We start from the raw sequence: 68,418 nt of genomic DNA on the forward strand, positions 1-68,418 counted from the left end.
TGACCCTCCAGCATGACAATGCCACCAGCCATACTACTCGTTCTGTGTGTGATCTCCTGCAAGACAGGAATGTCAGTGTTCTACCATGGCCAGCGAAGAGCCTGGATCTTTATCCCATTGAGCACGTCTGGGACCTGTTGGATCAGAGGTTGAGGGCTAGGGCCATTCCCCCCAGAAATGTCCGGGAACTTGCAGGTGCCTTGGTGGAAGAGTGGGGTAACATCTCACAGCAAGAACTGGCAAATCTTTTTTTTATTTTTTTTTATTTCACCTTTATTTAACCAGGTAGGCTAGTTGAGAACAAGTTCTCATTTGCAACTGCGACCTGGCCAAGATAAAGCATAGCAGTGTGAGCATACAACAAAGAGTTACACATGGAGTAAACAATTAACAAGTCAATAACACAGTAGAAAACGAAGGGGGGGTCTATATACAATGTGTGCAAAAGGCATGAGGAGGTAGGCAAATAATTACAATTTTGCAGATTAACACTGGAGTGATAAAAGATCAGATGGTCATGTACAGGTAGAGATATTGGTGTGCAGAAGAGCAGAAAAGTAAATAAATAGAAACAGTACGGGGATGAGGTAGGTGAAAAGGGTGGGCTATTTACCAATAGACTATGTACAGCTGCAGCGATCGGTTAGCTGCTCAGATAGCTGATGTTTGAAGTTGGTGAGGGAGATAAAAGTCTCCAACTTCAGCGATTTTTGCAATTCGTTCCAGTCACAGGCAGCAGAGTACTGGAACGAAAGGCGGCCAAATGAGGTGTTGGCTTTAGGGATGATCAGTGAGATACACCTGCTGGAGCGCGTGCTACGGATGGGTGTTGCCATCGTGACCAGTGAGCTGAGATAAGGCGGAGCTTTACCTAGCATAGACTTGTAGATGACCTGGAGCCAGTGGGTCTGGCGGCGAATATGTAGCGAGGGCCAGCCGACTAGAGCATACAAGTCGCAGTGGTGGGTAGTATAAGGTGCTTTAGTGACAAAACGGATGGCACTGTGATAGACTGCATCCAGTTTGCTGAGTAGAGTGTTGGAAGCCATTTTGTAGATGACATCGCCGAAGTCGAGGATCGGTAGGATAGTCAGTTTTACTAGGGTAAGCTTGGCGGCTTGAGTGAAGGAGGCTTTGTTGCGGAATAGAAAGCCGACTCTTGATTTGATTTTCGATTGGAGATGTTTGATATGAGTCTGGAAGGAGAGTTTGCAGTCTAGCCAGACACCTAGGTACTGGTGCAGTCCATGAGGAGGAGATGCACTGCAGTACTTAATGCAGCTGGTGGCCACACCAGATACTGACTGTTACTTTTGCCCCTCCCTTTGTTCAGGGACACATTATAAAATTTCTGTTAGTCACAAGTCTGTGGAATTTGTTCAGTTTAACACAGTGCCCTTCTTTGGACACTGTGTTAACTAACCTCCAAATGAGTTTCAATGCCATACAACACTCCGTCCGTGGCCTCCGACTGCTCTTAAACGCTAGTAAAACCAAATGCATGCTTTTCAACCGTTCGCTGCCTGCACCCGCCCGCCCGACTAGCATCACTACTTTGGACGGTTCTGACTTAGAATATGTGGACAACTACAAATACCTAGGTGTCTGGCTAGACTGTAAACTCTCCTTCCAGACTCATATTAAACATCTCCAATCCAAAATTAAATCTAGAATGAGCTTCCTATTTCGCAACAAAGCCATCTTCACTCCTTCAAAGTCGCCAAACATACCCTCGTTAAACTGACTATCCTACCAATCTTTGACTTTGGCGATGTCATTTACAAAATAGCTTCCAATACTCTACTCAGCAAACTGGATGCAGTCTATCACAGTGCCATCCGTTTTGTTTCCAAAGCCCCTTACACCACCCACCACTGCGACCTGTACGCTCTAGTTGGCTGGCCCTCGCTACATATTCGTCGCCGGACCCACTGGATCCAGGTCATCTATAAGTCTATGCTAGGTAAAGCTCCGCCTTATCTCAACTCACTGGTCACAATAACAACACCCACTCGTAGCACGCGCTCCAGCAGGTATATCTCACTGGTCATCCTAGGATTTCTAAGCAAACAGCTGGAGGCAGGGCTTTCTACTATAGAGCTCCATTTTTATGGAATGGTCTGTCTACCCATGTGAGAGACGCAGACTCGGTCTCAACCTTTAAGTCTTTACTGAAGACTCATCTCTTCAGTGGGTCATATGCTTGAGTGTAGTCTGGCCCCGGAGTGTGAAGGTGAACGGAAAGGCTCTGGAGCAATGAACCGCCCTTGCTGTCTCTGCCTGGCCAGTTCCCCTCTCTCAACTGGGATTCTCTGCCTCTAACCCTATTACAGGGGCTGAGTTACTGGCTTACTGGTGCTCTTTCATGCCGTCCCTGGGAGGGGTGCGTCACTTGAGTGGGTTGAGTCACTGACGTGATCTTCCTGTCTTCCTGTCTGGGTTGGTTGTGCCGTGGCGAAGATTTTTGTGGGCTATACTCGGCCTTGTCTCAGGATGGTAAGTTGGTGGTTGAAGATATCCCTCTAGTGGTGTGTGGGCTGTGCTTTGGCAAAGTGGGTGGGGTTATATCCTTCCTGTTTGGCCCTGTCCGGTGGCATGATGACTCCTTGCTGTCCCCAGTCCACCTGGCCGTGCTGCTACTCCAGTTTCAACTGTTCTGCCTGCGGCTATGGAATCCTGACCTGTTCACCGCACATGCTACCTGTCCCAGACCTGCTGTTTTCAACTCTCTAGAGACAGCAGTAGTGGTAGAGATACTCTTAATGATCGGCTATGAAAAGCCAACTGACATTTACTCCTGAGGTGCTGACTTGCTGCACCCTCGACAACTACTGTGATTATTATTATTTGACCATGCTGGTCATTTATGAACATTTGAACATCTTGGCCATGTTCTGTTATAATCTCCACCCGGCACAGCCAGAATAGGACTGGCCACCCCTCATAGCCTGGTTCCTCTCTAGGTTCCTTCCTAGGTTTGGGCCTTTCTAGGGAGTTTTCCTAGCCAACGTGCTTCAACACCTGCATTGCTTGCTGTTTGGGGTTTTAGGTTGGGTTTCTGTACAGCACTTTGAGATATCAGCTGATGTACGAAGGGCTATATAAATACATTTGATTTGATTTGATCCTCAAAGCCAACACCTCCTTTGGCTGCTTTTCCTTCCAGTTCTTTGCTGCCAATGACTGGAACGAATTGCAAAAATCGCTGAAGCTGGAGACTTATATTTCCCCTCACTAACTTTAAATATCAGCTATCTGAGCAGCTTACTGCAGCTGTACATAGCCCATCTGTAAATAGCCCACCCAATCTACCTACCTCATCCCCATATTGTGCTTATTTACTTTTCTTATCTTTTGCACACCAGTATTTCTACTTGCACATCATCATCTGCTCATCAATCACTCCAGTGTTAATCTGCTAAATTGTAATTACTTTGCTACTATGGCTTATTTATTGCCTTACCTCCTCACGCCATTTGCACACACTGTATATAGACTTTCTTTTTTCCTATTGTGTTATTGACTGTACGCTTGTTTATTCCATGTGTAACTCTGTGTTGTTGTTTGTGTCGCACTGCTTTGCTTTATCTTGGCCAGGTCACAGTTGTAAATGAGAACTTGTTCTCAACTAGCCTACCTGGTTAAAAAAGGTGAAATAAAAAATAAATAAAATAAAAGTGTCTCAGTTGTTGAATCTTGTTATGTTCATACAAATATTTACACATGTTAAGTTTGCTGAAAATAAACGCAGTTGAAATTGAGAGGACATTTCTTATTTTGCTGAGTTTATATATCGGAGTATCGTAGGTGATAGCTGTGGTGACGTTTTCAGAGCCCAAGGCTTACGACAAGGGCCAGGATAAAGATGAGTCTGTGACAGTAGGAGTAAAGTTTTTGGAAAAAGTAGACCCTTGCCTTTAGTCTGATCCATTTGTGGTTTCAGGGTAGATGAAAACAGAGTTGGGTGCTGTGGAATCGGTGAGTGTAACCAGAAGTGGTCTTGTGATAATTGTTTGTGTTTCTGCTGGTCAGAGGGAGCAGGCTCTTTGCATTAAGCGAATGGGGGCAAGAGATATGAATTGTGGGGGTAGCGGAAAATGTAAAAGCTGACAAACTGAAGGGGAAGATTCCCAGTGCTTGTGATGCTCATCGTTTGGTGCGAAGCAGACAGGGTGGCGTGAGTGGTAAAACAGAAGAGTCGTTGCCTGTTCTTTTGAGTTTTGATGTGGATTCTTTACCTGAGAAAGTCATGTTGGGATATATAAGTTATCCTGTACGAGCTTTTGTGCAGAATACATTACGTTGTTACAGGTGTCAAGCTTATGGGCATGTGGCAGCAGTGTGTAGGAGGGAGGTTCACAGGTGTGAGAAGTCTGCAGAAGGGCAGGAGAAAAAGCAATGTGTAGCATTGGGGAAAGTAGTGGTATGTGTTAATTGTAGGGGTTCCCATGTGGCTGGGGATCAGAAATGTCCCGTGCGAGAGAGGCAGGTTGAGGTTTCCAAGTTTAGAGTAGTGCAGAAGTTGTCATATGCTGAGGAAGATGGGTTAAGGGGGAGGAGCGGTGAGAGTAGTAGAGATATACCAGTACAGAGGGATAGGCCAAAAAGTGATATAAGTTTCAGTAAGATTGTATTTTTAGCATTTATAGCAATGTTATCAATTGTACTGCAGGGATGGAACGTAAGTCACAGAAAATTGAGGTTGTGGTGGCAGCTGCAAAGAGGTATTTGGTGTGTGAGATTTGACATCAGAAGAGTTACAGGGTGTGTTAAGGGGTAATGTCCCATCCTTTCAGGATGATTGCATGAGGTAGGAATACATACATTTAATTAGTGGAGTAGGGTGGTGTTAATTTGATTTTATATCATTTTGAAATTAGTGAGTGTAGTGTTAGATGGTAGGGTATTTATTTAAATTTTTCAAGCAAAGTATAAGGAAGTTGTACTCCAATCTAGTAGGTGGCGGTAATGCAACAAATTGGATGCCAACCGCTGTTAAACTTCATAGAAGAAGAAGTATTTATTCGCGGTTTATCTTCTGCACTTGAAGTCTTCGACGGCTGTTAGCGTGAGACTCTCTCTGTACATTCTAAGCTATATATCAGTATTCTTATTTTTCGCACTTTCTCTGGAAAGAAAACAACCCTTGTCAACATGCATGTGATAAAGCGAGGTAGGTCATTTCTAGTAGGAATAATAGCAAAAGCTCTAGCTAAGTTTGCAATTTGACTGACTCTTGTCTTTTTTTCTTACAAGCAACCTTTTGAACGTGTATTATTATATCGTTGGCTACTGTACTGTCATTAACCACGTTGAATGACTTTTCCTAATTAGGTAGCTAATGTTATTGAATGCGTTAGCTAGCTAGAGAAAGACCGCTGTCGTGTCGTTTAATAAGAACGATCAAAACAGGTTATTGACAGTCTTGCAGCAATGTTCCTTTTGTCAAACTTGGCGCCAAATTTGTCAACGTTTTGTAGTTTAGCTTGCCAGTTAGGTGCTTCTATCTAGGGCATTTGATTGGAAGTATCCGTGACTATCACATCAATTAATCATATAGCTAGTTAACATTTTCAAGTATTTAAATTATACTTTTCCCCCAAAAACAGCTTTCTGGGTTACACAACAGGACGTTGGCTAGTATCCGTGACTATCCCATCAATTACATAACTAAATTAACTTAGTTTTTAAGCTTTGTGGCAATTACTGACATTAACTTGTAAATTCCTTTTCAATGGCGCGCACATATATTTTATTGTTGATTTTCTGCTTCACACTTCCGTCATTACATCATTTTCAGATGGGCGCGAAGAGCGTGTCATGTTTGACAAGATCACTTCCCGTATTCAGAAGCTGTGCTATGGACTCAACTCTGACTTTGTAGATCCAGTGAGTCGATATTTTATGTTCATTGTATTTCCGTTGTTTGTTAATTCTAGTGTTTCTGTGTGCTGTGTTCCTCTAACGCACCCTTTACCCTGCCTGTTGTCCCACATTTAGACCCAGATCACCATGAAGGTAATCCAGGGTCTGTACAGTGGGGTCACTACAGTGGAGCTGGACACACTGGCTGCAGAGATTGCTGCCACCCTCACAACGAAACATCCCGACTATGCCATCCTGGCTGCCCGCATCGCCGTCTCCAACCTGCACAAGGAGACCAAGAAGGTGTTCAGTGGTAAGTCTCTCTTGCAAGTTATGCATATTTCTCCATTATCAGGCTCACTCAAAGTAGCCAAGATTCAGCCTGTCCACTCATTCAGTGGCACGGATGTTGAATTTGCCAGTGAGCTGACAATCGCACTTCTGGTAACTGAAGAAATTGGTACCTAAAAGTAATTTCTAAACCCTGGGTGTGAAACTAAGGTATCTGGAAATCTCTTAATTTTTTCTGTCAATGCTGTTTTAGATGTGGTGGAGGATCTCTACAACTATGTCAACCCACTAAACAGATGCCACTCTCCCATGGTTGCCAAGGAGACACTTGACATTGTCCTAGAAAACAAGGATCGCCTCAACTCTGCAATCATCTTCGACCGGGACTTCTCCTACAACTTCTTTGGATTCAAGGTCATTTTTACAGTACACGGTTTATAAACCATAATTTAAAAGTAAATTCTGCAATGGTAGGAAAGTAAACACTTTTTTGTGTTTTTCTACATAGACACTTGAGCGGTCGTACCTTCTGAAGATTAATGGGAAAGGTGAGTCGGTTACATAAATTCTGTCCCTGTAAGAATTGACATCTTGTCATGATATGAACTTATGCTGCACTGGATTAGGGCTCCTCACCAGTGGCACCTGGCCAAACAGGCACATTTTCAGAGCATTTTTTTTTTTGTGGTTCAGATGAGCTCCATCCCTCATGCTGACCTGTTCTGTTTCTGTGTAGTTGCTGAGCGACCCCAGCACATGCTCATGAGGGTGGCAGTTGGGATTCATCAGACTGACATTGACGCTGTCATCGAGACTTACAACCTGCTGTCAGAGAAGTGGTTCACCCACGCTTCGCCCACACTCTTCAACGCTGGCACCAACCGCCCACAACTGTCCAGGTAAGCACTTCATATTTTGGATCTACTTTTGCCATTCCTCAGGCTATGATTGCAGAAAATACTGACATCTTTGACAGTTCTAAGTGCAAACCAGAAAAGCGCTTGATCGGTTTTAAATTTGTTGTCCTTGTTGACTTTTCAGCTGTTTCCTGTTGGCCATGAAGGATGACAGCATTGAGGGCATCTACGACACCCTAAAGCAGTGTGCCCTAATCTCTAAATCAGCAGGGGGCATCGGAGTGGCAGTCAGCTGCATCAGAGCCACGGGCAGCTACATTGCTGGGGTGAGGATCACGTTCATAAATAAGACTGCCCGACTAAGTGTCAGGAGGGGTGTAGAGTGATGGAGCTATGTCTACAACGAGGACCCAGAACAGTGGGTACTTGGTGTGATTGATGGCTCTGACAGATTGTGGGGAAAGTTTGTACATGAGAAAAAATGACTCATGTTTCATTGATGCTTGGCGAGTCACTCAGTTACTGAGGCTTCTTTGTTTTTGTTTTTAAGACAAATGGTAATTCCAATGGGCTGGTTCCCATGCTCCGAGTGTACAACAACACGGCACGCTATGTGGACCAGGGAGGCAACAAGGTGAGAATTAAATTAGATTTGAATACGGGTTTTGTTATTGACTCTGGCCACAGGATGACCTCATAGATATGCATTAGCGCTCTGCGCAGAGATGACCCACTATCTATCACCCAAGTCTGATGGCTCTGAGAACATGTATATGGTCTTTCAGACTCTGGCCTGTGTTACCTATACCGTCATCAGGCATTTAACTCCCGCTCATTGCCCTCCTTCTCAGAGACCTGGTGCGTTTGCCATGTACCTGGAGCCGTGGCACTTTGATGTGTTTGACTTCTTGGATCTGAAGAAGAACACGGGGAAGGAAGAGCAGAGGGCCAGAGATCTGTTCTACGGCATGTGGATCCCTGACCTCTTTATGAAGAGAGTGGAGAGCAACCAGGTATGCAGCAACATTTATCAACTGAAGTATTCAAACCAGATAGGAATTTCATGGAATTTGAGCTCTAGTATATTTTGTACATCGCTCTTCAAGGTTGAATTAAAGAAGAGAAAAAGGAGTGGTTCTGTTTAGATGAATATCTTGAAAGATATCAGTACTCAATGGTGTATCATACCCACAGGACTGGTCCCTGATGTGCCCCAGTGACTGCCCTGGACTGGACGAGTGCTGGGGGGAGGAGTTTGAGAAGCTCTATACCATGTAAGACCGGCGCTCCTGACCTGGTATAACTGCTCCATACCAGTCTACTCCCTGTGCAATGTCTCACTGGGCCTGTCTCTGTCTGTCTTCAGGTATGAGCAGGAGGGTCGGGTCAAGCGGGTGGTGAAGGCCCAGCAGGTGTGGCATGCCATTATTGAGTCCCAGACTGAGACGGGCACCCCCTATATGCTTTACAAGGACGCCTGCAACAGGAAGAGCAACCAGCAGAACCTGGGCACCATTAAGTCCAGTAACCTTTGTACCGAAATTGTAGAGTACACCAGCCATGATGAGGTGAGGGCAATCGATTACCTAAACTGTTTGAACTAATGAAGCTGTCTGAAATTGCACCCTATTCCATATTTGGTGCACTACTTTTGACCAAGTCCATAGAGGTTGACCGGTTATGATTTTTCAACGCCGATACCGATTAATCGGCCGTTTTTTTATATATATATATATATATATTTTTTTTTTTTAACATTTTATTTGTGTAATTACAACAATACTGAAGGAACACTTATTTAAACTTAATATAAAACATAAATCAAATCAATTTAGCCTCAAATAATGAAACATGTTCAATTTGGTTTAAATAATGCAAAAACAAAGTGTTGGAGAAGAAAGTAAAATTGCAATATGTGCTATGTAAGAAAGCTAATGTTTCAGTTCCTTGCTCAGAACATGAGAACATATGAAAGTTGGTGGTTCCTTTTAACATGAGTCTTCAATATTCCCAGGTAAGAAGTTTTAGGTTTTAGTTATTATAGGACTATTTCTCTCTATACCATTTGTATCTCATATACCTTTGGATGTTCTTATAGGCACTTTAGTATTGCCAGTGTAACAGTATAGCTTCCGTACCTCTCCTCGCTCCTACCTGGGCTCAAACCAGGAACACAATTATAACAGCCACCCTCGAAGCAGTGTTACCCATGCAGAGCAAGGGGAACAACTAGTCTCAGTGAGTGGCGTTTGAAACGCTATTAGCGCGCACCCCGCTAACTAGCTAGCCATTTCACATCACATCGTTACACCAGCCTAATCTCCTGAGTTGATAGGGTTGAAGCCATAAACAGCAGCGCTGCTGGCAAAACGCACGAAAGTGCTGGTAAAAATCTGTCGTTCTGCCCCTGAACAGGGCAGTAAACTCACTGTTCCTAGGCCGTCATTGAAAATAAGAATGTGTTTAACTGACTTGCCTAGTTAAAGATCAAATAAAGGTGTTAAGAAAAAATCGGCGACCAAAATGACCGATTTCCGATTGTAATGAAAACTTGAAATCGGCCCTAATTATTCGGCCATTCCGATTAATAGGTCGACCTCTAGTCCATACCTGTTCCCTGTATCGGGGCCCTGGTTGAAGGTAGTGGACCATACAGGGATTAGGTTGACATTTTGGATGCAACCGGAGACCAGCCTCAGTTTGTGTTATTGACTCTGGCCACAGGATGACCTCATAGATATGCATTAGCGCTCAACGCAGAGATGACCAACTACAGTATCTATCAACCAAGGATGATGGTTCTGATAACATACATGCATAATCACAACGCTGTTTGAATGGCATCCTTTGATTTGTATATTGTTGAAAATAAATGTTGGATCACATCAAAGAATGTTTAAATGGCCTAAGTGTGATGCTAATCTATCTGGCTCCTATTTCCCAATCTCAGGTGGCAGTGTGTAACCTGGCATCCATCGCCCTCAACATGTATGTCACCCCAGAGAGAACATTTGACTTCAGCAAGCTGGCCTATGTCACCAAGGTCATCGTCAGGAACCTCAACAAGATCATTGAGATCAACTACTACCCTGTGGTCGAGGTAATGTCTAGCGTTCAACTTAGTGATACTAATAATATGGTCAGCAAGACCGCATGATTCTACAGGTTATATCTTCATGTGGACCAGTAACTGATTGCTCCATGCCTCGCCTCCTCTCTGACCAGGCTGAGAACTCCAACAAGCGCCACAGGCCCATTGGTATCGGTGTGCAGGGTCTTGCTGATGCTTTCATCCTGATGCGTTTCCCCTTTGAGAGCGCCGAGGCCCAGAAGCTCAACACTCAGATCTTTGAGACCATCTACTACGCTGCCCTGGAGTCCAGCTGTGAGCTTGCTGCTGAGCTCGGTGCCTACCAGACCTACCCAGGCTCCCCTGTCAGCAAAGGAGTGAGTACCACCACCCTTACACCTAACTGAGATGTTAGATATCCTGTGTAGGGTTTTTGTTTAGGGTAACTAACTTGTCGATAGGTAATTTTGGATTAAGGAGAATGTTCTGGTGTGGGTCTCAGGCTTAAATGGTTATTTTCCCCAGATCCTTCAGTACAACATGTGGGACAAAACCCCAACTGACCTGTGGGACTGGACAGTTCTCAAGGAGAAGATTGCCAAGTAAGTTCTCAACCTTGTCCTCCATTTTCCAACTACAACTAGTCTCAACACATACATGACCAACCAAGTGGATTTAAATGTTGTCGCCTTTTTCATCACCACATCACTCACCCTTCTGCCCCGTCTCTCCAGGCACGGTGTGAGGAACAGTCTGCTGCTGGCCCCCATGCCCACGGCCTCTACAGCCCAGATCCTGGGCAACAATGAGTCTATCGAGCCCTACACCAGCAACATCTACACCCGCAGAGTCCTCTCTGGAGAGTTCCAGGTCAGTACCACTCTCTGTGGGTTCCATAGACAGTCAGACTTCTGCACACACAGCATACTCAAACACTAGAAGGCTCTGAGTTTGGGAGTGTAAAAAGCTAGAGTTGTGTGTATGTGAGGACTAATGTTCTTTGTGCTCCTTGCAGATTGTGAATCCCCATCTGTTGAAGGACCTAACAGAGAGAGGGCTGTGGAATGAGGAGATGAAGAACCAGCTGATTGGTCAGAACGGATCCATCCAGGTGAGAACCCAGACCATCACAATCAATGAAGACCAATCAGAGTGCAATTATGCCCTTTGACTGTATTTTGTGAAGGTCATGTCTAGCTTTTTTTGTTAGATTTTAAAAGTGCTATCCTTTTTTAGTAGTTGTCGTCGTTCTATTGTTACTTGTCTTTAGGGCATTGCTGAGATCCCAGATGACCTGAAGGAGCTGTATAAGACTGTGTGGGAGATCTCCCAGAAGACTATTCTGAAGATGGCTGCTGACCGCGGGGCCTTCATAGACCAGAGCCAGTCCCTCAACATCCACATCGCTGAGCCTAACTACGGCAAGCTCACCAGCATGCACTTCTACGGCTGGAAGCAGGTGAGTCAGCTTGCCTATTGAAGTTTCTATAAGATTGCATTTTCTTAGCCCAGGGCCATCCTTAACTCTGGTGTTAAAATGGCTGGCTGATGCTGCCCCTTGAAGCATTGTAGTCCGACTGAAAGTGTCGAGCGTGTGTCATGAGGGGCGGAGAGTGACAGGTCTATGCCGAGGACCCAGAACAATGGGAACTTGGCGTGATTGGCTAGGGAGGCAACGTATGAGGATCAAAGTAGTGCTAAATATGAAATAAACCACTAACCTCTTTTCCGCTCCTCAGGGTCTGAAGACGGGCATGTACTACCTGAGGACCAAGCCTGCAGCCAACCCCATTCAGTTCACCCTGAACAAGGAGAAGCTGAAGGAGTCTCAGTCGGCTAAGAACTTGGAGGCGATCAAGGAGCTCAACAGAGCCGCTATGGTGTGTTCCCTGGAGAACCGCGATGACTGCCTGATGTGTGGCTCTTAGACGGCACCCCACTCCTCCCCGCTCTTTAGTTAATTAACCATAGCAGTGGACCACTGAAGTCCTCAGGATCTTTGAACCCCACTGTCATTGCCTTTAGGTCAGGTAACATTATACAGTAATCTGCCCTGATGTCAGATCAGACTCTTAATAGAACAGGCTCTTATGTTTGTTGTGGGAATGCTAATGTAGCCTAGCTATAGTGCTGTACAAGGTGTGCACTGTCTGCTAATACCAGATTATTAACTGTAAACTTTTCTATTTATCTTTCACAGTTACACTGTCTGTGTGGATTTGTTTTGTATAGGATTGAGTTTACAAACTTTTTGTCTACTCCATTGTTAATATGTAAATCTAAGGATCTCATAACTTGCTGAATGAACTCAAACAATTTGTGTATATTATAAGTATTTTGTATTTGACCTGTGGGGAAAATAAAATTGCTTTGTATGCTGAACAAAAATATAAACGCAACATGCAACAATTTGAAGTTTACTGAGTTAATGTTCATATAAGGAAATGAGTCAATTGAAATACATTTCTTGGGCCCTAATTTATGGATTTAACACAACTGGGAATATAGATATGCATCTGTTCATATACTGTACCTTCAACAAAAAAAGGTATTGATCAGAAAACCAGTCAGTATCTGGTGTGACCACCATTTGCCTCATGCTGCGTGACATCTTTGTATAGAGTTGATCAGGCTGTTGATTGTGTTCTGTGGAATGTTGTCCCACTCTTCAATGGCTGCATGAAGTTGCTGGATATTGGCGAGAACTGGAACACACTCGTACTTGTTCATTCAGAGCATTCCAAACATGCTCAATGGGTGATCTGTGAGTATGCAGGCCATAGAAGAGCTAGGACATTTTCAGCTTCCAGGATTTTTTTTGTACAGATCCTTGCAATATGGGGGATCAAGGGCATGACGAAGTGCCTCAGGATCTTGTCAACGGTATCGCTGTGCATTCAAATTGCCCAAATTTGTATGTAGCTTATGCCTGCCCATACCATAAACCAACCATGGGACAACGTTAACCTCAGCAAACCGCTCGCCCACACTATGTCATCTGCCCAGTACAGTTAAACTGGGATTCATCCATGGAGAGCACACTTCTCCAATGCTCATCTTGGATGAACTGTAGGTGAGAATTCCACTGAAGTCGGTTCAAGACCCTGGTGAGGATGACGAGCACGCAGATGAGCTTCCATGAGACGGTTTCTGATAGATTAGAATGCTCACTAACAGCAATGTAAACAAAAGTGTAACATTTGAGAGAAGCTTTTTGTGTGTGTTGGTTATATTTTTATTCAGTGTAATAATTTTTTTCCCAATTTTATGATATCCAATTGGTAGTTAGTCTTGTCCCATAACTGCAACTCCCGTAGGGACTCGCTAGAGGTGAAGGTTAATTAAGAGCCATGCGTCCCCCGAAACACAACCCTGCCAAGGTGCACTGCTTCTTCACACACTGCTCGCTTAACCCAGCCGCACCAATGTGTCGGAGGAAACACCTTACAACTAGTGACCGTGTCAGCGTGCATGCGCCCGGCCTGCTACAGCGCAATTGGACAAGGACATCCCAGCCGGCCTAACCCGGACGACGCTGGGCCGAATGTGCGTCACCTCATGGGTCTCCCAGTCGCAGCTGGCTGCAACACAGACCGGGATCGATCCCGGATCTATAGCGATGCTTCAAGCACTGCAGTGCCTTAGACCGCTGCGCCACTCGGGAGGCCCAATGTAATTAAGTTTGTGTTCATGCAATGTCCTGTGGTACTTTTGTCAAGGTGTACAGTAGTTTAGCAATAACAGTACATGGCATAAGGTGATGCTATTTTGTACTTGATGGGAATTGTATCAGGAAGATGGGGCTTCTTTCACTCTTGATATTTTTAAATGGGTGATGTATATCCACAAGTTAATACATACCATTTGAAAAGTAACATATACAAAATGGAGTGTCTTGGATTTACTTATATAATAATACGAAATGCTCTGTCCAGGTTGTTTTGCCTTAAGTAACCATCTTTGTGAATACTTACCAAACGTAACACACCATACTAAACGAAGTACTTCGGATTTACATACAGAATTATACGAAATGCTCTGAGACCAGGTTGACCAACAGAGAAGAGACTGTCAGAGCAGTATAGCCAGTTTTACTCAAATTATTTGCTTTATATAATGAACACACAAGGACATTGTATATATTTTTGCTATTTTAATATTGGTTTGAAAATATGTATTCAAAGTGAAATTGTAATTCTCTATCCTTTCTAATTGTTAGGTTGGAATGTCTATAATGACAATGAATAAGAGTTAGTACCGGTCTCAAACAGGTGGTCCAATGGAGCAGACATCGGTATCACTAGGTGTTCACAGATCATGTTTAATTTGTCTACATCACTTAACAATATTGTATACAGGGTAGTGGAGTATCTGATTACATGTACTCTGATTACAAAAAAACGAATCAGTGTATCAGTAGCAATATTGTAATCAGATTACAGATATTTAAAAAAAAACTAGATTACTAAATTCAAAAAGGATCTTTGTGAATAAATACATTGACACCTTTCTGTTTTCTCAATGACATTCAATTCAGCATTGAAAAAAGGTGCAAGTTTAAGTTTGTTCCACCTCAGTGAGTCTGACCATAAGTCAGAGACCACTATGATGACACACCTGATGCATTTGATGGATACTTTTAGTCTTCTTCTAATGCCTCTTAAGGGGAAAGTAATCATATTCCAAAAATGACATTGCTTAAAAGTTTGGACAGGTAACTAGTAATTGTAACGGATTACATTTAGAAAGTAACCTACCCAACCTTGCGTGTATATACATGCCTTTGAATGATTTGTAGCTCATTTTACAGCAAAATTATTTTATGCTATCTACTGCAAGTGTATATTGCTGCTTTGATGTAAATATCTCATGTAGTCAACCTATTAAGGGACTATGGAGTTGACTGAAACAATGCTAACTGGCTGACACTTCTAATCTGAAGATGATGCACTCAGATGGGCAGTTCTCATTGGTCCTCCGTTGATGGACCCCTCCCCCTCCTGCAAGCCGAAGACAGTGTCCTGTGAGCTGCTGCTGCCATCGGTCGGGAGGGAACCACCTTCTCCACCAGGATCTTCACCCCAGCCCTGGCAGTATTCTCCACCACCACGCTAGCTGTGGCAGCTTTCTTCTTAGTCACATTCTCCAACGCCCTCCCCGGGCCCTTAATCCACCTCTCGGTCATGTTGATTTTCCCCACCACTCTTTTCTCCTTCAGTTCCATCACCTTGACCTTCCTCTTTCAGATCTCCCAGGCCCATGTCTACTTTCCCTTCATTCCCACGTCCTCCCATATCATTCACTTTTTTGTCACCTCCTACAAGTCCTTTCCACCAGATTGTATTATCCACACTGTGATCTACCTTTTTCTCTTTACCTTCTTCCATCCTTACTTCTGCCTCCACTGGATTGTCCTTTCCCTCCACCTTCTCGACCATCTCATTGGTGCTTACCTTTTTATATCCGAATCTCCCCCTTCCCCTCACTGTCTCCTCTCTATGTTCTGCTCTGACTCCTTCACTACCCCCCTCCACCCTTCTCTCTCCCTTCCCTCCATCAACTCTCCCCTCCTCCATCTTCACAACATCCATGTCTCCTACCTGCTTCGTCCCCTCTGCTCCATCTGGCTCCACCTCCTGTTCTGCTCCATCTGGCCCCACCACCTCCTGTTCTGCTCCATCTGGCCCCACCACCTCCTGTTCTGCTCCATCTGGCCCCACCACCTCCTGTTCTGCTCCATCTGGCCCCACCACCTCCTGTTCTGCTCCATCTGGCCCCACCACCTCTTGTTCTGCTCCATCTGGCCCCACCTTAACCTGGGGCCAGATATAAAAAGGTAAGCGCCAACGAGATGGTGGGGAAGAAGGTGGAATAGAAGGTCCTGCTTCCCCTCCAGCCAGACAGGTTCCCACACCAATTAGAGGACAGAAGGTGAAATATGAGATGAAACTGACCTTTGAGATAGAGGTTGTTCTATTGTTGGTAGAGGAAGTTGGCTGTATAACACACATACACACAGTATAACCTACCGTATGAGGTAGAAAAAGGCCTTAGGGGAGGGAATGATGTTGAAGGGGACAGGCATGGTGAGACCTCTGAAGTAACTCAGAGAGCTTAGATCGGGCAAATTTCCACTCAAGGTCAGCGACATCCTGAGAGGGGACAGGTAAGCAGCAGTCAGGGCCCATCCTAGAATCTCTCCTAAACTTTACCTTTGTGTCACAAAGGTCTAGAATTTGAGCTTTGAAACACTTTTATCTGTTACATTGGGAAGCAGATAGGGTGTGCCACAAACCAGAGAGAGAGAAAGAGTGGCCACAATTCACAAACAGGACATATAGAGAGGGATACACTATCTCACTGAACATGTTCATTATACTGTAAATCATTGACAGCAGCACCCCAAATAACACCACTGAGAATCTACTAGCTCTGTAGCTGCTTGTGGCTCTACCCGTTTCTGGTTATAGATGACTGGGCTCTACCCGTTTCTGGTTATAGATGACTGGGCTCTACCTGTTTCTGGTTATAGATGACTGGGCTCTACCCGTTTCTGGTCATAGATGACTGGGCTCTACCCGTTTCTGGTTATAGATGACTGGGCTCTACCCGTTTCTGGTTATAGATGACTGGGCTCTACCCGTTTCTGGTTATAGATGACTGGGCTCTATCCGTTTCTGGTCATAGATGACTGTGGCTCTACCCATTTCTGGTTATAGATGACTGTGGCTCTACCTGTTTCTGATTGTAGTTTACGGCGAGCCTCAGACGGGTCAGGTTTGGGATGCCCTCCTCGAACACTTGCTGGTCAAGGGCGTCCTGGTTTCAGTCTCCACAGCTGTTCAGGATGGTGGTGACCTCACTCTGGTTAAGGACAATCCCCAGCAGCTCCACCGCAAACTCCTGGCACAGCTCCTCCAGACACAGGTACTGAGGCTGTGGAAGAGATAACACAAACAACCACTCAGACAAACAACCTAATAACACTTCACATAACAGCACAGAATAGATCAAATCAAATTATATTGGTCACATGCAGATGTTATTGCGGGTGTAGTAAAATGCTTGTGTTCCTAGCTCCAACAGTAGTATCTAACAATACACAATACACACATATATAAAAGTTAAATTGTCACGGCTGTCGTAAGAACAGGACCAAGGCGCCGCGGATGTTGAGTTCCACATCATTTAATTAAAAGAGAAACTTTAAAAAAATATATTTAACAATAAACGAACAGCTAAACGTGACTACGTGGTGCACATGCACAAACACAAAGCAATATCCCACAAATGCAGGTGGGAAAAAAGCCTACCTAAATATGATCCCCAATTAGAGGCACCGATTACCAACTGCCTCTAATTGGGAACCACACAAACCACCAACCTAGAAATCTATAAACTAGATAACCCCCCCCAGTCACGAGCTGACCTAAACACCATAGAGAACCGAGGGCTCTCTATGGTCAGGGCGTGACAAAAATGGAATTAAGAAACATAAATATTACGACGAGCAATATACATTAGAATAGAATACAGTATATACAGTGCCTTCGGAAAGTATTCAGACCCCTGGACTTTTTCCACATTTTGTTTGGTTACGGCCTTATTCTAAAATTGATTCAATTGTATTTTTTCCTCAATCTACACACCATAACCCATAATGACAAAGCAAAAACAGTTTTTTTTTTAAATGTGCTAAAAAATTAAGCCGAAATTACATCTACATAAGTATTCAGACCCTTTACTCAGTACTTTGTTAAAGCACCTTTGGCAGCGATTACAGTCTTGGGTCTTCTTGGCTATGACGCTACAAGCTTGGCACACCTGTATTTGGGGAATTTCTCCCATTCTTCTCTGCGGATCCTCTCAAGCTCTGTCAGGGTGGATGGGGAGCATTGCTGTGCAGCTATTTTCAGGTCTTTCCAGAGATGTTAGATTGAGTGCAAGTACGGGCTCTGGCTAGACATTCAGAGACTTGTCCCAAAGCCACTCCTGCATTGTCTTGGCTGTGTGCTTAGGGTCGTTGTCCTGTTGGAAGGTGAACCGTCACCCCAGTCTGAGGTCTTGAGCACTCTGGAGCAGGTTTTCATTAAGGATCTCTCTGTACTTTGCTCCATCCATCTTTGCCTCGATCCTGACTAGTCTCCCAGTCCCTGCCACTGAAAAACTTCCCTACAGCATGATGCTGCCACCACCATGCTTCACCTTAGGGATGGTGGTAGGTTTCCAGGCCAAAAAGTTCCATCTTGGTTTCATCAGACAAGAGAATCTTGTTTCTTATGGTCTGAGAGTCTTTAGGTGCCTTTTGGTAAACTCCAAGCGGGCTGTCATGTGCATTTTACTGAGGAGTGGCTTCCGTCTGGCCACTCTACCATAAAGGCCTGATTGGTGGAGTGCTGCAGAGATGGTTGTCCTTCTGGAAGGTTCTCCCATCTCCACAGAGGAACTCTAGAGCTATGTCAGAGTGACCATCGGGTTCTTGGTCACCTCCCTGACAAGGCCCTTCTCCCCCGATTGCTCAGTTTGGCCGGGCGGCCAGCTCTCTTCCATTTAAGTATGAAGGAGGCCACTGTGTTCTTGGGGACGTTGAATGCTGCAGACATTTTTTGGTACCCTTCCCCAGATTTGTGCCTCGACACAATTTTGTCTCAGAGCTCTACAAACAATTTCTTCAACGTCATTGCTTGGTTTTTGCTCTAACATGCACGGTCAACCATGGAACCATATAGACAGGTGTGTCCTTTCCAAATCATGTCCAATCAATTGAATTTACTGCAGGTGGACTTCAATCAAGTTGTAGAAACATCTCAAGGATGATCAATGGAAACAGGATGAACCTGAGCTCAATTTTGAGTCTCATAGTAAAGGGTCTGAATTTTTTTTTAAATACATTTGCAAACATTTCTAAAAACCTGTTTTCACTTTGTCATTATGGGGCATTGTGTGTAGATTGCTGAAGATTAAAAAAAAAAAAACATTTTTTAGAATAAGGCTGTAATGTAACAAAATGTGGAAAAAGTCAAGGGGTCTGAATACTTTCCGAAGGCATATGAGATTAGTAAAGCAGTATGCAAACATTATTAAAGTGGCCAGTGAGTCCATGTCTATGTATATAGGGCAGCAGGGAATAAAATGGTAATAACATGGTAATAGTATGGTAACAAGTTATAGTTACAATTAAAACATTCATTGCCCAGTATGGTTGTATTCCTGTTCCAGGGTAATATCGGTTTACCCAGAATTTAAATCTTGCATACTTTATTTTTACGTAGTCTGTCCAAGAGAGATTAGTTCCAGGGTAATGCACCACATACTTTGTGCATAGTGACTATATGGGCATAAGCACAAACAGGATCTAACCTTGAACTCAGGTTCCTTCTTGGAAGCTTACGGATCTCCCTTCCGAGGCCGAAGGCACTGAGCATGGCATTGTATGAGGTGATTGACAGATAGGCCATACTGTCAATGCCACGGTAGGTGTTGAGACAGGGAGAACTTCAGCAGGTCATACTGCCGCCCATTCCAGCACTCTACAGGCACAGGTGATCTTGTGTGAACGTGGGATGACGTGGCCCTTCTAGGTCAGCATGGTGACAATCTCATACAGGTCCTTCTGACAGGCCAGGGTCAGCGGGATCATGCCGGGGACAAACTGCAAGTCGTCAATGGAGTGGTCGAAGATGGTCAGGGAGAAGGATTGCACGTCCATCTTGTTGCTCTTCTCCTGGTCCTTGCAGTGGAGGAGCCTCTTCACCACACAGGGCTGGTTGGTGTCGACAGCGACCAGTAGAGCCTCATGGATCTGGCAGAAGTCAAACTCGTTGCCCAGGTGGATGGACAGGTTGAGGGCCTCCAGCTGATGGATGATATCGTCGCCAGGCTTCAGCAGGCCACACATCATTATGTTCCAATCCTGGATGGCACTGATCCACGCCTTTTCTTGTTCACCATCTCCTGCTCTAGCTAAAACCACAAGGAGACACAGAGAGTTCATTGCTTTGATATTTCTGAATACAAACCATTAAGTAATACAAAAATGTATAATAAAACTGCAAAACACAAATCACTATTAAATCATTTGTTTGCACTGGGTAGTCTACAGATGAACATTAAGATATTCATGAAGGGAATTTGTGAGTACCATGCAGTATCAAGGTATGACACAGGATAAAATAGCATTATAATCTGAGAAATTAACAGGAATAAACATTATGAAGACATAAGTCGACACAATGTAATGTTACTATGAGGACCACTCCTAGATGAAATTGCAAGATACTATCAAGACCATCAGTATAAACAGGTTTCTATTCTAGTAAATCTGTTCCATTTTTTTCCTTCATTTTATGCATTTTGTTTACGGATTTTTAAATCATTTGTAGTCTCATTGTAAAGCACTTTGAGCTGCAAATAATGTATGAAAGAAGCTTTACAATTGAAGTTTATTATTGTAGTATTAAACTAAATTGACTTACATTCTACTACAAAATTCATACCATACTTCTTTACACATTTTACATCATATTTCAATCTGTTTCACATCTTTTCTTTGCTAAGTTTGTTTCAAATACACTAACCTTGAGGTTCCCCAATGTTTCTTTAGTGAAAGTGAGACAGTAATTGTTGTCCATAGTGTGAAATCCAAGCGCCCTGGTTATTCTTGAGGCTAAGAGGTTGGTAGGAGAGAACGGCAGTGAGGTCCACCGACTGCTGTTTGGGCCTACTGTGGTAATGTGCTCTTGGCTGAATACACAGGTTAGCTTGGTTAGAATGTCTCGCCACAAACCAAGTAACACATCTATACTCTCCTGGGACAGGACTAATTAAAAAGCAACCATTACAGTGTTCCACACATGGCAAGACCCAAACCAGGGAGTGGCCCTTGCCTTCCATACCAAGACTCTATTAACATTATCATTGGAAATTCTCCCCAGTGGAAACGTTGCAGATGAGACGCTGTTAACAGGTAGCAGGAGAAATTAACATTCCCTGTGCAACAAGTTCAATGGTGAAAAAAAACAAGTAACAGCCAACAAGACAATATAAATCACAGTTAATTGAATTGATCATTTCAATTATGTGATAACTTCCGAAAAACGATGAACTGAACAGTCTATGATTGACGCTGTTTATAGTATACAATATATTATAGGTCATCATTAGCACATAGCATGTGTAAACAGTGCAATAACAAACAGCCTTCAATGAGCTCAGGAGCAGAGCGGTGAATAGAGGTAGGCAGAGAGAGATTCATTATTTGTCCAGGTATATATAGCTACAGAACAAGTCAGTAAAATACAAATATACATACAGTATATTAAAAACAAAAGATTGTCCACGTTTGCTGCACTGCCCACTGATTAAAAGCAAAAACGTGTTACTATACAATGCATTCTTTCCTAGTCCACCCAGATAACATGGGGGTCCACGGAGTCTCCACAGGTGCTGGCGTGCATCTGGATGTGGGACAGAGGGAACTTGAAGGAGCAGAGAGGGCAGGGCACCATGGACTCCTCTAGGCTGGCGGGAGAGACAGGGAAGGGGCGTGGAACAGGGGTCACAATCCCCCCAGGGAGCTTCCTGGTCTCCACCTGCTGGCAGGAGGCGGCGTGGAGCGGCAGGTACTCTGCAGTAAAGAACACTGCAGGATAGAGAAAGAACAGACAACGGGTGTCAATACTACTGTTGATTGTAACAGTGAATCAATATACAGTATGTCATACAGTCCATGAAGTGACAGAATAAGAAACCAACATAAAACACACCTCCGCATATTGGGCATGTGGTCTCAAGGTCACCAGTGTCCTGAGGCTCTGGAGATGGGTGAGGATGAGGGGCTGTGGCAGTGTGTTGTAGAGTAGCTATTGGCCTCTTACAGACTGCAGGTTTTCCGTGCTTACTAGAGGTGGTGCCATTCAGCTGGTTCTGCCTGGGAGGGAGGTAAAGAACAGAGATTCATGCTGAGAAATACTTGTGAGATAGAAGTTGCTCCTATGTGCAGATCCAGGATAAGCTTACCCTCCCAAAATGATCCATGGGGTGGAGTATAGAGGAATACCTGCTTTTGGAGTTCGGTTTTCTCTTCAGCTGTCTTTGAGAAGTATTTTCCTTGGAGCTGCGAACTGTGCTTAAACAAGCCATTGAAGCTGAAAAACATCACAACTTATCATTTGTCAAGCTTAGTGTTGCCAAAACAAAATTACCACGCAAAATGCATGGTATTTCTGAGAGCTGAGGTGTTTACCTGTGTGAGGGTGTATATTTCCCATATTTCCAACTGGCTTGCCTTTGTTGTGTGTAGCTGTATGAGCCCCTGGCTTTCCCTGGTTGGGGATATGAGTAGTTGCATCTGGCTTGGCTGTGGGAGGGGAAGAGGTTGCTGTATTCTGAGTGCCAGAGGATGATGTGTGACTGGGAGACAAGGAAGTGGAAGGAAGGGAAAGGGAACGCCTGGCAGCCTGGGACGCTGTGAGGACCATACGAGCTGTCCGGCTCAGAACCACACCCTCCCTGACAGCAGGGGGAGACAAACCAAGGTGTAAGTGATTTTCTGTAAAAGTATTTATTCATTCAATGCTGTCTAATCTGTTTGACAGTGCCTCATACAAAACTTTTAATTCCTCCACATACCCTTTCGCTCCCCCAAAGAAGGTTCTCTGCACAGCAGGGCTCGACAGCCATTCTCTCACACCTGATGCTGATTTGTCTGGGGTTGTCTGAAAAGAGAGAAGGTCAAAGGAGAGTGAGAATACAAGAACACACTTCTGGCCTCTGATGTTTACCAATAATACATATCTCTTGTATATTCCCAAATTATAAACTGGGTTGTTCGAGCCCTGAATGCTGATTGGCTGACATACTACAGGTATGACAAAACATTTATTTTTACTACTCTAATTACGTTGGTAACCCGTTTATAATAGCAATAAGGCACCTCGGGGGTTTGTGGTATATGGCCAATATACCACGGCTAGGGGCTGTGTCCAGGCACTCAGCGATGCGTCACGCATAAGAACAGCCTTTAGTTGTGGTATATTGGCCATATATCACACCCCCTTGTGCCTTACTGCTTAAGAATAGACACACTTACATTTTTCATAACAGTCCAAATCGATCACCTAAAATCAGATTTTCACAAATGTTGGAGCTTAAACCCTTACATCTGAAGAGTTTGTGTTGTGCCCGTTATTGGTTGAGACAGTTGAATACAGGGTAAAAGTGAAAAAGATTGCAATCATATGGAACAACCCCATAAGAAGACAAATCTACAACTCTTATCTGTTTTAAATATAATTCAGTCATTTAGCAGATGCTTGTAACCAGAACAAAACTTTTTTTAGGGGGGGGAATAAGACAGATGTCTTATTTAACATACTATTTGAAGAGGCAGGGTTCAAACCTTTTCCAAGATGGGCAGGGACTCTGCTGACCTATCATCAGGGGGAAGCTGGCTCCACCATTGGGGTGCCAGGACAGAGAAGCACTTTGACTGGGCTGAGCGGGAGCTGACCACCCGTAGGGGGTGGGTGGACCAAGAGACCTGGGCCTGGTTTCCCAAAAGCATCTTAAGGCTAAGTTTATCGTTAGGACCTCCGTAGGAGCAATGTTAAACAAGTGATGTATAAAAAGACACTTCAAATGAAAATATAAACAGCTACTTATTGGCTACTGTCTGTAAGTCTCAATATATTTCATGTGTAGTCCAACATGTGGGCAACGATGTGACAAATTGGTGATTTAGTGCATTTTTATAGGGTAAGCATTAGAATAAGCCACCTCAATATTTGCAGCCGTAGGTGGTAATATCTTTCTAGTAGCTGTTCCGTCGTCAAGTATTGTGAAATAATTATAATGTTAAGGTAAGATTTGAGTGGAGAAAGCTGACCCGAGAGCAGCACTCCCTTTCTTTTGATCATATCAGTACCAACACACACTCTAACAACGCACTTAGCGATCGTTCTCTCTGCATGGTGTTTTGGGAAACGCATGTTATATCTTTGGCCTTTGTAAGAAAGATGCAACAAGAACTACTGCTATCATGAAACCGGGCCCAGAGGTGTTCTCTGCAATTTACTGTACCGTTCTCTCTGAAGAGTTCACTGCCAAGCCCTCAAGTCTATACACACACCTGACCCTGGTTCTCTTTGCAAGTCTGTGTGGAGCCCTCCTCCAGGGGGCTGCGGATGCGCAGGAAGGACAGGCCAAACTGAGAGCGCTTGTTAAAAGGCTGGGTGCAGGTTACTCTCACCCGGTCCCAGCTGTCCTCTGCACCTTCTGACAGGAAATCACCTGGGGGGGGGGGGGGACGGACGGACAATTTAGACAATTGTTTTGTCTAAAGGAGGGTTACTAAAGAAGCATCTTCGGACACTGATTCTCAATCCCTTCATCTATATTGCATGACATATCAGTCCTACTATTGTCATAGGGCTGAGATCCATCCAGTATATCTGGTCTCACCTCTCTTGAACATTCTCACTCCTGTCAGCCCAGTGCCCTGTCGCGATTCTGCTGGACTCATCAGTGTTGCTGTTGGCAACAGGGTGATATAGGGCTGGTCCAGGGGCCAAGAGGACCGGCCGACATCAATCTGAATGAACGCAGATCCACAGTTCCCTACAAATTACACAGCAAGTTGGGAAACAGTCATTAAATTATACGGAACATCAAAACAAAACGATAACAGTGTACCATTGTGCGTTTACTACAATACATAAACTTCATTGTCAATCTTGATGAGCCTTACCCACATCGATGTATCCAAAGTATGAGGCTCGCTCCAGCTGCAGTTCTGCTCTGAGGACTCCACATCGGTCTTGGGGGTTGCACAGCCACGACCTGCTGTCTCCACCCACAACACATAGGTTCTCCACACAGTTCTTGGGGTCCTGCACCATTTCAATACAATTAGCTAGGAGCTACATGTATAGCTACTGATGCAACACATGTGACATATGGCTACATACGCTGTCCAGTAGTTGAACCTTTCTCATCATGCCAAATGCATTTGGTTAATGCTAGCTGCCTAGATAATTTAACTACCTAACGTTATTGGGCTTCTAACTATAGTTAGCTAGCTACTCATTGCTAGCTAGCCCTAGTCTACTTGCAGTAAGCTAAGTTAGTTGACAGTTAAATACACGAACTTACCTGTGACGTGAATGAAACGACGTGTTTAATTTTCACTGGGGCCATATTAATGTCAAATTAATTAGCTGTCTGTTTATGTAAAATCCAAGAGACCATCAGCTGAACCGTTTGTTACTCGTACTTTTTCCCCGCCACTAGAAAACAACCACTGCTGTGAGTGTTGCCAAACGGAAAAGGAACTCGCGTGCAGTGTTTATGGCCCTCCGGTTTTCCAACCCGGAAATGGCATGCGCTAGGAATTGACAGCACTCCCGAAGATGGCGGGGGTGTTTGAGGTGGAGGTTGATGGTGTAGAACACGATCATGGACTTGGACACCACGATGAACCAAATCAGGTTAGACTGTTACCGTTGTAGAATCAGAAAAAAAAAGAATTGCGTGAATTGTAAAGTGCGCACGTTGCTGCCAATATGGAATAGACTTGCCTCTTCCACCGGCGAGTAAGCGTCATACGGTGTTAGTTTTATCTAACATCTCAGTTGTCTTCCCATTTTAGCCAGACATGTAGGCTGTCATTGAGTGCATTAGGAAACCAAGTATATATCCAATCGCAGTGCAGTCAGCTAAGACAAATGTACAAGGACCATCATCACGCCCTGGGTGGGTATAATTTGTGGAACGTTCCAACAGGAATCTGTTTCATAAACTAAGTAAATAACAAGGTTGCCAACAAACAACACATACAAAGTTGTATAGCGGCAGAATAAGATACCGGGTAGGAGTGGGCTATTTAATTTAGGTTTTCACTCACCACGTTTCTTCGGAAAAGTTTCTGTCCTCACTCTGGTAGCCCATGAATAAGCTACTTGGTGAGTTGATGCTTATTCTTTAGCTAGATGAATTTATCATGCTCCTTTGTATGCGGTGTTTGTTGGCAACCTTATACTTTACGAAGTATTCGGAACAGATTCCTGTTGTAACGTAACACATTATACCCACCATCAGGCCCTTGCCTTGTACTGTACGTGGTAGTTAACGCTAGCTAGCTAGGTAGCCACAGATAGTTAAATGGATAATTCTGGTTTACCTGCCCCAAATTCGCTGCTTTTACTTGACAACCCATTTTTGTCATATTTCGACAGCAATTGAGTCAATGATGTAGCAACGTTAGGGTTGTCACGAAACCAGTATCGCGATAGCATATTTTCCATGACGCATAAAGGAATACACAAAGCAGACCTAACTCGTTGGTCCTTTAAAAAAACACTTCTGTATGTCAAATATGGTGTGCTATAGTTTGGAAAAGAAACATGTGATTCTGGGTGACACACAAGACTGCTTGTTTCCAACATTAGGACAGCTTTCCTCAGGAAATGTAGTAGTTTGTTTCATGGCCAAGATACCGCTGAGTATTGGATACTAGTATCGTGACAACCCTATTTTAGCTAGCACTCATTAGATGGCATGTCATACAATGTGGCAGACTGAGTCACAGGTCATATCCTGGCAGCTCGAGCTCTCTAATCAATGCTTTGTACCAAAGGCCAATTTCTTTTACCATTTAGCACTTAATGGACAGAAACTGTGCATGTTCTCTTTGTTGGACAGCAGTGTTCATTTCTTTTAGTGTTCACTGTCAACAGCCTACCAATTCACATAATCACTGATCAGATTACAGACAGTTTTGTTAACATGGACATTTTTTAATGCGTGCAATCATTGTGTTTAGTAGATGAATTGTGACAGTTTATTTACAAGGATCTAAATGAATGTATGTTCATATATGTAGAACATTACTAATGGAGTTAGAAGCCTTTGGAACTGTCGTGATTGTCTGGCTTGTTCTCACTTCAGGTCGACCTATCCCATCTGTCACCGGAGGAGAAGTGGAGGTCAGTCTCAAAACACAATTATTAATTCTGGCTGCAAATTAGATTTGTGTCACACTTTAAATCACAAAAGTCAAGTGAAGTTAAACATGATAAACTAAGGGCTCTAAAGTATATCAACAATGTTTCCTTCCAATGAAAACTGGTAATGTGTTACGAATATGTCGATTTATAAGAATCTATCCAGATACCCAGGCCTGAGCAGTAGGTTGATTGTTGTGTGTGTGTGTCCATACTGTAGGTTGGAGCATGCCAGGATGCATGTGAAACACAAGGGCCATGAGGCCATGCACGCTGAGATGGTGCTTATCCTCATTGTCACCCTGGTCATCGCCCAGCTGGTCCTTGTGCAATGGAAACAGAGGCACCCCAAGTCCTACAATGTAAAATAATCTCACTCTCTCTCACACCCACACACATACACACTGCACAGTCATGCTCACGCAGACACAAACACATGCTCTCTTATGGGCAGAAAGAGGGAATAGACAGCATGCCTGCAGGCAAATCATACAAATCTCACTTCACATACTGTATAGACAAACTGTCCACAGACCAGTTCCTTCCACTGTACACAGTCTGGTTCTCAGTGTTATTCAGTCTCAAATTTACCCAAGTGTGTCTACTTTAAAATGTGTGTTATTTTTTATTTTTGTAGCTGGTGACTCTGTTCCAGATGTGGGTGGTTCCTCTGTACTTCACCACCAAGCTTCACTGGTGGAGGTTTCTGGTCACGTGGTTCATCTTCTCTGTGGTCACTGCATACGTTACCTACCGGGCCACACGCAAGCACCTGGAGTGCACCACGCCCAGGTAAGGCCCCATACACAAGCCCAGGTAGTGTCTACACACATCCATATAACACCTCATATATGAGGCGGCAGAGCCTAGTGGTTAGGAGTGTTGGGCCAGTAATCAAAAGGTAGCAGATTCAAAACCCTGAGCCGACAAGGTGAAAAATGTGTCCATGTGTCCTTAAGCAAGGCACTTAACCCTAATTGGTCCAGGGTTGCCGTCCAATAATGGCTGATACCTTGCTCTGACCCACTCTTCGAGGGTGTGTCAGGGGGAGTGGGATATGCAAAAAAAAACACATTTGCACTTCTACATGTATGAAATAGGAGAAATGTAAGCACCCACCTAATTATTTTATACCGATTGCCTAGGTGATGCATGATAGAATAGTCATGGTAAGAGGGCCACCAATCCAAGGCCCCAAATCTAACCTGCCATGCAGCCAGTGCTGCTCTAGGCAAAATACTGATCTATGTTTCTTCACATTACCTCTGCCAGTTAGCTGAAATATGTCTGAATGTTCCCTTGTATTTCTGTGGACAGGCTGGTCTACAAATGGTTCCTCCTCCTCTACAAGATCAGCTATGCTACAGGGATAGTGGGCTACACTGTCGTCATGTTTACACTGTTTGGCATCAACTTGATATTTAGGTATGTTCTGGTTATTTCTAGACACAATTGTGTATTTATGGACAATACCAGTGGTTTACAAGGATTGTGCTTGTGTAGTTAGTAACTGTCTCTCAAAAACCTTCAAATAAGTTTAGATTTTCAGAGGAGGTGCCAGAGCTTCTTTGAGAAGTAGTAACATGTTGATCATGCTAATAGTATTGATGATGCTTTTGGTTGACTTTGTTTCCAGAATCAAGCCAGAGGACGCAATGGATTTTGGCGTGTCCTTACTGTTCTATGGCCTGTACTATGGCGTCCTGGGTAGGGACTTTGCCGAAATGTGTGCAGACTTCATGGCATCGACAGTGGGGGTGAGTATACAAGTTCTCGTTTTTTGTTGTTGTTGTCAAGGCTGTGTATCTGTCCAGCCACGTTATATTGTGTCCCTGACTTCTCTAGTTCTATAGTGCGTCTGGAATGCCCACCAAGCACCTCTCAGACAGTATCTGCGCTGTGTGTGGCCAGCCCATACTGGTTGATGTCAGCGACGAGGGAATCATCGAGAACACATACAGACTATCCTGCAACCATGTGTATTCTTTTTCATCGAAGAAAAATGCTCTACATAAATATGAACATATTTGACCTAATTTGAATAACACACAGGAGCATGATGTGGTAGAACTGATTTATCTGTTGCATAAAAGCCGTAACTGGCAGTCAGTCAGTCGTGGAAAACAGGTGGTTTACGCACACAAACACAAAAGGGAAATGGACCAAACAAATGTGCGCATGAACTTTCTCTGACATATGACTGTTGTTCGCATGACTCAATAACACTATACCATGAGCCCGTCTCACTTCCTGTTTCTGTAAATAATGTTGCCCTATGTCATCTCCTGTATTGACTGCCTGTACTAGACTTCCATGAGGTGTAATGTCACATGTTTAATGGCATTTGTGTGAACTATGTTCACATTTGGAGGACATCAGATTTGAATAGCTTACTGGTGATGTTGCTGATATGTTTATTACAGTGTGCCACAGGGAAGTAGAAAGAAACTTTCCAGTATGCTCTTACGCTATGCCTACAGCATTTGGCCCAATTTCCCCTAATGTTTCATATTTGGCCTCATTTTGTAGTTATTCTAATGTTTTTAGGGTTGAATACATGATTTCCGTATTTTGAAAGTTATCCATCTTAACTTGATTGCTGACAAGCAAAACATTTTGGGACTATGTCAACAATGGGCTACTGAAACAAATACCGAACTATCGTTTTTTGGGTGGAATTTTCCCTTAACTCTCTCTGCCTCAGATTCCATGAATTCTGCATACGAGGATGGTGCATCGTGGGAAAGAAGCAGATATGCCCGTACTGCAAAGAGAAGGTGGACCTGAAAAGGATGTTCAGTAACCCGTATCCTTTATCTTCTGCTCTCATATGACATGTTTGTGTGTTTTTAAAATGTAGTTTTCACTTTTATTTATATAGGTAAGTCAATTAAGAACAAATTGTTATTTAAAATGATGACCTGTCAGGGAGCGAGCACAGCACATATAACACACAGGTTAAGTAATATCCTACAAACAGTCAAACATACACAATGCACAGCCAGTAAAACATTCAGTAATAGGCAGCATTTAAGAGGCAGGGGGAAAACACATGCAGTTATCAGTTAAAATCTGTGTGCTTGTCTGTTTAATATTCTCATCTCTTGTAGTGTGTCTTGGCGTGTAACTTTTTTGTGTTGTGTGTCTTTAAGATTCAGATGGTCTCCCTCAAAGTGGCCCTTTGTCACTCGTTGTTTCACCCACTCTCCCTCTGTTTGTCAGCATGACTGGAATTCGCACAGTCCAAAGCACATAAGATGGCAAATGTTGAGGCGGGTTATTTTGCTTGGCTGTGATGGGAATAGGTTGTTTCCTGCAAATGTTGAGGCGGGTTATTTTGCTTGGCTGTGATGGGAATAGGTTGTTTCCTGTAAATGTTGAGGCGGGTTATTTTGCTTGGCTGTGATGGGAATAGGTTGTTTCCTGTAAATGTTGAGGCGGGTTATTTTGCTTGGCTGTGATGGGAATAGGTTGTTTCCTGTAAATGTTGAGGCGGGTTATTTTGCTTGGCTGTGATGGGAATAGGTTGTTTCCTGTAAATGTTGAGGCGGGTTATTTTGCTTGGCTGTGATGGGAATAGGTTGTTTCCTGTAAATGTTGAGGCGGGTTATTTTGCTTGGCTGTGATGGGAATAGGTTGTTTCCTGTAAATGTTGAGGTTATTTTGCTTGGCTGTGATGGGAATAGGTTGTTTCCTGTAAATGTTGAGGTTATTTTGCTTGGCTGTGATGGGAATAGGTTGTTTCCTGTAAATGCTTCAGAATTGGAGCATTTATACAGTGATGTTGTTCATGGGACTTTTGAGCCACATTGATATGTAAACACAAACTGGAACAGGATATTATGGGAAGGGACCTCAGGTGAAGTCCTCTGAAAACAAGGTTAGCCATTGTCTGATAGTTGTGGCTTTGTCTTCATGGATACCTTTCATAAAGTAGTTCCAGTTCCTATTTTGCTGCTGTAAAAACTCAACAGGCGCAGCTGCCTGCCATTTCTGATTTAGGGGAAAGGGTTTCCATTGCAACCACTTAATACACAAATCCTTTATTGACCAACACAGCATACATACCGCATTTAATTTCACACAATTTCTACTAAATAACACCCTAGAGCAGGGGTTCTAAAACTTTTTCAGCCTGGGACCCAAATGAGAAATTCTGTGTTTTCCTGTGTCCCAAGCTCATGAAAACATGCCCCTTTTTGGGGGCCCAAAGCGAGATTTGTGCCCCCCAGGCGTCCCCGTGGTGATCAGGGCCCCTGGGCAAGTGCCCGGTTGGTATTCGGCCATGATTAGTACAAGTTTAGTTAGTCTAGCCAGCTAACTTACTGACATAGCAAGAGAGAAACTGCTGATGCACAACCAAATTTTGAAATTGCACCTTGTGTATTCAACTGTTCTAACTCTTAACAGTAAGTTGAGACCCTGACTGAGTCCCCCCCCGTCCCCCCCAATTTATTTAAATTTGTATATATCAATAATTTTTTACTTTGACATGTCGCGGCCCACCATTTAACATGTCTGAGACTATACTTTAAGAAAGGCTGCCCTAGAGCAGAGTTGTTAATTGATGTTAAGAAATGGTTCATATCCAGTGCATTCGGGAAGTATTCAGACCCTTTGACTTTTTTATGAGCCTTTACTTAATACTTTCTTGAGGCACCTTTTGGCAGCGATTACAGCCTCGAGTCTCCTTGGGTATGACGCTATAAGCTTGGCACACCTGTAATAGAGAAGTTTCTCCCATTCTTCTCTGAAGATCCTCTCAAGCTCTGTCAGGTTGGATGGGGAGCGTCGCTGCACAGCTATTTTCAGGTCTCTCCAGTGCTGTTCGATCGGTTTCAAGTCCAGGCTCTGGTTGGGCCATTCAAGGACATTCAGGGACTTGTCCCAAAGCCACTCCTGCATTGTCTTGGCTGTGTGCTTAGGGTCTTTGTCCTGTTGGAAGGTGAAACTTCTCCTCAGTCTAAGAACCTGCTCCAGAGCGCTCAGGACTTCAGCAAGGATCTCTGTACTTTGCTCCGTTCATCTTTCCCTCAATCCTTACTAGTCTCCCAGTCACTGCCACTGAAAAACATCCCCCCAGCATGATGCAGCCTCTACCATGCTTCACCGTAGGGATGGTGCCAGGTTTCCTCTAGATGTGACACTTGGTGTTCAGGCCAAAGAGTTCAGTCTTGGTTTCATCAGACCAGAGAATCTTGTTTCTCATGTTCTGAGTCCTTTAGGTGCCTTTTGGCTGTCGTCCCTTTTACTCAGGAGTGGCTTCTATCTGGCCACTCAACCATAAATGCCTGATTGGTGGAGTGCTGCTGAGATGGTTGTCCATCTCCACAGAGGAACTCTAGAGCTATGTCAGAGTGACCATTGTTAGTCACCTCCCTGACCAAGGCAATTCTCCCCCGATTGCTCAGAGTGGCCGGGCGCCCAACTCTAGGAAGAGTCTTGGTGATTCCAAACTTCTTCCATTTTAAGAATGATGGAGGCCACTGTGTTCTTGGGGTCCTTCGACACTGTAGACATTTTTTGGTACCCTTCTCCAGATCTGTGCCTCGATACAATCCTGTCTCGAAGCTGTACAGACAGTTCCTTTGACCTCATGGCTTGGTTTTTGCTCTGACATGCACTGTAAACTGTGGGACCTTATATAGACAGGTGTGTGCCTTTCCAAATCATGTACAATCAATTTAATTTACCACATGTTGACTCCAATTAAGTTGTAGAAACATGTCAAGGATGATCAGTGGAAACAGGATGCACCTGAGCTCAATTTCGAGTCTCATAGCAAAGGGTCTGAATACGTATGCAAATAAGGTGTTTCATTTTTTTATTTGGAATACATTTGCAAAATTAAAAAAAATAAAACTGTTTTCACTGTGTCATTATGGGGTACTGTGTGTAGATTGATGAGGAGAAATGTATTTAATCCTTTTTTAGAATAAGGCTGTAATTGAACAAAATGTGGAAAAGGGAAGAGGTCTGAATACTTTCTGAATGCACTGTATGTATTGGGAAGATGTTATCCATTCCCCAATATCCAGCCTGATTCTAGTGGTGTCCTGAAGGATCTATAATAATCATATTGTCACAGGCTGGATGTGTTTTATTACAACTCTAAATGAATTGCTTAGTTAAGGTTTGGTTGGGTCAGATTGGTTGGAATCAGGGGTGGGGTAGTCACTTAATTATCTGCCTCCTTGACCTATCATCTGAAGCTGGGAGAGGCCACATGTCATGTATGGACAACTCCTGGACTGGCTCCGCTACCTTGTCGCTTGGCAACCAGTAATCATTGGACTTGTGCAAGGCATCAACTACATCCTGGGGCTGGAGTGACCTGGGAGAGTGGGGAAGGACACACAAGCCATATGGAGATGGTAGATAATGCACTGGCCTGACTAGTAGGCCTCACCATGGACTTATAAGAACATCTATTATAAACTGTGTCTGTACATGTACTATTTGTATATATGTATAGGCACATAGTATCTGTATTTTAGATGTTTTAGAATTTGACTAGTAACCTGGGTTTGGATATCCTTTTTATTGTATTTTTGTTTAGTCAATCAAAACGTTTTAAACAAATGCAGTGTACATTTCATTGCTTAGTAAAATGGTCCTCAGTTTTTGGAAATGCTTTTCAAAAGTAATTTGTCTTAACTTTTGGTTTCTACGGTAATGAGTGGCTGACACGGCCCAGATACGTGAGTGGAGCGTTGTAGAATGCCAGTCTTCGTTTTTTGTGTGTTAAATCTGTACCTTTTGTTAGTGGAGGTCCTGGTTGAATGTGGCTGCTTGGGGTGAGGGTTTCTAGTCTCTCAGGAGCACTGGGCTCAAGACAGTGTGTCCTATCCTACTACAGACTTCATCTCTTTTAAGAGGGGAACTACAATATGTCCCCCTCACGCCTCCCTCAGACGGCTGCTCGTGTCTGTGTTCAGCCCAGATGACTCTCAAGGAATAGGTACCGTAAAAGACTATGCAAAAAGGTGAATATAATTTGATCATTTTGGTTGTCTATTTACTTTTTTGTCATGTTTTTGTTCTTTTGATTGTCTGTTATTAAACGTGACACAGTCAAGATCAGGTGTAGACATTACTTAATTCAGACCAGATCCACTAGTATAGACCCTTCATGACCTGGGGGATTTTGTGTATCATTTCCAGAATATTATACTTCCTGTTCCGTTAAGATGCAGTATAGTTCTCGTCATATGAAGAAACATACCAGACTGATGCCAGTCATGCCACCCTGGACTAGGATTGAGTGTGGCCATTGAAATATGACGTTCTTCTTTTAGACTGCTCTTGTGAAGAATACAGGTAAGCAGTGAAAGTATGTGTATTTCACCACAATATTTCACATTTCTTATGATTCATATCCATGTGCTAAATGAGTCGCACTTAAGTCATATGGTAGAGGGTATATTACACTTGAGAAATGTGACCTGCATATATCAAAGTAACATTTGAGGTCAAAATGTCTAACTAATTTAATCTTGATTGTGTCTGACATAAATATGCTAAATAACTTGATAGGGAATTTCCTTGTGTGTTCTTGGTCAGCGTGGGTGAGTTAAGAGGAAGTAACTGTGCATATATAGTAAGTAAATGAGACGGTGTTGTTACAACTAGCTTTGTTGACCAACTCGCACAGTAGTCGGACAGAAGCAAGTATGCAGTTGACGATTCTTCTCCTAGGTAAGAGATCCTCTACCATTCTCACACACACGTTCTCTGATGTATGGGGATGTTTCTGCTGCATATGTTTTTACATTTCTGTGTGTATGTGCCTGTGTTACGCAATGGCTGAGGGTGTGCTCCATCTCTTCTACAGCCTTCATGGGGTTTTTTGGGGTCCTGCGCTCAGAGGCCACTGCAGGTGTGTGTGTGTGTCCGTCTATCTTCCTGCATACAACATTTTTTTAATGTTTCAAAGTGTCTCTAACTTCAGTTGATATTGTCCAGGTTCCACAGAGGTGCCATCTCCCAGAATCCTCCAGCCCCATAGGTCCAAAATAAGAGCTGTTCCAGGTAAAGAATTCTGCCATCTCAGTTTATTATTATTTTTTATTTTTCATGAGTGGCTTATCAATCATGGATACTCTTGAGTGTTTGAACTCAAAGATTACCTGGTCTTTACCTCCAGTGTTCCTGGTTGCTGGGTGTGCGGTCAGATAATTCTATTCTGGTGTTGGTTAGGAACCACCGTTTTTAACAAACAGGATGTGTTTGTCATACACAGGAGAGCAGTTGATTATTGAATGTAAAGCAGACCCAGGCCTTCCTGATGACTTTACCCATGTCTACTGGCTGGTCAACAGAACCTTCCCAGAGGTAGCCTTCACTGATGGCAGAGTATCAGAAACAGAGGAGTAAGTACTGGGGGTTGTCTTCACATACTTTATTGGAAGCTTTTGAAATCCACACTAAACCATGTCCCTTAATGATGCTGTTAATACTGTACTGCTGTTTGTATATTTGAACCACACATGTAGAGTAGGCAAAGTCCAAAGTGTGAGTTCTGTTGAGATGTTCTACTGTGGTGGGAGAATTGGCTAAGAGTTGTAAATGTGGTGGTTTCAGATCAGTATCAGAGGACGGCAGGGTGATCCAGAGGAGTCTGGTGTTAAAGAACGTGACTGCAGAGGATTTTAAGTCCACTTTCACCTGTGTAATAAGTAGCCTAGCTGGGCTTGACCGAAGGACTGTCACACTGATGCCCAATCACAAGGCTAGTTTTCCCTCACTACCTCACGTCCTCTCCCTTCGTCCTTCACTCACTCCCAACTCAAAATACCAGGGGAGACCGAGAAAGGAATTGAAGAAGAAACCTAGAAAAAAGGATCAGGGGAAAAAAGAAAAAAAACACGCTAGCAAGCAATGAGGTTAGATGGATTGTCTTAGTCCAGTACTTAACCCTTGTGTGGGTTAATGATACAATGAGGTTAGATGGATTGTCTTAGTCCAGTACTTAACCCTTGTGTGGGTTAATGATACAATGTCATTGTTTTTTTCAACCTGTTCTTGGCTCATTTTCTATGAACAACATGTAAAATAACACTTTCATTGAGTGCACACTGCACCCCCCTACACATTTATATGACATATGTGGTGTTCGAAACACTGGACCCGAGGGTAATAAAAGTGCCTGTCTCCCTGCCTGTCTCCCACTCTTTACCCTTTGTAGTGTGTGAAATGACACAATGTCTTGTGGGAACCTCCACAATGTTATTTCAATACATTGTAGAAAATACAGTATTTTCCCACACTACCCCAGCCAGGTGCAAGTTGGGGGAGGAACACAACAAATAATTAGCTTTGTATGTGTGGCTCCTTACCACAATCAAACATTATGGAAAAAATCATCTCTGCTCAAAGGGCCCTAAACATGTTTTGCAGAGAGAGAAGCTAGTGTGGACAGAGAATCTTCAACTTTGGAAGATGAAGAATTTTCAGAATATCATGTCACTGTCAATTCGGAGTGAGACGGTGAGTTGGAAGAAGAGGATGAGATTGACCCTTAGCCAGCCTGTCAGCAGCCAGGACCAGCCTGTCAGCAACCAGCTCATCAGCAGCCTGCAGGAGAAGAAATGTGGTTGTAAAAAAAATTGAAGTTGAATAGTCTTGCCCAAGGAATGAGCCACCCAGCATGGCTGCCAGTGTGATAAGGATGCAACCAGGGCCAACGCGAATGGCGGTTACTCATGTGCAGTGGCGACTCGTCATTCAGGGTAGGTTAGGCAGAGCCCCACCTGTTTTGAGCCACACATTTTAAGCAAAAAAAAGTCATCAGTTTGCACACAATGTACAAAATATATAGAATTGAGTAAATAAAGCCGCATCACAAACAAGGTCTCTTTTTTAAAAAAAGAGGGCAGCTCCAAAATGCAAGAGTTTCATGCTAGCTCAGTGCTTTCTGTGTTGGTGGGGCAAGCCAGCAGAAAATATGGAGAGAGTTGTGCCGAGATTGGTCTGTGTTCTGTCACTCATGGGGACACTACGTCACTGCCAAGTCTAAGGGTAGAGCTAGAAGATTCTAGCCCCTTGGGTGCTGCCATAGAGTTACGTTAGAAGTGAAGGCTCAAGTTCATTGGCCACAGATAAAATGACGTCAAATCACGTTATATCTTTGATTGGACTGATCATGTCAACATCATACTTTCAAAATCTTAGCAGGCAGTCATCATGAATCAAGTCGGCAATCTACTGGCAAATCCTTTCTAATCTGTGTCATATGAAGAGAAATAACGAAGAGAAATTATAGATAAAACCTATCCGTGCTCATTGGACATAAACATTACAACAAGTTGGAAATCGCAAATTAGACAATGAGTGGTTTGGAAGGAATCAGTGGCTAACTGGAAGCATTACAATGCAATCAATTGCCTGCTATTCAGTGGAGTGGCGGTGTGGGTCTCTTTTCCTTGTTTAAAATGATAAACATTCAACATTGGCCAGACTGTCAATTAAGCAATATTTGTACCACGCTCAAAACAACTTAACTCAGATCTGCAAAATCGGACTTTAGTGAGTTCAAGACAGCTGGAAACTTGCGAAAAACAAGATACGACCGGGAAAATACGTTTTGAACTTTCATCCAACTCAGAATTGTAAATCCGGAACTCGGGCCTTTCTAGAGCACCAACCTAAAGATCATTGACGTCATCATGATTTTTCAGAGTTCCCAGTTGTCTTGAAAGCACCATAAATCCAGAGAATGCCAGACTTTGATGACCGAATTCGCCCACGAAGGACTGCCGCGCCATCTTCCTGTTCAAGGGAGCACAGCGCAACAAGGTGAATCCATAAATGTCTTATAATGCTGCTGCATAAATGATGTAATATGCAAGGGAGATATGTATACTGTAGCTAAGAAAGTAATACTAAGTGTATGTTGTGTAGTAAGCTGTTAGTAGCCCATGTGCCTCACCCTAATCATTTGGTCTATTTTCACCTCTTAATTTTGCGTACTGTTCTGACTTGGTGGTGCACATGTAGCCTATTACCTGTTTTTGAGAAATGTAATCATTGAATATTGTCAGAGGTTTCATTGTCTGCTTATATGCCCCCTTTATTTATCCTACGGTTCTGACTTTGTGTACAGGGCGAAAGAACACTAAGAACAGCCCATGTTCTGAATTCTGTCGCTGTACATTTCAAAAGTGCTGAACAAATAGTTCTATTGACTACGTCCGTCCTTGCTCAGTCATTAATATCAATCGAAATTACAGATTGCCTCTTATCCGCTTGTCGTCCTCTTATGCCATAGTTTGTACATCTCAATTGTCAGTAGAAACCACATTTGTTTAAGCAAGTCAGCCATATCAGCTATGTTTTTTTTAAAGGCAGTAAATGAGGCTGAATTAACTGTTTCACTGCCAGACAAGTCTCCGCTGATAGCCAGGTGTAGCAGTGGTAAGGTGTTGGGATTCTGCTGTTGGGACAGCTTTTTGTAGGCCCTAACAGTTTGTGGGCACTGTTTGTCACCGTTATAGTGCAATTAATGTATTATTTAGTGTTGTGGCTTTGCTGGCATGCATGCCACTTTTCTTTTTGCCCCACCAAGATTTACATGCAAAAATCGCCACTGCTCATGTGCAGGACAAAGTCTTCTTTTGAACTGTTCATCCCAGACACCATCCAGAAAATCATTCTGGACTGCACTAATTTGGAGGGAAGGTGTGTTTTTGGAGTGAGATGGACCAAACTCATTTACATGCATATTTTAGGGTTCTTATCCTTGCTGGTGTTTTCAGATCCAATGAGGAATACCTGTGGGATGCAGAAGCTGTCAGGGAACTTTTACCTGCAACAATATCTCTGGGAAAACGCCATTATTTCAAGGATTATCCGCTTCAATAACCAAGACACCAGACAAGCTAGCTGCAATCAGGTCAGTGTGGGACAAGTGGGTGGACTGCCTTCCCGTTTTATAACCCCGGGCCCAGCGTTACTGTTGATGAGCAGCTTATGCCATTTAGGGGCCGCTACCCCTTCAGGCAGTACATACCGTCTAAACGTCTACCGCATGGAATCAAAGTTTGGGCTGCCTGTGATGATGCTTCATCGTATGCGTGGAACTTGCAAGTGTATACAGGGAGGCCAGATGGAGGAGCCCCTGAGAAGAACCAAGGGATGCGGGTTGTCCTGGACGTGACACAGGAACGCTGTGGCCATATCACATGCAATAACTTTTTTTTACTTCGCACAAGCTGAGACAGGAGCTCAAGAGGAAGCTGATGATGGTAGGAACAGTATGGAAAAAAACAAGCCAGAGGGGATGTGAACGCTGCGTAGGGATGGTAAAATCTGTGGCCAGGAACATCAAAAACCAGAAATCATAATGGATTACAATGCCACAAAAGGAGAGGTGGACAATTTAGACAAGCTGGTGACTGGCTACCGCTGCAAAAGAAGAACTCTATGCTGGCCACATCTTGGCGTACAACGCGTTGGTCATCTGGATGGTGTTGAACCCATATTGGAACAGAGGGAAGCTCCAAAGGAGACATCTCTTTCTCGAGGAGCTGGGCAAGGCATTGGTAAGACCTCAAATCCAGAGGACGCAACATATCCCAAGGACCCCAGCTGCATTGTGAGGAGGATTCAGGAGGATGCTGGTGCCCCATCCGCCTGACCCACAGAAACAACAACTCCAATACCGGAAGTAAGTAAGTGAGTGATGTTGCTTGTGTGTGTCTTACTCTCCTACCATGGCCTGCTGTAACTATATATGTGAGTGAGATGTTAGTAAAATTCCTGAACTAAGTGTTTTCATCCATCTAGATTGCAGCCGGTAGTAACAAGAAAAAGCGCTGCAATGCATGTTGACCCAAGGACAGGAAGACACAGTACACATGCATGAAGTGCAAGAAATACATTTGCAACACACACACAGTAAAACTCCGTCCCTCGTGGTGTGTAGGCCGGCCTTAATGTGTTCAATGGGGCACATTTATAATTTCCATAAAATACTAAGTCAAATGTATCCTTCCAATTGGTTCAGTTCAAAGCAATAAACATCAAGTGAAAACCTTGTTTCTTTTATATTTGTTCAAGATCAACATGATTTATTCCACCCATGTCTTGATAATAGATAAATTTACAAAAATCACAATTGTAAAATAAACTAATTGCGCTTTTATTGATATGTGATCTAGCAGAGGTAAATGGCAAATGTTAACCATGTATGCTGTCTACATGAAGTATTTTTACAAATTGTTATGGCTGTGTTAACCCAATAATGTTGTGGGTCCATCAGACCTGCAAAACCCTTCTGTGGTGTTCATGTTTAAGAAAAATACTTTAAAGTACTACTTAAGTAGTTTTTAGGGTATCTGTTCATTACTATTTATATTTGACAACATTTACTATCCTACATTCCTAAAGAAAATATTGTACTTTTTGCTTCAAACATTTCCCCTGAAACCAAAAGTACTTGTTACATTTGGAATGCTTAGCAGGACAGGAAAATAGTCGAATTCAAGCATCAAGCATCAAGCATCAAAAGAACACGTGGTCATCCCTACTGCCTCTGGCCTGGCAGTCTCAATAAACACATGCAACTTTCGTAAATAATGTCTGAGTGTGCACCAGGCTATCCATACATTTTTAAATTGGTGCTGTCTGCTTTGCTTAATATAAGGAATTTTAAATGATTGATACTTTAACCTTTAATACTTAAGTATATTTTAGTAATTACATTTACTTTTGATACTTTACTTTTTGGTATATTTAAAACCAAACACGTACTCTATTTTACTGGCTGACTTTCACTTTGACCTTTTTAATAGAAAGTTACTCAAGTATGATAATTGGGTACTTTTTGTACCACGTAGCATTTCTATTGCTCCATCTAGTGATAGTCAAATATGGATTCTAATGCGATCTTGAGAACTCACATAATAGGGATAGATAAATACATTAAATTGTTGACTTTTTTTGCCACAGACTCTAACCTAGATTAGACAATTTAGTTCAGAGGGAACTTCTCTTCATCTGCCCTTCTGTTAGAAATGGATTCAATTGTGTTTTGTATGACAGAGACCACAACTGTTCTGGAAGTAGACAGCCATTGCAAATAAGGTTGCATCATGTCATTTATGTGCACCTTGTAAGCACATGTAAATGCATCATTAGTGTTTTATATGAGCTCACCATTGTGTAAAGCAGGGAGGCCCCCCTTCTGTAGGCCTGCGAATCAATTTCCAAATGTTTTTGTATTTTTAGGAACTCAGTTGGGATCTCAACTTGCTGTGAGTTAGAATAGTAGAATACACAAGGTGTCAGGGTTGGGGTCAATTCCATTTCAATTCAGGAAATACAATAATTCAAACTATCTTCTTATGCTTTTCAATGAGGAAAATGTGTTGAATTGGGTTTACTTTCTGAATTTAAATGTAATTGACCCAACCCTGCAAGGTGCATTTTTGAAATTTGGTTGTGCATCTGAAATGTCACTTAATTAAATTGGTAAGTAAGTCTAGCCATCTAAAGTTGTAGTAATCATGGTCAAATTACCATCCAGGGGCCCCCTGATTTTATTAGTAACTCTCACTCAGATATCATATTCAAAAACTGCTAACATTTCTCTCGACCACATGGCAAAATGTGTAGAATTGCAGGAAATTAAATTGTTTCTCTTCCTTGTCGAGGGGTCCACTAAAATGTTTTGCCCGCAAAAGGCTTGGGGCCGGCTCTGACTGCATGTGTGGGTACACAGACCTGTGCGCTACTTGCGGCCTGTCTTGAGTTATGATTTTGTGACCCCCCACCCCCATCAGTTGCACATACCTGGTTTAAAACATCATCACAATGTTATATTAAGTATACAGTCAATAGATGTGACTGCCTATGAATATGTAATTTGTCACACATCCCTTTCACTCGTGTCTCAGTAGTATAATGCTACTGCCACCTTGTGGCTACTTCTCATGACATATTTCCACAATACTACCACAGTTGAGTATTGTTACAAAGCAACCCTGAAGTGTCCATATTTCTTCCCCAATTTCCTTAGATAAACTTTTATAACTATACAACCCATATTTCAAACCTAATATATACATCTTTATAAATACTGTAGTCAGAGTATTGTCAGTCATTAGTTCTTCACAGAGTTTGAGCGGCTGCGTCTGGGAGCTTCAGCACCAACACCAAGCTCGTCCAGGCAGCACTGCAGGTTGGCGTTCCTGTCAGGGTAGTGGTTCTCTTTAATCTTCTTCCTGATAATGGCGGCCGTCTCCTCAGAGGCCGACGAGCATTTGTTCTTATCAGGTAGGAAGCGTTGTAGCAGCTCCTGATTGGCTGTCTGGGCCATGCCCAACAGGAAGCGCAGGAAGACATCCAGGTTTCCATCGGGGCTCTGTAAGCTTCTCTCTATAGCACTGCGGTGCATGTCCAGCAGCCCGGGGTCCTTGAACATGCGTGAGAACTTGCTATTCCGTGGCTGCTGCAGGACGTTCTGCCCCGTACACCTCCAGGTGAGGAACACGTAGAGGGCAGCCAGGTATTCTTGGATGGTGGGGTGGATGAAGGTCTGGATCCTCTCCTGGTACATGACAAACTGCTCGATCAGGAACTCAATGCACAGGCCACTATTGGTGACAGCCTCAGCGACATCCACGCCGCAGTCCTTCCAGGTGGCCTTGCCAATGACCATCTGGTTTTTCTCCAGCATTGTAAATGCTAGTTTGCCCAGGTTCATCAGGAAGTCCCTCTCCTCTTCCGGGGTGCGGGAGGCTGAGCCCCTGGCACCACGCACATGCAGGTGCACCAGCAGCAGGCGAGTGTACATCAGGGTCAGCCCCTTGGGCAGCTCTGCATCCGGCCCCTTCTCCCTAAACGTGTGCTGGAAAACCTCCCGCACCACACAGCAGAACATGGGCAGATGGCACATGATGTGGAGGGTCTTACAGGAGGTCAGGTGGGCAATCACCTTATCGGCCTGCGCCGGGTCCTGAAACCTCCTCCTGAAGTACTCTTCCTTCTGTTCGTTGGTGAAGCCACGGACCTCCAACACCTGGTGCACAGACTCTGGGGGCAGCCGACTGGAGGTGAGGGGGCGAGAGATGATCCAGAGGAGAGACGAGGGGAGCAGGTTGCCCCTAATCAGGTTGGTTACCACCACGTGCATGGCGGCTGGTTCAGTGCTGTCACACCAAGTCTCGGTGCGGTGGAAGTCCAGGGAATGTGCATACTCGTCCAGCCCGTCACAGATGAACATGACCTTGCCTTCGTCGCACTCGAAGGTGGGCAACGCCTTGGTCTCGGGGTAGAGAGTGTGGACGATCTCCAGGAGGCTGATCTTCAGTTTCAGCATGAGGTTGAGCTCTTTGAAGGGCAGTGGGAACAGGAAGTAGACATGATTGTGCTTGCGCTCCTCTGCCCAGTCCATGATGAACTTCTGCACGGCCATAGACTTCCCTACCCCGGCGATGCCGTTGGTCACTATATGACTCACATGCTTCTCATAAATCACATCGGGGTCAAAGATCTGGCTACAGGTGATCCGCTTCTCTTCCTTGCGATTGGTGGACAGCTTGTCGATCTTTCTGACCTCGTGCTCGATGTTGGGCCCAGCATTGCCTCGGTCTGTTATATAGAGCTCATTAAAGATACTGTCAAAGGCCTTATGCTCTCCCTGCTGGGCAACACCCTCACACATCCAGCTATACTTCCTCAACAGAGTGCCTCTCAGCTCATAACGCACCTCATCTGCACAGAGAGAACACAGACATTAAAAAAGGCACAGTCTAGTATATTTCCTGTTCAATGGCCATTTAAATTCAAAATGTTAGTGTATAACCCATTGGTTCTTGAAGTACTGTATAATGTATAAATAGCTCAACTATTACCCTATCATAACTCAAAGTATACATTTGTTACTCATTATTACATGAATCAAATGAAATAAAGCCAACGTGCATACTTTTCTTGCAGAGGTCCGTGAGGTAGGCATCCAGGCGTTTGAGGCCCATGTCCTTCAGCAGGGCCTTGGTGAGCTGCAGGGCCACCTCTAGGTCATAAAACTCCAGCAGTCTATCCACCAGGTCCACCATGTCCATGCCCTGGGGAGGAGAGCTGAATGACTCTGGGTAGCGCTTCCACAGCGTGATCTTAAATGTCCTCAAATCATCCTTCCCCAGTTTCTCCAGTGTCTTCCTGATGGCCTGGGGTCCACAGAATACAATTAAAACAAGAGAAAAGCTATTCTCATCCACTACACTTAACTTTAGGGACATGTTAACATTTGTTGCTGAACATACAGTACATCACCTAGACTAGAATGAAGTGTGAGCCCACCTTGAAGGTGAAGTCTACAGTCAGGGCAGGGTGCCTCTTCTCATCTGGGTTTTTGATCAGCTCTGGTCTTGGAGGTTCCACTGCAGGACCCTCTTCTTTAGGTGCAGCGTCTTGAGACCTAGAGGCGGTGGAAGATTAAATATTGCTACACATACTAGTGCATGAGCCTATCCCCGGATTTTACCATTTGTAAACAAATGGACATACATGCACCAACGTTATACTCAGGAATAAATACTCAGATAAACGTATGCATAATTACACCCTAATAACACACTTCAACCGATTGCATCCTGTCTGTGCCTGATCAAACATGGATGACTTTTCTTACTTCCTGGTTCTGGTCTCACAGTCACTGTCCACGGAGTAGCCACTGGAGTAAGACTCTGTTCTTTCCAGCTGGACTCTAAATAGAACATCACATGGAAAATGAATTAATCATCAGCAGTAGTGAACTAGTGCTGCTTCAAGGAACCGTTCACATAATATAACAAATATGTTCACGTACTGCAGTCCTTTAACGGTCTGTGTTCCTGTTTCGTGTTAATACTTTGTAAAGAAAAATGTAACGCAAGTGTATGTATTTTTTGTGACCGAATGCTTTTCATTTTACTGTATGTTAATGTAAGTGTATGAGTGTCTATAAATCAACATGTTTTAGTGTACCTAGTAGCAGACAGCTCAGTTTCTTCATCCAGTTCATCAGATGGCCAGAATTGTGTATCACTGTTTACCGAATTGTAGCTGTGGACCGGGGATTGAGCCCTTTCCACATCATGCCTGCCAAACACACCAAATAAACACAAACAAACTATGAATGATTGAGGATGGGGAAAGGGACAAGCTTATTTCTGGGCACATGACATGTGCTGTGTGTTGTGGTATGGTCAGTGTCTCACCAGTGAGTAGTGTCCATGGGTCTCAGGCCATCTCCCAGGTCCAGGGAGGGTCTCCCCTCAGGCACATAGAAAGCCTCCTCTCCCTCATCAGACATAGAGATTGTACTTCTTCCGCGGCCAGACACACCCTCTCCCAAGGGAAAACTGACATCTGATATAGTTTCCCATCCATCATGCTCCATCGTGTCAGAGCCTCGCCCAGCCATCCTGGAGGACCTCCGGTGTACAGGTTCCGGGTCACAGTTCAAAGTCTGAGGTCAATGGCTACTTGAATGTTGCCAGACAGAAGACCTGTGTTGCAAGAAAATAAAAAAACACCCATACCAGTCGATCACATTTTTACCATTATCATAAGTAATACTATAACAATTACAGACTTGTTGCAACTTGCGAATAGGTCTCTCTTACCAAGAAAAAAAGCTGAAAATATCGAAGCTTTCTGTTCCCGAGGCGAGCTTGTTTTGAAACCTCTGGCCTACTAAATTCACCTGTTTGCCTCATTTATGGCGATTCACTTTACTAAAGCATAATGTGTACGCGTTCAAAATAAACGTAACATAACCCTAGAGCTAATAAAAGGCAAATGTTCCCGGTTAAAATGCTAAATATAGACCACAGACAGGGCCGCAGTAACTTTTGACTACGACAAACAGGAACAGTAAAGTATTATCACAGATATAACAATGAGACAGATATTTCACCGGATGTTTAAATGTGAAGCATCCGGTTGGCGTTTCCACTCACTGCCAAATATGGTAGAGAGGAAGCCCAATGGCCGGCAGTGGGAGAAGATGGAACGAGATACATTTGGCCGATATTCTAATGATTTACTCATCGATTAAACGTTTAATCTCAAATTTTCTGTTCCCAGAACTACAATCTGTTATAGACAGAGTGGACAAAGTTTTGTGAACTTTACCCTTTGCCAAAGTTTCACAAAATTGCGTTGTTTAGAAGAAGTGCAAAGGCGAATTGAGTTATTGCACACGCGCACTTCACAGAATAGGCGTTCCCCAACGGAAATATGCAAATATGGTCTAGAACGGGCCAATAGAATCTTGCTAGTTCTGGCCACTATGGCTAATTTGTTCCCATTTGAAATGACAGGCTGTGGTATATCTTGGTTTAGTCATAAAAATCTTTGGTACTATTCTGCCAGTAGCATAACGCTGACGTCACTTTAAAAGAAAATGTTTTATGATAAAATAGCTTCAAGGTATAATGTACAGACAAAGGTATGGTAAGATGTGAATACAGTGGAGGTAAACCTAGGTATTGAGTGATGATGAGACAGATATTGTCTCTAGAAACATCATTGAATCCAGGTGATGTCATCGCATGTGTGGGTGGGAGTATCTGGAGCATCAGCATTTATGGGTTTGATTATAGGCTCAAAATTGCCAGAAACAAATGGGTTCTTCTTCTGAAACTCGTCAGTCTATTCTTGTTCTGAGAAATGAAGGCTATTCCATGAGAGAAATTGCCAAGAAACTGAAGATCTTGTACAACGCTGTGTACTACTCCCTTCACAGAACAGCGCAAACTGGCTCTAACCAGAATAGAAAGAGGAGTGGGAGGCCCCGGTGCACAACTGAGCAAGAGGACAAGTACATCAGTGTCTAGTCTGAGAAACAGACGCCTCACAAGTCCTCAACTGGCAGCATCATTAAATAGTACCAGTCTCAACGTCATCAGTGAAGAGGCGACTCCATCGATATACAAAATCTCATTCATACCACTGAACAAAAACATAAACCCAACATGTAAAGTGTTGGTCCCATGTTTCATGAGCTGAAATAAAATATCCAAGAAATGTTTCATACGCACAAAAAGCGTATTTTTCTCAAATGTTGTTCACAAATTTGTTTACATCCCTATTAGTGAGTATTTCTCCTTTTATCCACATCATTTATCCACATCAAGAAGCTGATTAAATAGTCAGGTGCACCTTGTGTTGGGAACAATAAAAGGACACTCTAAAATGTGCAATTTTGTCACACAACACAATGCCACAAATGTCTCAAGTTTTGAGGGAGTGTGGTATTTGCATGCTGAATGCATGCATGTCCACCAAATCTGTTGCCATATAATTTAATGTTCATTTCTCGACCATAAGCCACCTCCAACATCGTTTTAGAGAATTTGGCAGTACGTCCAACCGGCTTCGCAACCACAGACCAAGTGTATGGCGTCGTGTGATCAAGCGGTTTGCTGATGTCAACGTTGTGAACGGAGTGCCCTATAGTGGCGGTGGGGTTATGGTGTGGGCAGGCATAAGCTACGGAGAATGAACACAATTGCATTTTATCGATGGCATTTTGAATGCATAGAGATACTGTGATGAGATCCTGAGGCCCAGGATTGTCGTGCCATTCATCCGCCGCCATCACCTCATGTTTCAGTATGATAATGCACGGCCCCATGTCGAAAGGATCTATACACAATTCCTGGAATTGTGAAAATGTCCCAGTTCTTCCATGGCCTGCATACTCACCAGACATGTCTCAAATTGAGTATGTTTGGGATGCTCTGGATTGACGTGTACGACAGCGTGTTCCAGTTCCCGACAATATCCAGCAACTTTGCAACAGCCTGATCAAACTCTATACGAAGGAGATGTGTCGCTGCATTAGGCAAATGGTGGTCATACAAGATACTGACTGGTTTTCTGATCCACTTCCCAACTTTTTTAGAGGTATCTGTGACCAACAGATGCATATCTGTATTCCCATTCATGTGAAATCCATAGATTAGGGCCTAATGAATTTATTCAGACCCCTTGACTTTTTCCACATTTTGTTATGTTACAGCCTTATTCTAAAATTGGGGAAGGGTACCAGAAATGTCTGCAGCAATGAAGGCTCCAAAGAACACATTGGCATTCGTAAATGGAAGAAGTTTGGAACTGCCAAGACTCTTCATAGACTCTTCCAAACTGAGCAGTCGGGGGGAATGGTCAGGGAGGTGACCAAGAACCCAATGGTCACTCTGACAGAGCAACAGAGTTCCTCTGTGGAGATTGGAGAACCTTCCAGAAGGACAACCATCTAAGCAGCAATCCACCAATCAGGCCTTTATTGTAGAGTGGCCAGACAGAAGCCACTCCTCAGTAAAAGGCACATGACAGCCCGCTTGGAGTTTACCAAAAGGCACCTAAAAACTCTCAGACCATGAGAAACAAGATTATCTGGTCTGATGAAACCAAGATTGAACTCTTTGGTTTGAATGCGAAGCGTCACATCTGGAGGAAACCTGGCACCATCCTTACGGTGAAGCATGGTGGTGGCAGCATCATGCTGTGGGGATGTTTTTCAGCGGCAGGGACTGGGAGACTAGTCAGGCTTGAGGCGAAGATGAACGGAGCAAAGTACAGAGAGATCCTTGATGAAAACCTGCTCCAGAGCACTCAGGATCTCAGACTGAGGTGAAGGTTCACCTTCCAACAGGACAACGACCCTAAGCACACAGCCAAGACAACACAGGAGTAACTTTGGGACAAGTGTCTGAATGTCCTTGAGTGGTCCAGCCAGAGCCCAGACTTGAACCCGATCGAACATCTCTGAAGAGACCTGAAAATAGCTGTGTTTTAATGCTCCCCATCCAACCTGACAGAGCTTGAGAGGATCTGCAGAGAAGAATGGGAGAAACTCCCCAAATACAGGTGTGCCAAGCTTGTAACGTCAAACATAAAGAAGACTCAAAGCTGTAATCGCTGTCAAAGGTGCTTCAAGATCAAGATGGCGCAAAGAGGAAGGCTGACATTTTACATGCCCGTGACTAATTGTGCTATATAGTTTGTTTTTTTGTTGTTGTTTGAAACTTATTTTTTTACTTATTTTGTACACAATGTTGCTACCATCTCTTATGACCGAAAATAACTTCTGGACATCAGAACTGGGATTCTTCACCACCAACTGGAAGAAGCTTTTTCCTTTAATGAGTCAGACGAGAAAGATATACTGCTCTCACTGGAACAGGCCCAGGTTCCAGTCATTTGCGTGAATAAAAGAAGAAGGAAAAGAGGACGCAGATCAGGCTGCTTTTTGAGATTTCTGCCATCCTACTTGCTAACATGCAATCATTGGAAAATAAAATTGATGATCTACGATTAAGATTATCCTACCAACGGGACATTAAAAACTGTAATATCTTATGTTTCACAAGTCGTGGCTGAGCGACGACACAGATAATATAGAGCTGGAGGGATTTTCAATGCACCGGCAGAACAGAGAAGCTATGTCTGGTAAGACTAGGGGTGTGTTTGTGTGTGTCTTTTTGTCAATAACAGCTTGTGCGTAATGTCTAATATTAAAGAAGTCTTGAGGTATTGCTCACCTGGGGTAGAGTACCTTAAGATAAGCTGTGGACCACACTATCTACCAAGAGAGTTCTCATCTATATTATTCGTAGCCGTCTATTTACCACCACAGACCGATGCTGGCACTAAGACCGCACGCCAAATCTATAAGGCCATAAGCATACAAAAAAATGCTCACTCAGAAGCGGCGCTCCTAGTGGCCAGGGACTGTAATGCAGGCCAACTTAAATCAGTTTTACCAAATTTCTACCAGCATGTCACATGTGCAACCAGAGGAAAAAACTCGAGGCCACCTTTACTCCACACACAGATAGGCATACAAAGATCTCCCCTGCCCTCCATTTGGCAAATCTGACCATTATTCTATCCTCCTGATTCCTGCTTACAAGCAAAAACTAAAGCAGGAAGTACCAATACGGAAGTGGTCAGATGATGCTGATGCTACGCTACAGGATTGTTTTGCTAGCATAGTCTGGAATATGTTCCGGGATTCATCCAACGGCATTGAGGAGTATACCACCTCAGTCATCGGCTTCATCAATAAGTGCATCGACGACGTCGTCCCCACAGTGATCGTACGTACATATCCCAACCAGAAGCCATGGATTACAGGCAACATCCACATCGAGATAAAGGCTAGAGCTTCCGCTTTCAAGGAGCGGGACACTAATCCGGACACGTATAAGAAATCCCGCTATGCCCTTAGACGAACCATCAAACAAGCAAAGTATCAATACAGGATTAAAATTGAATCCTACTACACCAGCTCTGACGCTCGTTGAATGTGGAAGGGCTTGAAAACTATTACGGACTACAAAGGGAAACCCAAGCTGCCCAGTGACGTGAGCCTTCCAGATGAGCTAAATGCCTTTAATGCTCGCTTCGAGACAAGCAACACTAAAGCATGCACAAGAGCACCAGCTGTGCTGGATGACTGTGTGATAACGCTTTCCGTAGCCGATGTGAGCAAGACCTTTAAACAGGTCAACATTCACAAAGCCGCAGGGCCAGATGGATTACCAGGACGTGTACTTAAAGCATGCCCGGACCAACTGGCAAGTGTCTTCACTGACATTTTCAACCTGACTGAGTTTGTAATACCTGTTTCAAGCAGACCACCATAGTCCCTGTGCTCAAGGAAGCGAAGGTAACTTGCCTAAATGATTACCGCCCCGTAGCACTCATGTTGGTAGCCATAAAGTGCTTTGAAAGGCTGGTCATGGCTCACATCAACAGCATCCTCTTGGATACCCTAGACCCACTCCAATTCGCATACCACCCCAACAAATCCATAGATGACGCAATCTCAATCGCACTCCACACTGCCCTTTCCCACCTGGACAAAAGGAACACCTATGTGAGAATGCTGTTCATTGACTACAGCTCAGCATTCAACACCATAGTGCCCATGAAGCTTATCACTAAGCTAAGGACCCTGGGACTTAGCAACTCTGCAACTGGACCCTGGACTTCGTGATGGGCCACCCCCAGGTGGTAAGGGTAGGCAACAACACGTCTGCCACGGTGATCCTCAACACTGGGGCCCCTCAGGGGTGTGTACTTAGTCCCCTCCTGTACTCCCTGTTCACCCACGACTGCGTGGCCAAACACGACTCCAACACCATCATTAAGTTTGCTGACGACGAACAGTGGTATGCCTGAACACCGTCAATGATGAGACAGCCTATAGAGAGGAGGTCAGAGAACTGGCAGTGTGGTGCCAGAACAACAACCTCTCCCTCAACGTGAGCAAGACAAAGGAGCTGATCTTGGACTACAGGAAAAGGTTGGCCGAACAGGCCCCCATTAACATCAATGGGGCTGTAGTGGAGCGTGTCGAGAGTTTCAAGTTCTTTGGTGTCCACATCACCAGCGATCTATCATGGTCCAAACACACCAAGACAGTCATGAAGAGGGCACGACAAAACCTTTTCCCCCTCAGGAGACTGAAAAGATTTTACATGTGTCCCCAGATCCTCAAAAAGTTCTACAGCTGCACCATCGAGAGCATCCTGACCGGTTGCATCACTGCCTGGTATGGAAACTGCTTGGCATCTGACCCTAAGGACAGAGGTTAGTGCGCACGGCCCAGTACATCACTGGGGCCAAGCTTCCTGCAATCCAGGACCTATACAATAGGCAGTGTCAGAGGAAAGCCCATTAAATTGTCAGAGACTCCAGTCACCCAAGTCATAGACTGTTTTCTCTGCTACCGCATGGCAAGAGGTACCGGAGCGCCAAGTCTTGGATCAAAAGGCTCCTTAACAGCTTCTACCCCCAAGCCATAAGACTGCTGAACAACTAATCAAATGGCCACGTGACTATTACATTGACCCCTCCCCCCCACACCCCCATTTGTTTTATACACTACTGCTACTCGCTGTTTATTATCTATGCATAGTCACTTCACCCCTACCTACATGTACACATTACCTCTAATCTTCACCCCCGCGACACTGACTCGGTACCTGTACCTGTATATAGCCTCATTATTGTTATGTCATTGTGTTACTTTTTTTTTTTTACCTTAGTTTATTTGGGAAATATTCTCTTAACTCTTCTTGAACTGCACTGTTGGTTAAGGGCTTGTAAGTAATAATTTCATGGTAAGGTCTACACTTGTTGTATTTGGCGCATGTCACAAATAAAGTTTGATTTGATTTTTGAACTAACTACTTTACTACTGAGTAAAGGGTCTGAATAATTATGAAAATGTAATATTCCCATTTATTAAAAACAGTTTTTGCTTTGTCATTATGGGGTATTGTGTTTAGATTGATGAGGGGAAAAAACAATTTAATCAATTGTAGAATAAAGCTGTAACCTAACAAAATGTGGAAAAATACTTTCGGAGTACTTTGTGAAGGCACTGTATGACCTTTGACACCTAGGGTATGAGAATACCCTTTATAAATTGCTTTAAAAAGGGAACCCTGATACATTTTGAACTTTGCTTGACAAGCGGTTCTGAAAGGCCATGAAATTATCTTTAAAATTATAGCTAAAATAACCAACTTTGAAAGCACTAACTACAACTATTGTTTAAAAATCACCCATATTGTGCCATTGACATAAGATTGTTAGCAGATAGAGGCACCAAATTGCATACTCACAGCTAGAACATGGATTTGTAGATACAGGGCCATCACAGGATTCACGAACCCAGCAGAAGCCATTTTCCAATATGGCCTCCCAACAACTCAATGGGGTCTTATTGGATCAGTTTTGCATGACCATAAATGTATGAAATATAACTGCAGTATGCCCAACAATATCTTGAAAGGTTCGTAGTGATGTAGAATACACAACCAAATGAGCCAGGTGTGCCAGATATATAAATATGTTAAAATATTTTTTAAATGTGCCCAAAAAGCTGTCAGAATCACTGATTTCTGATTATGTTTTGATCCTTAATTGCAATATTTAATCTTCAAACATTTCAAATGGATTCATATGTGTAAATATTCATGGGTGTGGGCTGATTAAAATGATATACAATGCTATCCTATTAACTGTTTTCATTATAAGAGAACTATAAGTGTCTCAGCTGAAAATGTAATGTCATGTTTGATTAACTGAAACAAAGATTTAACCTACTGTGAAATATGTGCTCACTAATTTGGGAAATACTGTATGTCCAAAAACAGTTGTATACAATTTCAGAGCAGATGAAGAGCCACTTTCAAAACACATTGGGCTAATTCAGCCCAAAACTTAGTTCACAAATCATTCAAAGAAACCTAACAGACTTTTGGATGTAGACTCCGACCCATTTCGGCTCACACCCACTCAGAGGACAGGGACAGGTACGAGTCTACGAGGGCAGAGTAATAATAGCTGGAGAGAAGAGAGAGCTTCCTTCCCCAAGGATATAAATTATTCACAGAAAATGGGAAAAATAATAGCGACATAAAAACCCATCCATTCATAACTTGCAAGGACAAAATGGACTGAACAGCTGTAAGGCTATGGTATTTCACATGCCCGCCTTGCAATGCAGATGACACATTCTTTGGATTAAATTTGTCAGAGATGCTGACAACGATACCCCCCACACAGAGCAAATGTGTTCACATACCCATGGGGGTGTGACAGAGGGACAGGAACCATCGCTAAACTTACATAAACCAAACAAAGAACAAGCCAAGATGCTTTGATTTAACAAAGCAAGACTTGGTTAACAGCTTGTCCTAAGAGAGGCCTATTTAATATCTTGTCTTGTCTCTTGTTTGCTGTATATCCTCGGACTTCAAACACTACTTTTTTTTATATACATCTTATATACATCTTGATTGGCATTTTTTTCAAGGCATTTTAGAAACCTAGACTCTTTGTTGTGCCATTATTCTGGACGGAACAAACATTTCTGTTACATTAATAACATGATAGTGTCTAACTTCACCTCAAATTTAACCAGACCGGAGCATAGACTGAAAAAAAGACTGAGCAAAGCCTGAACAGCCTGTGATATTGTGCCCAGGTCAGGGGTTATGGGAAAAGAGTTGCTCTTTGTCTCTCTCTATGCTCATAGTCTCTCTCTATGCTCCATAGTCTCTCTCTCTATCTACGCTCTATAGGCTCTCTGACAGATGTATTGTGCGTTTGGGTCTAGTGTGCAGGCTAAGGCTGTGAGTGAGGCTCAGCTCTCTGAGTAGAAACTTCCTCACAACAGCCTAACTACCAATACTGAGGATTCTGAAGTGGCTGTGTCCCTGCTTTAGACTAGATTATTAATTAAGGAATTCAAATGATTTATAATTGTTCAGTGCACAGGTGTATTACATCACATCTTGCCAAGGCCATGAAAGCCACATACAGTTTGCACATTATACCAGACCACCAGTAAAGCAAAACCACTTCAAAGTAATCTGAGTTTGTTGTTTCTTTAGGCCTACTTCACGAGGCAGCATCTCAACCTATGGTAAGCCTATTCATATTGTGGTAGTGGGATGCATTCATGGCAGTATTCTATAGCTTCCACCTGAGTGAGTGGGATGTCTTTGTTATGTCAAAGAGATTCATTGTAGTCTCGACTGAGTCTTGAGTCTGTTGGTGGATATGTTAAATAGGGAGTGTAATCTATGTGATGTGTCAGCCCCCAGCGCTCTCAATTCTCAGCGAACTGGGCGTGCCTTGCAAGACCCAGGCTCTGATGGGTTACAACAGATTAACTTAGCTCATGAGCATCTACAAGTTATATTCTTCAAGAATTAATGGGTTTACAAAAGTATGTATACAAAAGTATTTGGACACCCTGTTAAATTAGTAGATTTGGCTATTTCAGCCACACTGTTGCTGACAGGTGTATAAAATTGAGCACACAGCCATGCAATCTCCATAGACAAACACTGGCAGTAGAATGGCCTTACTGAAGAGCTCAGTAACTTTCACTTTTCCAATAAGTCAGTTGGTCAAATTTCTGCCCTGGTAGAGCTGCCCCAGTCAACTGTAAGTGCTGTTATTGTGATGAGGAAACTTCTAAGAGCAACAACGGCTCAGCCAATAAGTGGTAGGCTACACAAGCTCACAGAACGGGACCGCCGAGTGCTGATGCGCATAGCACGTAAAAATTGTCTGTTCTCTGTTGCAACACTCACCGCCAAGTTCCAAACTGCCTCTGGAAGCAACGTCAGCACGAGAACTGTTCGTCGGGAGCATCATGAAATAGGTTACCATGGCCGAGCAGCCGCACACAAGCCTAAAATCACCATGCGCAATACCAAGTATCGGCTGGAGTGGTGTAAAGCTCGCCGCCATTGGACTCTGGAGCAGTGGAAACGCATTCTCTGTAGTGATGAATCATGCTTCACCGTTTGGAAGTCCGCCGGACAAATCTGTGTTTGGCGGATGCCCGGAGAACGCTACCTGCCCGAGTGCATAGTGCTGACTGTAAAGTTTGGTGGAGGAGAAATAATGGTCTGGGGCTGTTTTTCAATAGTTCCAGTGAAGGGAAATCTTAACGCTACAGCACACAATGAGATTCTAGACTATTTCTGTGCTTCCAACTATGTGGTAACAGTTTTGGAAAGGCTCTTTCCTGTTTCAGCATGACAATGCCCCCATGCACAAAGTGAGGTCCATACAGAAATGGTTTGTCAAGACACTGTGGAAGAACTTGACTGTCCTGCACAGATCCCTGACCTCAACCTCATCGAACACTTTTGGGATGAACTGGAACGACGACTGCGAGCCAGGCCTAATCGCCCAACATCAGTGCCCGACCTCACTAATGCTCTTGTGGCTGAATGGAAGCAAGTTCCCGCAGCAATGTTCCAACATCTAGTGGAAAGCCTTCCCAGAAGAGTGGAGGGTGTTATAGCCTCAAAAGGGGGTGGGGGGGGGGGGGGGGGGTTAACTCCATATTAATGCCCATGATTTTGGAATAAGATGTTTGGTGAGCAGGTGTCCACATACATTTGGTAATTTATTGTATCATTCATTTTAAGTCTAAAAATCAATGTATCAATTACAGATTTCCCTTTAAGCAAGGACAATTAGTTCATGTTAATAATCAATTAAAATAAACGCCCATACGTTCATTATTATCTTATAATAGTGTAACCTATACCCTACCTAAGTCCAAAAATGAATGTAGCAGCAATTGCGGATTGCCCCATTAATAATTAATAGGCTTTTATCAGAAGCTTTCAATAAAAACTCATAAGTGCAAGTATACCATATTATTATACATCTTGTGCTATTAAATTGATTATCTGTTATTTCAAATAAAAATACATTGTAATAGGCTCGTTCTTCTCTTTCAAAATGTTAATTAACCAGATCAATTAATGTTTTACTGAATGCCTAAATCTTGCTTCCCAGAAGATTAGAATAAGAGAAGGAGATATTACAGTATCCTCGCTTCAGTTACGAGCGTTGTTTCCATTAGGCTGCGCTTGCTTGTATGATGGAGGCGTGAGCAACGACAAAGACGCGAGGGAAACATGGGCGAGAGGGAGAGAAAGAGGAGGGAGATACAGTGAACGTTCGTCTGGCGAGGGGGAGGGGGAGAGGGAGGGGGGAGCTTGCAAGCGCTTGTGTGACTCACAGATGGGGTGGTAGCAGTCTAGAAGGAGAATGCGTGGACCGCACGGTGCGATTGGGAAATAAACCCACAGACGCCACTACATGCCTTCTCTTTAGGGTAGTATGAGATGAATTGGCGAGAGGGTCGGGGACGGTGCCACCAGAATCGTGCAGCCGCCTGGCATTAATGACAAACAAGGGAGCTATTCGAGCGCACAACACAACAAGCACCAACCGCAGAGGAATGTGTATAACTCTATCCGACTCGAATCAAGCCACCCAGAAAATAACGTAGTCTCAGATCCGTTGGACCTCCTTCGTCGTTGTTATAAAACAGGAAAACGGATTACAGAACCAAACATTTGAGAATTTTGGGCTTGTTGGAGCGTTTCTTTTGTCAGGCGAGACCCGAAAAACTTCTACAATGGCTCTGGTCATGGAGCCTGTGAGCAAGTGGAGTTCGAGTCAAGTGGTGGACTGGATGAAAGGTACGCCACGGTTTCAAGATGTGCATTAGATGTTGCCAATCAACCTGCACACAAAATGCTGGGAAATATATATTCTCTGGACTCAAGTATAACGGCACCAAATGCGCCTAACACTGATCAATTAACAGTGCGAGGCTAGTGCAATCATTGGCGACTAGGTGAAACAAAAGCACCTGCTGGACCTCATAAATAATGTATTCAATTATAATGGCAACAAATTGATAATCTATTATATTATATTATTTACTATAATGGGCTCTCTATACCACTAATGGAATTCAAATTTCAATTGAAATGTGGGCTGTGGAATTGGCAGTGATATACACTTGGACCTGAGAAAATGTCAAAGCACTGGTGGATGAGTTGGTTTATTGGTAATTGAAAGAGTTCTGTATGGAGGCAGTCTTTGCCTTTTAAATAGCATTTCAGATCGGTCTGAATATTGGCATTATGGGAGAAATGATCCACTGAAATGAAGGCATTGGGATGAATGACACTGAAGGGATAAAACTATTTACAGTAAAACCTGTAGGTATTTGAAGTGAAGCAGTTGATGGTTCCGAATATGCAGAATATAATTAATGGAACAAACCGAAATCTCTATAAGAGAGACACTAATGTATTTCATTTCTGTGGTTGTGGAGCTGAGATAGTTGTTTGATTCTCTGAGTCCCATCTAAGTGAAAGTCAAAGATGGACTCTAGAGAATATATTACTAATAGCTATTACATCATCACTCTGGGGTGGATCTAGTGCATATACCAAATACATCAATTATTTATTAACTACATCCAAAAATACTATTTCAGATCTGCAACACAGGTGGTGGTAATAATGCAGTAATAACTATATCGTAGATGAAGAAGATAAGATTAATGTGGTGCTACTTCGGGTGATTCATATGAGAGGTGTATTGTGTGTGAGGCAATGCATGAAGGTTGGCAGTAGGCCCATGTTGCTTTGGAGAGATGCTTGACCTGATGGTGGTAGTGCCCTATGTGCTTTTGAGCCACTGTGGCCTGCGGTAACTGCAGTTGGTAAGCCTATCTTTAACACTCACTAGGCTCCCTGGGCCCAGAACCTGTGGCTGGGCCAGCTCTCTGAGATCCAAGCTCAATTTCTTTCAGTCAACATCACCTTCCCACTGGGCACACACTGGTTGAATCAACGTTGTTTCCACGTCATTTCAATAAAATTAAGTTGTACCAATGTGGAATAGATGTTGAATTGACTTCTGTGCCCGGTGGGTCTCCATCTCTTCCAATATGGAATCTCTGTCTCTTCTCTCCATCAGCTCTGAATATCATCATTATTGTCCTTTTACTGTCTCTTCTGTCATTTCCTCTTTCTCTTCCATTACATCCCTCTAATCCTCCTGTTCCTCTTGTCTTTCCAGGCAAAAACACACACACACACACACACACACACACACACACACACACACACACACACACACACACACACACACACACACACACACACACACACACACACACACACACACACACACACACACACACACACACACACACACACACACACACACTGACGCCTTGACTACTATGTACTCTTGTACTGAACTCATGAACTACTTTGTGTCTGATCCCAGCAGTCAGGCACTAGTGTGCCTGTCTCAGTCAGCCAGCTGAGCTGTTGTGTACGTTTGGAGATTTACTGAATCTTTGAGTGAGTGTGTTTTCAGGCAGTGGAGGCGTGAATAAGTAAATGAACAAGTGGCTGGAGCATCACTGCGAGGTTAGAATCCTCCACATGAGTACTCTGCTCAGCAGAGACAAACAACACATTACACAGTAATGACGACATATATGAAAACAGACATACACAGGCATGTGATACACACAAAACACATTACAGTAACACACAATTAATGTAAACAATAACATAGAATGGACAGAAAACATAAACTCTCTCTCATACCCCCCCCCCCCCCCCCCCGAATATGCATGTCTTTTGGCCTACATTATCTAAACACGTCTGAGAAGTGTATTAAGTGTTGCCGCTCCACTTAATTCTAAACTGGAGTCAGTAGTTCATACAATTCATATTGGAAGAAGAGGATGGGAGGTGAAAAACATCTATTTGAGGTGGCGTGTGTGTGTGTGTGTGTGCGTGTGTGTGTGTGTGTGTGTGTGTGTGTGTGTGTGTGTGTGTGTGTGTGTGTGTGTGTGTGTGTGTGTGTGTGTGTGTGTGTGTGTGTGTGTGTGTGTGTGTGTGTGTGTGTTTTTGCCTGGAAAGACAAGAGGAACAGGAGGATTAGAGGGATGTTATGGAAGAGAAAGAGGAAATGGCAGAAGAGACAGTAAAAGGACAATAATGATGATATTCAGAGCTGATGGAGAGAATATATTGCATATTGGAAGAGAAGGAGAGGAGATGAGGACTGGAAGAAACTGAGCTTGGATCTCAGAGAGCGGGCCCTACAGTGGCCCAGCCACATCTGATGAGTGGAGCTGAGACAAGTTATAGGCCCAGAGTCTAGTAATGGGGATGTGAAGTGAGGGATGTAGGAAGATGCCACAGTCACAAAGGAAAGGAAATGGAGTTTGTGTGATCTTGTCTCGGATCCATTCATATACTCCCCATCGCAAGGGCCCACAGCATCTCCACCTCATCATTAACATTCAGAGGTTCCATTATTAGCATAGGGCTCAGTGATGTCACCTGAGGCCAAATAGGAGCACCCAGTGACCTTCCCATAATGCCACTCTCTGCATCCTCCTGGCACTGTCCAAGCTCTCTACTCTCTCAGCACCTACAAAGACCTCTCCACTGAGAAACCCCTCCACTTATTTTAAATGAAGGGTGACCTGTGCATTGTGCACATATCATTTATTTACCCATGTATTGCATTTTAAACCAGGGGTTGGAACGTTCTGAACAGAACCACTATTGTTTTTGTTTCGTTCCACTCTTCCGACCAGCAAATAAAGTTCTGAACCGGTTTTAACCCTCAAAAAGTACTAATAATATAATAATATAATATAATGTTATTAACTGGTTCCCATTGTTTTAAGATAATGTTTCTGTTCTAGAACAGGATGGATAACTTTTGTTCCTTGAAAATGTTTGGTCTTTTCCAGTTTTCGGTTCCGTTCCCTGAACCGGTTCCAGCCCCTGGTTTAGAAAGCTGCAAATACTTGGCTAATGTTCAAGCTAAGGGTTTTATGAAAATATATATTTTTTATCTTAAATTTGTTATTTTCACACAAACACCTGCCATAAATTTGTGCTAAAGGCAATTACTGAGATGATTGTCAAGCTAGCGAAGCTGTAATGCACTGCCCTAGCAGAATCATGTCGAAATTAAACCAATTTCCTCACTTGTGTTGGATAACATTGCATGCATTTGATGGTTGAATATTATTATGTGCCATATGTTGGGTAAGTGAGTGTATGTATAGACTATAGAGTATGTGTGTACACATTTACAGCATGTTTCTCTGGTTAAAGTGTGTTTATCGTCTTACACTTTGAGTGTGTGTGTGTGTGTGTTTTGATCTGACTGGCTGGCACCCTGCCCATGTCTCTTGACATTGATAAATGATGTAGATTAGCATAGTGCCCCTCCCCTACAAAGCCAACACAATAATGTATCACAGCACTAAACACAACTTACTCACCGCAGCCTCAATTGCTAGCAGATTAATAGTCTCTTAATCAGATCTCTCATCTCATCTCTCTCTGTGTCTCTCTGTGTGCTCTTCCCAGTCAGGGTGGCTGTCTGTCTCATCCATTGGTCTCATCACAAAGAATAGCTCTGTTTGTTTAGGGAGGCCAGGCCAGTTGATTAAGGGGGAATTTCTCTGCAAAGTGGGGGGAAGGCTCTATGCAAAGTGGGGTAAAGCAAGGCTAGTTTGTTATAGAAGGGTTGCTCTGCCCATTTAGAATGACAAAGCCCATCTCTGAATTGAGGTGTAATACAGGTGTTTAAAGGACAAATACGTATTTGTCCTTTAGAACAGATTACTGTGTTTATGTAGGGAGCTAGCTCTGTTATCTGGCGAGGCACAGCATTCATACTTTAGACAATGTCCCTGCTTGTTTTGGTGGGAAGACGTTAGAAGGGTCTTTTCTTTCTCTCTACCTTTTCACTTACATGTTTAGTTACAGTATTGTTGGCTTGTTGTCTTGCAGGAGCCACTACTCCAAACCCCACTGCATGGTTTCTATAGCAACATGGGGATTTCTTCATTGACAAATGCTTCTTGATTAACTGGGTAAAGAGGCTGATTTGTTAAGCCCTTAAATTGTATGCAAAGCCATGGAACTCTCCTCTTTCTGCTTCTCCACAATTTCTCTGCCAGCTGAACTTGAGCCGAATGCTTCATTAGGTCCAGGCCAGAGAACACACTGAGATTGAATCAAAAGGAGGAGATGAGGGCTCCACAGCCTTCTTTGTGGGAGGCTGACCGAGGGAGGAGAAAGGGGAGAGGGAGTGTGGGATGAGAGTGGATGAAGGAGAGATTGAGAAACACTGAGACTGAGAGAGATGAGGAAAATTGTATATGTGTGTTTAAACATGTATATGTGTGTTTACGTGTGTGTGTGTTTATATGTATATCGGTATCTTTCGGTAGCCAATGTGAGGACAATGTCACCATCCATGAAGAGTGTGGGGGGGGGGGCGTTTCCATGACAACATCAAGCTCTGCCAACTAGGTCTGCCCCTATTTGAGGCAACGGTCCTTGAGATGAGATCCATGATGTGTGTGTGTGTGTGTGTGTGTGAGACAGCAGTGTGTGTCAGTGCTGGAGCGAATGTGTGTGTCTCCGTGAGTGTTGAGTCCAGATTGAGACAGTGACAGATAGCGTTTGTACAGCTGTGAATGAAAGCTTTCAGAGATAATGACAGAGATGGTGCTATCGCTGTGTTTGCATGCCAGTGGGATAGGAGGATCAGTTTGAACAGCTCCTCTGTTCAAACTGGGGAGGGAAGGACGGAAAGAGGGAAGGACGGAAGGAGGGAAGGATGGTACTGTGTTTCAAGTGGGTTTAGTGTGGGGCTAAATGTTTACTCATGAATGACCTGCACCAACTGTTGGTTATGAGTGGGCTGTAAGTGTGTAGTAAATGTGAGAGTGTTTGAATGTGTCATGATCTTAATAAAGATATAATACTTTTTGTGTAGTTCTTTGTGTGGAAAGAACTACACAATAATAGTAGGACGGTTGTATGTAATGGTATGCGTAGGGGTTATGCGTATGTAATGGTATGTGGAAAGGGTTGGTTGTTTGTGGGTTTTACATACCACTGTAATTTGTTGGACATGTGTGGAGGTCTGTGTGACGTGGTTGATTAAAGCTTGGTGAGTCTGTGTGTGTATATCTGTTCAGCGATGCCCAGAAAGGCACTATGTTCATCTCTGAGATCTCTGTTTGTCCATTTTCGTTAAACCAAGCACTGGCACACACTCACAGGCTGCAGTTTCAAAGCCCAGAAATGAGAGACACAAACACACACACAGTCAGAGATAGAGAGAGAGAGTGGGGGGGAAGAGACAAGGTGGAGCGATAGTCACTGTAAACCCCTCTGGACTGCAGAGCTGACAAGAGAAAGTTTCTTCACACTGCCCCGACCAGATAACATAACATCTTCACACACAATATTTAGAGTGATGCCTTTGAGGGACTGAGGTCGTTGGAGCTTACATTTGAAACACACTGCCTGCATTGGTCTTGGTAATAATCTGGATAGATGGAGTTGATACCAAGATTACTGTTACTTAAATGATATTATGTTGTCTCTCAAAACAATATGCTAAATATGCTATTTCTCAATTATACATGAATCAGTACTTTTATAAAGCAGTAGCAGATAGCAGCAGAGAGGAGTAAGCCAATACAAATCTGTTTATCTGAACATATCCCTATGTAATGAGACTTTTCACCGTGTCATTTCCTCCTCTCCCTCCAGGGCTGGATGACTGTCTGCTGCAGTACATTAAGACGTTTGAGAGAGAGAAGGTGGGAGGAGACCAGCTGCTTCGTATCACCCACCAGGAGCTGGAGGAGCTGGGGGTCACCCGCATCGGACACCAGGAGCTCATCCTGGAGGTTGTGGACCTACTCTGTGCCCTGGTGAGTCCTCCATCCCTTTCACTCAGTCATTTCATTCCCCTCCAGATCAGGGGTCTTCAACCTGTTGTTACCAAACTTTTTTTTCCACATCTTGTCTTATCATCAGGTGAATGATAATGGCATGGCGAAGTAATCAACATTTATTAAAAAAATTAATAGATATGGTAAATCGTTTTTCACTATTTTGACCTCCCCACATTATAATTGGAAGATGAAGTGTAAACTCTCAACTGCCTATTAGCTAGAAAGAAAAAAAATAGCAGCTAAAAAATAGCAGCTGTTTAGAGCTAAAATAGCAGCTGTTTAGAGCTAAAATAGCAGCTGTTTAGAGCTAAAATAGCAGCTGTTTAGAGCTAAAATAGCAGCTGTTTAGAGCTAAAATAGCAGCTGTTTAGAGCTAAAATAGCAGCTGTTTAGAGCTAAAATAGCAGCTGTTTAGAGCTAAAATAGCAGCTGTTTAGAGCTAAAATAGCAGCTGTTTAGAGCTAAAATAGCAGCTGTTTAACTGGTTAAACAAAGGTTAGCCATGTTTTTGCAAAAATGATTTACCAAGTCAAGAAAGCTTACCACCAACCAGTAGCATTTGCCACACTGGTAACCTATTCGCGGGGGCTTTTTCAAAGTCTATGTCAGATACTCCAGTGATTGTAATTTGCTCAATATTAGGAGTTGAGAATCATTGAGGACTGATGAACCCACCAAAGAGTGTGAATCAAGTCAGGAAGTCAGAGAACCATCCTTAGACCAACTCAAAAAGTCTAGGTCTAGGCTTAATCTGTGTCCGGGAAACCAACCCCTTATTTTTTGACCACAGTGAAGACCCCTTTCTGGAGAGGTCAGACAGGCAGCTGGCGTAGGGCTCAACTGTAAGAGTCTTTACAGTTTAGGAGTGAAGTGCTGGGATATGTTTAAGCATTTCTGTGCTGACAGCATTTCAGACTCTTGTTCCATCTTGTATGTTTTGTTTGTCTGACGTCTGTGTCCATTTTAGGACATTCTATCATTCAATATTCCCTTTAGGTTGGATTTTCTTTCTGATTATTGATAATTAGTTGTTGACATATTCACATTTGGCTAATATCTGTTTTAGGCTGACAAGTGTTGTGACAGATCAGTTAATTGCCCTGTTTGTCAGTTAATTTCCCTTGTTCCACCTGTATGCCGGAGGGATAGTTACTCACAGAAAATAAACATTGATAATCTCTGATAATCCCCTGGACTAATTTTCCATTCTCTCTGCCACCCCACACATACTGTGCAGACACAATCACACCACCCCAAACACACAACACAATCACACCAGCTTCTAGGGTGGTTTGGGTGGGTGTGACACATGGACGATCAGGGACGATGACCAACAGAAGATAATGGATATAGAGAAAGAGGGGGAGATAGAGGATGAGAGAGAAGAGAGAGGATCCGAGTAAAGATTGAGTGGGTGAGATTGATGGGAATAAAGGGAAACGAGTGAGGCGGGATATCTATTTAACTAACTATTTAGCAGCCTTATGGCTTGGGGGCAGAAGCTGTTCAGGTTCCTGTTGGTTCCAGACTTGGTGACTTGGTACCATTTGCCAAGCGGTAGTAGAGAGAACAGTCTATGACTTGGGTGGCTGGAGTCTTTGACAATTTTTAGGGCCTTCCTCTGACACGGCCTTGTACAGAGATCCTGGATGGCAGGGAGCTCGGCCCTAGTAATGTAGTGGGCCATACACACTGCCCTCTGTAGCGCCTTGCAGTCGGATGCCAAGCAGTTGCCATACCCATCAGTGATGCAGCCAGTCAAGAAGCAGTTGTATATGGTTTAAATGGTGCAGTTGTAGAACTTTTTGAGGATCTGAGGGCCCATGCTGAATCTTTTCAGCCTCCTGAGGGGGATGAGGCATTGTCCTGCCCTCTTCACGACTGTGTTGGTGAGTGGACCATGATAATTCCTTAGTGATGTGGACACAGAGGAACTTGAAGCTCTCAACCTGCTCCACTACAGCCCCATCAATGTGCATGAGGGTGTGTTCGGTTCTCTGTTTCCTGTAGTCCACCATCAGCTCCTTTGTCTTGCTGATGTTGTGGGAGAGGTTGTTGTCCTGACACCACACTGCCAGGTCTCTGAACTCCCTGTAGGCTGTCTCATAGACTGTTCTCTCTACTACCACATGGCAAGCGGTACAGATGCACCAAATCTGGAACTAACAGGACCCTGAACAGCTTCTACTCCCAAGCCATACGACTGCTAAATAGTTAGTTAAATAGATAACAAATACAGTTGAAGTCGGAAGTTTACATACACCTGAGCCAAATACATTTAAACTCAGTTTTTCACAATTCCTGACATTTAATCCTAGTTAAAATTCCCTGTCTTAGGTCAGTTAGGATCACCACTTTATTTTAAGAATGTGAAATGTCAGAATAATAGTAGAGAAAATTATTTATTTCAGCTTTTATTTCTTTCATCACATTCCCAGTGGGTTAGAAGTTTACATACACTCAATTAGTATTTGGTTGCATTTCCTTTAAATTGTTTAACTTGGGTCAAACGTTTCAGGTAGCCTTCCACAAGCTTCCCACAATAAGTTGGGTGAATTTTGGCCCATTCCTCCTGACAGAGCTGGTGTCACTGAGTCAGGTTTGTAGGACTCCTTGCTCGCACTCGCTCTTTCAGTTCTGCCCACAGATTTTCTATAGGGCATTGTGAAGGCCACTCCAATACCTTGACTTTGTTGTCCTTAAGCAATTTTGCCACAACTTTGGAAGTATGCTTGTGTAAGTATGCATTGTCCATTTGGAAGACCCATTTGTGACCAAGCTTTAACTTCTTGACTGATGTCTTGAGATGTTGCTTCAATATATCCACATCATTTCCCTGCCTCATGATGCCATCTATTTTGTGAAGGGCACCAGTCCCTCCTGCAGGTTATGCTGATATAGGACTCGTTTTACTGTGGATATAGATACTTTTGTACCTGTTTCCTCCAGCATCTTCACAAGGTCCTTTGCTCTTGTTTTGGGATTGATTTGCACTTTTCGCACCAAAGTACATTCATTTCTAGGAGACAGAATGCGTCTCCTTACTGAGTGGTATGATGGCTGCGTGGTGCCATGGTGTTTGTACTATTGTTTGTACAGATGAACGTGGTACCTTCAGGCATTTGGAAATTGCTCCCAAGGATGAACCAGACTTGTGGAGGTCTACAATTTATTTTCTGAGGTCGTGGCTGATTTCTTTAGATTTTTCCATGACATCAAGCAAAGAGGCACTGAGTTTGAAGGTAGGCCTTGAAATACATCCACAGGTACACGTTCAATTGACTCAAATTATGTCAATTAGCCAATCAGAACCTTCTAAAGCCATGACATAATGTTCTGGAATTTTCAAAGCTGTTTAAAGGCACAGTCAATTTAGTGTATGTAAACTTCTGACCTACTGGAATTGTGATACAGTGAATTATAAGTGAAATAATCTGTCTGTAAACAATTGTTGGAAAAATTACTTGTAGATGTCCTAACAGACTTGCCAAAACTATAGTTTGTTAACATGAAATGTGTGGAGTGGTTGAAAAACTAGTTTTAATGACTCCAACCTAAGTGTATGTAAACTTCCGACGTCAACTCTAGTTACCCGGGCTATGCATTGACCTTTTTTGCACAAACTCTTCTGACTCATCACATACGCTGATGTTACTGTTTATTATGCACTGAGTGTACAAAACATTAGGAACATGACATAGACTGACCAGGTGAATCAGGTGAAATCTATGATCCCTTACTGATGTCACATGTTAAATCCACTTCAATCAGTGGAGATGAAGGGGAGGAGACAGGTTAAAGAAGGATTTTTAAGCCTTGAGACATGGATTGTGCTTGTGTGCCATTCAGAGGGTGAATGGGCAAGACAAAATATTTAAGTGCCTTTGATCGGGATATGGTACTGTAGTAGGTGCCAGGCGCCCCGGTTTGTGTCAAGAATTGCAACACTGCTGTGTTTTTTACACTCAACAATTTCCTGTGTGTATGAAGAATGGTCCACCACCCAAAGGACATACAGCCAACTTGACACGTGTGAGAAGCATTGGAGTCAACATGGGCCAGCATCCATGTGGAACACTTTTGACACCTTGTAGAGTCCATGCCCCAATAAATTGAGGCTTTTCTGAGGGAAAAAGAGAGGGATTCAGTTCAATATTAGGAAGGTTCCTAATGTTTGGTATGCTCAGTGTATATCCTGTTGCTTAGTCACTTTATCCCTACCTATATGTACATATCTACCTCAATTACCTCATACCCCTTGACATCGACTCGGTACTGGTACCCCATGTATATAGCCAAGTGATCTTTACTCATTGTGTAGTTATTCCTCGTGTTATTTTACTTTTTTTTGTCTCTGCATTGTTCGGAAGGGCCCGTAAATAAGTATTTCACTCTTAGTCAACACCTGTTGTTTACTAAGAATGTGACAAATAAAATATTATTTTGTTTGATGGTGAGAGGGAAGGAGAGAGAGAGAGAGATGAGGGGATATAGAGGGAGAGAGGAGGGGATAGAGAGAGAGGAGGGGATAGAGAGAGAGAGGGGGGATAGAGAGAGAGAGGAGGGGATAGAGAGACAGAGAGAGAGAGAGAGAGAGAGAGAGAGAGGGGGGGGGGGATAGAGAGAGAGGAGGGAATACAGAGAGAAAGAAAGAGAGGAGGGAATAGAGAGAGAGGAGGGAATACACACAGAGAGAGAGAGAGGGGATAGAGAGAGAGGAGGGAATAGAGAGTGAGAGAGAGAGAGAGAGAGAGAGAGAGAGAGTGGAGGGAATAGAGAGGGAGAGAGGAGGGGATAGAGAGAGAGGAGCGGATAGAGAGAGAGGAGGGAATACAGAGAGAGAGAGAGAGGAGGGAATAGAGAGGGAGAGAGGAGGGGATAGAGAGAGAGGAGGGGATAGAGAGAGAGAGAGAGAGAAGGGAATAGAGAGGGAGAGAGGAGGGGATAGAGAGAGAGGAGGGAATACAGAGAGAGAGAGAGAGAGGAGGGAATAGAGATGGAGAGAGGAGGGGATAGAGAGAGAGGAGGGGATAGAGAGAGAGAGAGGAGGGGATAGAGAGAGAGGAGGGAATAGGAGAGAGAGAGGGGGATAGAGAGAGAGGATGGGCTAGAGAGAGGGAGAGAGAGGAGGGGGATAGAGAGAGAGAGAGAGAGAGAGAGAGAGGAGGGAATAGAGAG

The 68,418-nt window shown here is 43.5% G+C and overlaps 5 protein-coding genes, 1 non-coding gene and 2 pseudogenes across 27 annotated transcripts in view; 5 read left to right on the forward strand and 3 right to left on the reverse strand.

The window, feature by feature from the left end:
* Positions 1 to 5,009: 5,009 nt before the first annotated feature.
* LOC109875646 (ribonucleoside-diphosphate reductase large subunit) lies at positions 5,010 to 12,494 on the forward strand. The gene is made up of 18 exons (XM_020468042.2): positions 5,010 to 5,173; positions 5,801 to 5,889; positions 6,001 to 6,178; positions 6,410 to 6,570; positions 6,665 to 6,704; positions 6,893 to 7,055; positions 7,198 to 7,339; positions 7,564 to 7,647; positions 7,865 to 8,026; positions 8,208 to 8,287; positions 8,380 to 8,581; positions 9,964 to 10,113; positions 10,239 to 10,460; positions 10,609 to 10,685; positions 10,818 to 10,953; positions 11,099 to 11,194; positions 11,354 to 11,542; positions 11,823 to 12,494. The coding sequence occupies exons 1-18, from the start codon at positions 5,155 to 5,157 to the stop codon at positions 12,009 to 12,011; spliced, it is 2,379 nt and encodes a 792-aa protein (XP_020323631.1). The 5' UTR covers positions 5,010 to 5,154; the 3' UTR covers positions 12,012 to 12,494.
* Positions 7,694 to 7,772, forward strand: LOC116358204 (small nucleolar RNA SNORD83). The gene has a single exon (XR_004206084.1). It is a non-coding gene; the product is annotated as a small nucleolar RNA SNORD83 (small nucleolar RNA).
* LOC116358212 (uncharacterized) lies at positions 11,634 to 11,751 on the forward strand (annotated as a pseudogene).
* A 2,555-nt stretch (positions 12,495 to 15,049) lies between the features above and the next one.
* On the reverse strand, positions 15,050 to 20,142 carry LOC116358169 (short transient receptor potential channel 2-like; annotated as a pseudogene).
* A 365-nt stretch (positions 20,143 to 20,507) lies between these two features.
* xndc1 (xrcc1 N-terminal domain containing 1) lies at positions 20,508 to 26,329 on the reverse strand. Of its 3 annotated transcripts, none has more exons than XM_020468000.2 (9): positions 25,234 to 26,300; positions 24,830 to 24,971; positions 24,544 to 24,699; positions 24,212 to 24,372; positions 22,714 to 22,799; positions 22,328 to 22,593; positions 22,142 to 22,229; positions 21,849 to 22,012; positions 20,508 to 21,724 (listed from the first exon to the last, which is right to left on the reverse strand). In XM_020468000.2, exons 1-9 carry the CDS (start codon positions 25,276 to 25,278, stop codon positions 21,483 to 21,485), a joined length of 1,350 nt encoding a protein of 449 aa, XP_020323589.1. In that variant the 5' UTR covers positions 25,279 to 26,300; the 3' UTR covers positions 20,508 to 21,482. The 3 variants fall into 3 exon arrangements, with proteins under 3 accessions (XP_020323589.1, XP_020323590.1, XP_031664155.1); XM_020468001.2 differs by having other exon boundaries at positions 21,198 to 21,724; positions 26,261 to 26,329; XM_031808295.1 differs by having other exon boundaries at positions 21,198 to 21,724; positions 24,834 to 24,971; positions 25,234 to 25,396.
* LOC109875622 (RING finger protein 121) lies at positions 25,404 to 36,241 on the forward strand. 14 transcript variants are annotated; one of them, XM_031808298.1, is made up of 16 exons: positions 25,432 to 25,568; positions 27,028 to 27,065; positions 27,304 to 27,445; positions 27,721 to 27,875; positions 28,401 to 28,508; positions 28,720 to 28,840; positions 28,929 to 29,062; positions 29,788 to 29,889; positions 33,296 to 33,457; positions 33,943 to 34,069; positions 34,248 to 34,403; positions 34,716 to 34,781; positions 34,918 to 34,962; positions 35,049 to 35,114; positions 35,326 to 35,455; positions 35,667 to 36,241. In XM_031808298.1, exons 1-9 carry the CDS (start codon positions 25,491 to 25,493, stop codon positions 33,414 to 33,416), a joined length of 999 nt encoding a protein of 332 aa, XP_031664158.1. In that variant the 5' UTR covers positions 25,432 to 25,490; the 3' UTR covers positions 33,417 to 33,457; positions 33,943 to 34,069; positions 34,248 to 34,403; positions 34,716 to 34,781; positions 34,918 to 34,962; positions 35,049 to 35,114; positions 35,326 to 35,455; positions 35,667 to 36,241. The 14 variants fall into 14 exon arrangements, 13 of the variants coding, with proteins under 13 accessions (XP_031664163.1, XP_031664158.1, XP_031664161.1 ...); XM_031808301.1 differs by having other exon boundaries at positions 25,452 to 25,568; positions 34,274 to 34,403; XM_031808302.1 differs by having other exon boundaries at positions 25,452 to 25,568; positions 33,998 to 34,069.
* A 3,869-nt stretch (positions 36,242 to 40,110) lies between these two features.
* nlrc3l1 (NLR family, CARD domain containing 3-like 1) lies at positions 40,111 to 45,971 on the reverse strand. Its single transcript, XM_020468054.2, has 7 exons — positions 45,695 to 45,971; positions 45,287 to 45,577; positions 45,054 to 45,167; positions 44,719 to 44,793; positions 44,388 to 44,505; positions 44,014 to 44,254; positions 40,111 to 43,799 (listed from the first exon to the last, which is right to left on the reverse strand). Exons 2-7 carry the CDS (start codon positions 45,490 to 45,492, stop codon positions 42,187 to 42,189), a joined length of 2,367 nt encoding a protein of 788 aa, XP_020323643.1. The 5' UTR covers positions 45,493 to 45,577; positions 45,695 to 45,971; the 3' UTR covers positions 40,111 to 42,186.
* A 10,643-nt stretch (positions 45,972 to 56,614) lies between these two features.
* The window catches only part of LOC109875619 (connector enhancer of kinase suppressor of ras 2), a 56,230-nt gene continuing 44,426 nt past the window's right edge, over positions 56,615 to 68,418 (forward strand). For 6 of the 7 annotated variants that reach the window (XM_031808304.1, XM_031808308.1, XM_031808306.1 and 3 more), the window contains exons 1-2: positions 56,643 to 57,118; positions 63,053 to 63,216. In XM_031808304.1, coding sequence (XP_031664164.1) covers positions 57,055 to 57,118; positions 63,053 to 63,216 — 228 coding nt within the window. In that variant the 5' untranslated portion in view covers positions 56,643 to 57,054. Of the gene's footprint in view, positions 57,119 to 63,052; positions 63,217 to 68,418 lie in introns of all 7 variants that reach the window. The other variant, XM_031808309.1, reaches the window with a different exon arrangement.

This window comes from Oncorhynchus kisutch, linkage group LG28 (assembly GCF_002021735.2).
Source record: "Oncorhynchus kisutch isolate 150728-3 linkage group LG28, Okis_V2, whole genome shotgun sequence".
Classification (NCBI taxonomy): Eukaryota; Metazoa; Chordata; class Actinopteri; order Salmoniformes; family Salmonidae; genus Oncorhynchus; species Oncorhynchus kisutch.

What these genes read in the sequence shown, in the direction of transcription:
- LOC109875646 (XM_020468042.2), top strand. An exon ending in ACTCTGACTTTGTAGATCCA is followed by an intron (nt 5,890 to 6,000) that starts GTGAGTCGATAT and finishes TCCCACATTTAG; the next exon opens with ACCCAGATCACCATGAAGGT. An exon ending in ACTTCTACGGCTGGAAGCAG is followed by an intron (nt 11,543 to 11,822) that starts GTGAGTCAGCTT and finishes TCCGCTCCTCAG; the next exon opens with GGTCTGAAGACGGGCATGTA.
- xndc1 (XM_020468000.2), bottom strand. Translation starts at nt 25,278, where the DNA reads ATGGCCCCAGTGAAAATTAAACACGTCGTTTCATTCACGTCACAG. An exon ending in TTCTTTGGGGGAGCGAAAGG is followed by an intron (nt 22,594 to 22,713) that starts GTATGTGGAGGA and finishes CCCTGCTGTCAG; the next exon opens with GGAGGGTGTGGTTCTGAGCC. An exon ending in AAACCGAACTCCAAAAGCAG is followed by an intron (nt 22,013 to 22,141) that starts GTATTCCTCTAT and finishes CCTCCCTCCCAG; the next exon opens with GCAGAACCAGCTGAATGGCA.
- LOC109875622 (XM_031808303.1), top strand. Translation starts at nt 25,491, where the DNA reads ATGGCGGGGGTGTTTGAGGTGGAGGTTGATGGTGTAGAACACGATCAT. An exon ending in GGCACCCCAAGTCCTACAAT is followed by an intron (nt 27,446 to 27,720) that starts GTAAAATAATCT and finishes TTATTTTTGTAG; the next exon opens with CTGGTGACTCTGTTCCAGAT. An exon ending in AGACTATCCTGCAACCATGT is followed by an intron (nt 29,063 to 29,787) that starts GTATTCTTTTTC and finishes TCTCTGCCTCAG; the next exon opens with ATTCCATGAATTCTGCATAC.
- nlrc3l1 (XM_020468054.2), bottom strand. Translation starts at nt 45,492, where the DNA reads ATGGCTGGGCGAGGCTCTGACACGATGGAGCATGATGGATGGGAAACT. An exon ending in ACTGAGCTGTCTGCTACTAG is followed by an intron (nt 44,794 to 45,053) that starts GTACACTAAAAC and finishes TGTTCTATTTAG; the next exon opens with AGTCCAGCTGGAAAGAACAG. An exon ending in TGTGAGACCAGAACCAGGAA is followed by an intron (nt 44,506 to 44,718) that starts GTAAGAAAAGTC and finishes CACCGCCTCTAG; the next exon opens with GTCTCAAGACGCTGCACCTA.